This window comes from Lytechinus pictus, chromosome 5, assembly GCF_037042905.1.
Source record: "Lytechinus pictus isolate F3 Inbred chromosome 5, Lp3.0, whole genome shotgun sequence".
NCBI lineage: Eukaryota > Metazoa > Echinodermata > Echinoidea > Temnopleuroida > Toxopneustidae > Lytechinus > Lytechinus pictus.
This window is the reverse complement of record NC_087249.1, coordinates 2,612,501-2,667,715: the sequence shown is the minus strand read 5'-3', so window position 1 is coordinate 2,667,715 and position 55,215 is coordinate 2,612,501. Positions and strand designations below refer to the sequence as shown.

At 35.5% G+C, this 55,215-nt stretch overlaps 2 protein-coding genes across 3 annotated transcripts; one reads left to right on the top strand and one right to left on the bottom strand.

The window, feature by feature from the left end:
• Positions 1-2,736: 2,736 nt before the first annotated feature.
• LOC129262581 (la-related protein 6-like) lies at positions 2,737-10,667 on the bottom strand. The gene has a single exon (XM_064099613.1). It carries the CDS (start codon positions 10,445-10,447, stop codon positions 8,798-8,800), a length of 1,650 nt encoding a protein of 549 aa, XP_063955683.1. The 5' UTR covers positions 10,448-10,667; the 3' UTR covers positions 2,737-8,797.
• A 17,817-nt stretch (positions 10,668-28,484) lies between these two features.
• LOC129260605 (allene oxide synthase-lipoxygenase protein-like) lies at positions 28,485-47,765 on the top strand. 2 transcript variants are annotated; one of them, XM_064099612.1, is made up of 13 exons: positions 28,485-28,682; positions 33,941-34,468; positions 35,248-35,292; positions 36,032-36,160; positions 37,204-37,301; positions 37,900-38,032; positions 38,554-38,649; positions 39,825-40,039; positions 41,044-41,303; positions 42,895-42,995; positions 43,523-43,696; positions 44,141-44,304; positions 45,562-47,765. In XM_064099612.1, exons 2-13 carry the CDS (start codon positions 33,983-33,985, stop codon positions 45,674-45,676), a joined length of 2,016 nt encoding a protein of 671 aa, XP_063955682.1. In that variant the 5' UTR covers positions 28,485-28,682; positions 33,941-33,982; the 3' UTR covers positions 45,677-47,765. The 2 variants fall into 2 exon arrangements, with proteins under 2 accessions (XP_063955682.1, XP_063955681.1); XM_064099611.1 differs by lacking the exon at positions 28,485-28,682 and having other exon boundaries at positions 33,940-34,468.
• The last annotated feature ends 7,450 nt before the right edge of the window (positions 47,766-55,215 follow it).

Sequence of the window (55,215 nt, the reverse complement as noted above, 5' to 3'; positions counted from 1 at the left end):
TAGCTTTAAACACATGTCTGCACTTCTGTTACATTACAAACCATGTGTTCGCCTTTTCATAAATTTAGAATGTACCAGTGGTGAATAAACGATTAAAACAATGCATAATTTTTTTTGTATCTGTTTCGACATGTGTGTGTGTTTCGAATGCCTCACAATGTTTGGTGGTTATAGTTCTCTCTTTTAAGGAGAACAGTTAGGGAAAAATCGTCGTCTCATGTTTATCGTGTTAAGGTTACAATTACAAAGAAAAATTGCCCTCTAAACATTTCTTCATTATTCTTTTTCTCGGAGATGGGGTTCGTTCTCTTGCGTATTATATTTGATAATGGGATTCATTGATAAGTCAGTCTGTTTTATCCACGTATTGTAAATTCCTGTTGATGAAATAAAAAAAAAAATTAAAAAAGGTCGTTATGCCACTCATGTTGCACACGTTGCAAAGTGGAAGAGAGGTTAACTCTCTCTTTCTCACTTCAAGACGAGAGAGGGTGTCCTTCGCTTGACAGGAGCCAGGATCGCATCTTGTGTTTTTTAGATTTAGGAGTCATCCTGCATTCATTCTCTCTCTAAAATGTCTTTACCTCCATCCAATTCTTCTCCTCTATCTTTCTTTTTTGAACTGCTCATCAGGGAAGCGTTTCATCAACGTTTTCGTCCGACAAGTTGTCAGATCTGAAAACTTTCCTTGATTCTAATTGGCCGAGAGGCACTGTTTCTATGGTAACTGTCGGATAAAACAGTAGAGGAAGGCGGGGTAAGTTGAGCATAGGGGCAAGTTGAGCCACCACCCCAGGCCAATAATGAATGAATGAGAAATTGTGGTGGTGTCATGTATGATGACCCATTACATAACCCTTAACCCCACCACTTTGTTTTCAACTTTGAAACAAAAAGTACTTTTTTAGAGGGAAAAATACAAATTTCAGCCAAAAAAGTAAAAAAGGGTGTGAAATAGATCAATGCTTTTTACCCACACACGTCTTTAAATATAATAAAGAAATAAGAACAATATTGTTAGTCCAGGTTCTCATTCTTGCCATAGTCTTTGACATGATGGATGCATAAGAAATGTGTGGATGTGAAAATATCGCATGAAGTTCGGACTGGGGTAATTTGAGCCAGCCAACATGGGGCAAGTTGAGCCATGGTAATGTATAATAAAAAACAAACAAACCTTAAAAAGCCATTGATATGCAGGCAGAAAGGAGCAAATTCATATGACAGTTCTTTTACTTTTAGAGGATGTTAGTATTTATAGAGAATTAGAAAGTGAAAAGACTTTAGATAAAAAATGACATGCTGGTTCTTCCCGCATACATTTTGTACATAGTTTTTGTGGCTCAACTCACCCCAGAAGGTGGCACAACTTTCCCCACAGATGGGGCAAGTTGAGCCATTTGCCATCGTTTTTTTCAAAGATCACAGTGACTTTCAGTGTGGGGGTAGAAAGTTATATATAAGTGAAAAATATTGCCCAAGAATCAAATTTAAAGGCAAGGTACTAATTTCTACAATGTTATTAGTCATATCAATTCTAACATGCAAAATGCAAAAAGTGTCACAATTTACCCCGTCTTCCCCTACTTGTCCGATGAAACGTCTGGCAAGTCCTTTCATGAAATGCTCCCCAGAAAAAGAATCGAATGCAAATTTGTGTTAAAAAAAACATCCTCCTGTGTCTTCCTCCTTCCCGTCCCATTAAAACCTTTCTTCACCTCTTTCTCGCTCCCGATAACTTGTTCAGATTGACTTCTATTTTATACTTTATGTGGAGTCCAGTTCTTTGTATCTATTTATAATTCCACCTTCCTCATATTTTCTTACAATTTGTTCCATTATATTGCTTTCTACCAATCAAATTTTGCCATAATGACAATTACCACCACCATCACGTCAACCCTAACCACAATCACCACTGTCACCACCACCACCACCACTACCACCACCAATATCACCACCACTATCACCACCACCACTATCACCACTATCACCACTACCACCACCACCACTACCACTAACACCACCACCACTATCACCACTATCATCACCACCACCACCACTACCACCACCATCACCACCAGTTCCTTGATATTTCTTCCAATCCCCCTCATTTGTTTCATCTCCATACCTCTCTTCTACTCATTCTTACGCATCTCCCGCTCATCCCATCACTCCAATTAACATTTATCACTTTCCACCTGCCATTTTCTTTAAATAAGGTAAATTGCTCATTGGTCCACATGCACCTGCTTCGTCTAATCTCAGCTTGGTCTCATCCCATTTGGTCTAATCCTAGAATGTCTACTAACCATTTGGTCTAATTATTTAGCCCATTAACCATTTTGTAATATTTTCAATTAGCCTATACACATTTCATTCCATCTACTTTACTTGGTCTGACACCACATTGTCTACATGGCAAAATAAACTGCTTATAAACCAAATTTTCATTTGACATCGTAAAAACAAGTCAATGAAATGGAAATTAGACCAACTGGTCATTAGACTAAATGAGAATTGGATCAAGTGGGAATAAGACCAAGTGTAGTGTAGACCAAACAGATTCCAGGAATTAGACCAAATTGATGGTAGACCAAATGGGTTTCGTCCATGTGGTACTGGACTATCTGAGTAATAAAATGTAGACCAATTGCTCTTAGGCAAAGTTAATATGTAGTAAAATGACAAGTATACATGTAATCACACAAAATAACTGAAAATCAAACCAAAAAATACTTTGTAGTGCCGTGTTGTCTTTTTAAAACACCAAGAACAAAAGGTTAACATATAGGTACTTTCAATAACAAGTCATTACATTTTGTCCTATTGATCGATCATAATACATGTACAACCACAATAACTTACAAAAAATGATAAAAACGTCATGCTACTTTCTATGTACACGCACTGTAATATAAAAAGTTAAGTTCGCAACATTCAAAAGAGAGGAATAAAAAGGGATGTGAACAATGATATAGGTTTACTTGTTGCTTGCTAGGATTAATAAAAACTTTAAGATTTAGAAGAAATGGAATAGACTGAGAAATATGCGTCTTAATACCACGGTATCCACTGTCCTGTACTGGACACAAAACATGCAGGATGACTACCTGTTCCACTTTAGACAGAAGTATGAGGATGTGCTTTATTGTTTAACAGATATATTTTGTGTCCATATTCATAAGGCTACCACAAGTTTAGGTGGCAAAGATTACAACCTTCATCCTAAATCCTCAGGAACGAAACAAACACAATACAAGAGAAATAGAATATTGTGTAACCATGGAAACTTCTCTTTAAACAATCACTATGTTGACATCTCATAATTTGTTTCCTTCCACAGGTTAATAATAATAGTATACACTCTACAAAAAAAAATCTTCAGTAGACTTGTCTATTGTCTCCATTCATGGACGTACATACTTGTATTAGAAATTAAAAATAAAAACAATAGAATGTGGTTGTTTTTCACAAAGATTACAGATGCTGGAATTAAAAAATTTTTTTTTGCAAATATGTCAAAGATTAATATGCATGTCACACATGATGATACATGGTCATGAATGTATGGGTTGGAGAAAGAGAGAGAGAATGAAAGGGAGAGGAGCGAGAAAGGGATGGAGGGGGGGGGGGGGCATACACCATACTATGGATAAATGCACATAATCTATCTATGATTGAAAAGAACAGGGAAAATTACCAATTGCATACTAACAATTAAAAGATAAAACGTACAAACCCTGACAAAGCTGAATAATACAATGGAGAAAAACATGTATGGAATACATTCAATGTACATCAATGAACACATTTATAATCTAAATATGAAAAGGAATCCTTTTTACAAAACAAATCATTAAAACATTTTAAAATAATTTCACATAGATTTACAGAAATATCTAGGGCATCATTCAATTTCATGTTCCATAGTTTGGAGATTAAAAAAAAATCCCTTTTCCTAAACATGATCTTCATATATGAATGTACATTTCATCACAGTTGCATTTACATTCAGGACTCTGAGACGTGAATCTCACTCTTGATCTTTTAAGTCAATAATTGTTTTTGTCCAATATCATTTTTTGTTGTTGCATTCATATATTACCTGCAGACTTTTTAAATGAATAACACCCAGCTGCAGATACCCAATATGATCAAAATCAAAGTCTAAACCAGCATTGTCAAATTCAATGAAGTTCAAGCATGACACTTTGTATCTCCATATTGCGATTTAAATGCTTTTGGAAAATTGTACAACCTCTCCTCTTAGTCCTCTAAATAAATTGCAATCATTGAATCATATACAAAGCACCAGATCTTATCTGTGATAAAATTATAATACTGAAACAATTATTATTGTGAGCTTAATATAAAAAATTATTATCACTTATAATAATTTCTTATATTAAGCTATCAGGTTATTCTCATTGATGACCTATAACACCCATTCTTGGTGTCTACTTCACTTTCATTTACCAGGGCCTGATCTTACAATCAACAAATCCAGCAAGAAAATAAAGAGTTCACATTTAGAAGAAATGCTGTAAATTTGAAAAGCAAGTACATGATTTTTTTCTGAAAGCTACATGTACAATCATACAATGTAACAACTAGGAGTCAAGACAAGTTTTACAACACCACATACATGTACTAGCAATTCATAGATTTGGCACATTTACTTACTTGAGGTGCATTCTTTTCTTATCAATTTCTAACTTCTACCAAAGTCTTTAGTGGTTTTTGATTTGCACAAATTACAGCACTTATTTATACTACTGTATACCTGTAAAAAAAAGGAAGTACTGTACTTGAAGAACCACGTCTGTACCTGAAGGAAATGTGTTATTATGAGATCTTAAAGGACAAGTTCACCCCAACAAAAAGTTGATTTGAAAAAAAAGGAGAAATATCCAACAAGCAAAACACTGAAAGTTTCATCAAAATTGGATGTAATAAGACATTTCACGAAACAATTATATGCACATCCTGGTCGGTATGCAAATTGGCACACTGATGACGTCTCCCACTCACTATTTCTTTTGTATTTTATTATATGAAATATGAAATATTCTTATTTTCTCCTCTTTGTCAAGTGAAACAAAGTTTTATTTCTCCCTGAACATGTAAAATTACCATTATTTTAACAGTTTATGGTTAAGTTAAGTTGGTCCTTTCTTGTCAAATCTGTAAAAATTGAAATATTGTATAATTCAAACAATAAAAAACAAAAGAAATAGTGAGTGATGGACATCATCGACTCTCTCATTTGCATATTGCTGAGTTGTGCATTTAACTGTTTTTTAAAATATAAGCGAAACTTAAAAATGTCATAACTTTCTTATTTTACATCCGATTTCGATGAAATTTGCAGCGTTATGTTTGTTTGATTTTTCTCTATCGACTCAAATCAACAATTATCTGGGGTGGACTTGACCTTTAAGTAGATAAAATGTAGATATAAATTGGGCAACTTCCTAAAAAACATGGACAATCAAATATACATGCACGCAGGTGTTATTCTGTACCGTACCTCAGGAACTCAGAAAACGGTCTAGATGGTCTTGTCATACAGGTTTCTTGTCACACTTTCCTTTAATTCTCTTTATCTATGCACACTTTGTTCTTTTTTTCCATTTGTCTGCTATTCTGGAAACCAGATATTGTCATATATCTCTCCAAATGGAAATTAACATGCATTCCAAGAGTGACTATTCTGTCAATGACATGCTTCGTGAAAGCGTAAATAATCATGTTGTTTGCAGGTACATGTACACCTGAAGGTTGTTTATTCTAACTTACTGTATAGTTTCAATTATTGCCCTCCTCCTGTATCAGAAAAGGACCCGGTTTCATAAATCATACTATGATTCACAAATGATGCAAAAAGTATGTACAAGAAATTTACTCTTGGCAAATCAAATGCACCATTTCTGTAGTATAGCAGTATGTACATGTACATTAACTTGTAATATACCATCAATCAATGAGACATTTTTCATGACTTGGTTGCTTTAAGCCATTCAGATTGATTTCATTTCAGTATACCTGTACATGTGTATAACAGAAAATTAACTTAAACTGTAAAATTGATACCAAACTGTACAAGTATCTGCTGCAGTCTTGGATATATACAGCAAGTGTACACAGTTCCTAGATACATGTAGCTCGAACATCAATTCAAATTGCAGAAATACATGTTTAGACAGATAAAAAGTTAGTCTCTCAATGGAATCTGCAAACAAGACTAGAATCTACATGTAGAAATAAAAACTGGGTTACTACTTACTGGGCTATATTTCCAAACATAACACTAATATAAGGTGATTTACAAGGTCTCAATTTAAGTCAATGTTGTATGTTGAACCCTTGGTTTATCATGCTAACTGGATAAGACTTGTCTTTAGAATTGATCGTTAAGGACATCACTTTAATACATATTTGTGGACTTCATGTTACATTATATAATGTAGCTCTAGATCTAGAAGTGCATCACATCAAATTGCATAGCTCTGATGGTCAGCTGTTTGACGAATGGAAACTTTTAAAAATTCCACTAAAAATCCTAAAATCACACAAAATTACACTTTGTACAGCAGAAGTAAAATATATCTGTAAACCAAACATACTTTGACGGATAATATTAATAAATATACTATGTCTATGTCACAACCATAATATCCCCTCACATAACTTTCACTTTTAACAATCTGTTGACATGGAATGATATTTTCAAAAGACAGTAAAATAGTAATTTACATGTATGACATAAATGCAGGGCTTATCAATATAAAGCAAAGCCTTCATGATTTGCAAAGATAAATAATAAAAGTACATCAAAACAAAGAGGTAAGCAAAATACATGTACGAGACTGAAAAATAATCAGAATAAATTTCGAATTTTGTAATATTAGTAAACCAATGACATAATGCATGTATTGCATAATTTCAACCAAACAATATAAAATTCTACTCTTTTCTTTCTTACATACATGTACTTAACAAGATTCATGGAAGTTATACATGTATTTGTAGACAGATATGAATTTCTCAAACTATGTTTTATTTTTGTCTCAGGTTTCTCTATAAATTTACTTTGACAACTCCATGACAATCAGACATTTACATGTACATGACTCAATGTTCATCAATAAAACAATTCATGATTTTTTTTTTCAGGTCTTAACTTTTTTGTGGATTATGATCCCCTCATGTTGATGTGCCCTTTTGGCATTCTTTAAATAAAAAATAAAAAGAAGTAAAAGTGAAAAAGATAAATAATTTTTTGCTAAAACAATTTTGGAGCCAATGATAAATGTATTGCACAAGTACATGCACATGTAAAGGTAGGCATAAAATGTAATTAATGTCAAATTGAGAATGGGAATAACATTTAGTACATTAATGTTTAATTCCTTGGCTCAGTCTAAATAATGAATACCAAATTCTTCAAAATTTTCACATCCAATGAATATTGGAAAATGCAGTACAGATGGTGCTATTGTATACAAATAATATGTTGAATAAACTAATTTGAAAGTCAGGGAATTTTACAAGGAGCTTGTAGATAAAAGCTTTAGAAAACTGCAGTAATAGTTTCTAACACTCTACTAAGCAGTCCCTGTGATAATATAAAGATTGGGAAAATAATAGCCTTTACATGTACTTTTTCAAGACGAGTGAAAATTTCAAAAACATTATACTGTTAAAATTTTATTTCAAATTCAATTTAAATCAGAACGTCAAACTGAATATATTCATTTTGATAGATATTTGATAGATTTTCTGTTACCCTCTTCCACTTTTGCAATAACTGTATGTACACAGTAAAGCACTATAAACACTGCCCTACATGTTGTACATAATATTGTATGCCTACATATATAGTTTTGACTATTATTTCCAGTTTTACAAGTGAAGCTACATGTACATGAACATTACTGTGCACATGTAGAATTGTCCATCGCATGTACATGTATGTATAATTGTTGATGTTTTGGAAACTGAAACTCATCACAGCATCCTCTTTCGAACGAACACTGTAACCTACATGTGTATGCACTTGGAAAAATACATGTACATGTAATTCCCTTTGGCTTGGAATTGAAGTTATGTCAGTATACATGTACATGTAGTACCGCAGCATATTGTGACCATATGGTGACAAAGTTGGATGTACATGTACAGTACATGCAATGAACATTATTCCATAAAACTAGTGATGTACATGTACATGTAAATGTACTTCATAAACTCTACATGCAATAACTCAAAATACCAAACAAGTCAGATGCAGAAAAGGCATTGTAAATCATTTCTATTACATGTATATGTACATGTATCTTAACTGTTTATATGTGTGCAAGGCAGTGCAGTAAACACAGACATACATGCTAAAATACATGTACATGTAGGATAGGAGTGGCTGGAAATTGAAAAAAAAGTATTGTTTTACTACAATCATTTAAGGTACATGGTCACATCCATATTTTGAGATGGAACTTTCCCAAGGTACATTGTACATGTAGTTGGAATGAATTAGAATCTTTTTCTTAGCAAGGACTTGGGCAGTTCTCTTTTCAATAAATTTAGCTACATGTACAGTACATAGAAAAAAATATCTAAACAAACATTCAAGGAAAGAGTCTGAAGACAGGCCTACACATATAAGTATGGTATATACATGTAATATAGTCTTCATACTCTCCACTGCTGATTTATATTTTTGTAAACATATATGTATATCTTATGAGTGGGTATTACTTTTTTTTCAACCCCAGGAAATCTCTAGCAAACCCTAAGGCTCATTAAGTGGTTTACCTCGACCTTTGCCCCCGTAAAAGGCAGACACACCTCCTGGGCCTTGAGGACTACGTATAATACCAGCAGCATCGGCCATCTGGCGGCGTCCAAGCATAGGGCTTCCACAGGGACTGCTACCAGCTGCTAGAGGACTCTTATCTTGGCTAGAAAGAAGCATGCGACGACGAACCCATGGACTGGAATTGCTGCTGTCTGAGTGATCACCACCACCACTGCCTCTCCTGTCATAGTTCTTACGGCTCATCTCTGGGCTGCACCTGGGGCTACCCTTAGGACTGTTGCGAACACCTGAAGCTGCAAGGGGTGACTTGCCATGTTTTCGCTGGCTACGTGGACTCCCGTGAGGACTTGGACAAGGGCTGGATTTAGGGGTGGTTGCAGGACTCAAATGATTGGGACTGCGTTGTTGTTGAATGGGAATAGGCTTGCTTGCATTTTTGTGCTCCGAAGGATTGTCAACATCTGATGAACTAGGGGTCCCAGTGACTCCACTCCCATCGCACGATAGCTCATCTAAACGGTTGCTGTTCCTTTTCTTCTTACGGCGACGTTTCTTCTTCTTGGCATCCCCATCACCATCCACTGAGGCTGCATCATCAGCTTGCTGTGTCTGAGGGGAGAGACTCTCTTTATGGGACTTGCGTTCCTTTTTCTCTTTCTGCTTTGGTCGGTTAATGAGTAGAGAAACATGTAGACCTGTGCGCCAATTATCTTCATCACTCATGATCTTAGCAGCTTTGTGGGCACTCTCTGTCTTTTCAAACTCGACCAGGGCACAAGCTTTTTTCTGGCTATATGCTGTATGTGATTCTACCTGTTTGCGCACGTCTTGGGGAATGGGGTTTCCAGGCCGGATGATACGTATAAGGGATATTTCACCACATGGCTGAAATAAGTGAGATATCTTTTCCACAGAGGGGTTTTCCATTGGCAGATTAACAGCCACTACTGTACGAGAGTTTGTGGTTTCATCATACTCGGGTAAGGGTGCCTTTCGCTTGACCTTTGTTCCTTCATTGTTAACTATCAGTTTCTCAGATTGTTGAAGACTATATCTCACAGACTTCCAGTCCTTTGACAAACCTCGTACCTTCTTGAATGAAGCGATCAATTTGATGCTGACAAAACCTTGCTTGTTTCGTCTCAAATGTTTCAATAAGAACGTATCTTTCACGATGTTGGCATCTGAAAAGTAGAATTCAACTTGTTCAACAATTTTTTGAACCAAATCTGCATCTGGAGGTTTCCAATCTTTAACATGCGACGACTCTTCATTTTGATTGTCATCCCCCGGGTCTGATTTAGCGCCATCAATTTCATCAGCATGTTGCACTCTTTCATCGCGCTCATCACTGCTCCTGCCATCAGCATGATCAGAACTGTCATCTCCGCTTTCTTCAAGACCTGAACCATCTGCCTCAGATGGTCTGGAAATGTGCACGACTGGTGGAGGGGGAATTGTTGGAGGTAGGTTCGCCCGGTCACTGCCATTTGGATTGTGGCCTGCCACGGAACGAGAACACTCATCCGATTTGAGTACGTGGGACTGGATGGTCCCACCTGCTGGATTGGTGTGGCCCGGAGTGCCGTTTTCCATCTTTTCGATCAATTCTACTTGACTCATCTTCGACTAGAAGGTCGGCTACAATCTCCCAAACGAGATGATTTCAGTCTTATTTGCCGTTATTGAGATCAAACGCCAGAAAAACGCACAAGATGTTAACGGGCCACACGGAACGTGCACAGGGAATACACGCCACCGCTCAAGTATTTATATCGCATGCAAGGTCGCTATGCTATTGCATAATGCATGCATTAAGTACCGGTAGCGCGCGTACCGGTACGGTGTGTTTTAGCACTTTGGTTTTATGGACACACCGGTTGCGTGGGGTGTCTGCGTCTTTGGGTTTAAATCATAGAGATGCGTTATTAGTATATATCTCTATGGTTAATATACTGATTGTGTTATGGTCATTTTCCGCCCGGACCAATTTCACCATCCGAAATACCCGGGCCGAAATACCGCGATGAGTGGCTTAAGGCTCGAATCTCGAACCTCTGCATCAATCCGACAATCCAATGTTGGTTGAACGAGCGAAGCGAGTGAGCAAAAGGTCCAGTTATCTATTTATCATTTATTTATTCATTTATTTATTCATTCATTTATTAAAAAAAAAAATAATAATAAGAAGGGGGAGAATCAGAGGAGAAGCTGTATAGGGAAAACGTCTATCAAGGTCATATAATCAGGAGCAAAGGTTATGAGATCAGAAAGCCTATAATAAGGAGAATCGATCTGTTCAAACCGATGGAATAAAGCCACATAAACCGCCGGACTACAGTACCCAGGACCAAAATCCAGTTAAAACCAATTAGGGCAAAACCAATTGAAACCAGTTGGCCAACTGGTTTCAATAGGGAAATTGGAACAACTGGTTCCAATTGAAAACCAGTTGCCAATTGGTTCCAGTTAAAAACCAATTGAAAACCAGTTGCCAATTGGTTCCAGTTAAAACCAATTGGGCAACTGGAACCAGTTGGCAATTGTTGTCAATTGGTTCCAGTTGTTCCAATTTCCCTATTAAAACCAATTGAATCCAATTGGAGGCAACTGGTTTCAATTGGTTCCAGTTGAAACCAATTGGAGGCAACTGGTTTCAACTGGAACCAGTTGAAACCAATTGGTTTCCAACTGGATCCAATTGGAACTTCCAGTTGGAACGAACTTAATTAGTTACAAATTAATTAGCATTTGCAGTAACTATTTCTCATGCCAACACAGAAGCAGTGTTATATGTCTATTAATACCAATGTAAAGGGCATTGATAAAATACAGACTTTCATGTATATATATTTATATGGAAGATCTTCAAATATATGTACTTTTATTTGATGTAATTTGGTAACAGTTAGTGGTGTACTAATTATCCTTTAATCTGTTTTAATTATAATCTATAACATTTATGAACATGGTTTTCACTGCTAAGTATTCTAAATACTAATCTTTAAAAAGTGTGGTACTTGAAATTGTAAAGAATTAAATAGATACATTGTTAATGATGATTAATCTCATAAAACATTAATCTGTGCACACTGGCAAATAATATGCAAATTAACTGGTTTCAATTGGATCCAGTTGGGTAACTGGAAAATTTCCAATTGGAAACCAATTGGAAATAATTTCCAGTTACCCAACTGGTTCCAATTAGAATTCATTTCCAGTTACCCATCTTTCCAGTTAGAAGTCATCTCAGTTACCCAATTGGTACCAGTTAGGATTTCCAGTTACACAACTGAATGGTTCAAGTTAGGATTTCCAGTTACCCAACTGGTTCCAGTTAGAAATCATTTCCAGTTGGAAGTCATTTCCAGTTACCCAACTGGTTCCAGTTAGGATTTCCAGTTGCCCAACTGGTTCCAGTTAGAAATCATTTCCAATTGGAAGTCATTTCCAGTTACCCAACTGGTTCCAGTTAGGATTTCCAGTTGCCCAACTGGTTCCAGTTGGGATTTCCAGTTACTCAACTGGTTCCAGTAAGAAATCATTTCCAATTGGAAGTCATTTCCAGTTACCCAACTGGTTCCAGTTAGGATTTCCAGTTGCCCAACTGGTTCCAGTTGGGATTTCCAGTTACTCAACTGGTTCCAGTTAGAAATCATTTCCAGTTGGAAGTCATTTCCAGTTACCCAACTGGTTCCAGTTAGGATTTCCAGTTGCCCAACTGGTTCCAGTTAGAAATCATTTCCAATTGGAAGTCATTTCCAGTTACCCAACTGGTTCCAGTTAGGATTTCCAGTTGCCCAACTGGTTCCAGTTGGGATTTCCAGTTACTCAACTGGTTCCAGTAAGAAATCATTTCCAATTGGAAGTCATTTCCAGTTACCCAACTGGTTCCAGTTAGGATTTCCAGTTGCCCAACTGGTTCCAGTTGGGATTTCCAGTTACTCAACTGGTTCCAGTTAGAAATCATTCCCAATTGGAAGTCATTTCCAGTTACCCAACTGGTTCCAGTTAGGATTTCCAGTTGCCCAACTGGTTTCAATTGGTTTCAACTGGAAATTGTTAAATTCCAGTTAAAACCAATTGAAACCAGTTGAAACCAATTGAAACCAATTGAAACCAGTTGGAAATCCAACTGGTTTCAATTGGATTTTGGTCCTGGGTATGTAATTACTTATATGCGTAGAAAGATAAAAGAAGAAAGAGGCGAAGAATGTGGATATCGGACAGGGGCCCGCGGAAACGGGGGGGGGGGGGGTTCAGCCCCCACTTTTTTCCAAAACTGTGTACCAAAACGTAAACTGACCATCTGATCGCGATTTTTGCATGGTCAGCCCGCTCCCCCCCCCTTTCGGCTCAGCCCCCACCCCATTTTCAAAGCCGTTCCGCGGCCCCTGTCAAACTGAAACAGTAGGTCTATAAAGAATTACAGACAAGTATGATATACAGTACACAGATTATATGGCACTAGCTTGTGATTTTTAGAATAAAGAAAAATGGACTTGTTATAACAGATAATGAAAAATATAGCTATTTGTTTCAGGAAAGCATTGGGTTCAATTTGATAGATCTATATAATACCTGGGATATAATATTAATAATCAAGGAAATGCACAAAAAAGGCAATGGAATGTTTTGAAATGCGACATTTTTCAAAGATAAGGGCATTTGTATTATCATATTGGGCGATTCCATGCTAGAAAAATCAGCCATTTTCACAACATTTTAGACATGCAAAAAAAAACTGACAACCAACAAAAATATGTCGTCCATAGTTGAATTAGAGCTTAAAATGTTGCGTGTCGTACGGGACATTAATTTGTGCGTCCCGTACGACACACAACATTTTCACATATAATTTACCCATAATCAATTTTTTTGTGTTGGTTATTAGTTTTTCACATGACTACCCACTATAGCTTTATCATTGACAAAAATAATATTGTATTGCTCAAGCATTCGGCTAGGAAACTAGAAATTGTTGTCAAAATGTCCCGTAGTATGGAATCGCCCTTTTGTGTCTTCCGCGTATGCTCACACCACTGGCGCAAATCCCGGGGGGGGGGGGGGGATGGGGGGATATATCCCCCCCCACTATTCGAGGAGGGGGGGGGGGATGGCCTGTACAAACATCCCCCCCCACTTTTTACGAAAGAAATGAAAAAAAAATCACAAGAGATAATTGTTTTATTGGTAAAAATTCTTCCAAAAAACCCGCTTAACAAATAAAATAATATTATTGAATCATAAAATGCAAATAAAGAGCCAGTTCACCATTTCCAAACGAAATACTTATGTCCTTATTATAACATTGAAGAGAATCCCCCGTTTCTTCCAATTCATCAATGTTGGGGTCTTTGGGAAGGGATTAAGATGGAATGTCAATTTTTTTTAATGTAATCTCTAATAAAACCATTAAACCATCATGGGGTAAAAAAGATAATAATATTGGAGGGGTATTTGCCATATGGACATACAGTGGCGTAACTACGGGGGACATGGGGGGCACATCCCCCCCCCCCCCCCCATCGGTTGACCCCCCCAAAAAACAGGGAAAGGGGGAAAAGGAGAAAAGAGGGAGAAAGGAAGAGAAACGTAGTGGGAAAGAAGAAAATATTATTCATTATAATGTTTTATTATATTACAATCATGTTAAGTTACATTACATAAGAAACATTTTTATCATAACTTTATGAAACATAATTTGCCCAGGGCCTACGTCTTCATTGTTTCTGGTGCTCGCATTGTCTGTTTAACGAGGTATATAATTCTGTTGTACTAAAACATCCCCTCCAGTTTCAAGTCAATATAAACCAAATATATTTCCTAGCACTTGAGTTATCATTGTTTTATGTAGTGACATATGCTTCTTTTTCATGACTCAAAAGTGATTGCCCCATGTTAAGGTCTTCGTATATATGAAACATTTCCTGTCCGTGATTACGTTCGCATTTATTTAGTGGATTGGTGAGATATGTCTGCTCCTCATGAATTCCTAAAATCAGTCCTTAAAATGTCCCTTCTTCTGATCTGAATATCAAAAATTTTCAGCTCGCGCTTCGCGCTCGCATCATTTGGTTAATGAAATACGTATGGTCCTAGTTAATTCCTACAAAGAAACCTTAGAATGCCCCACTTCAGGTCTGAATTATCTAAGTTTTCAGCTCGCGCTTTGCGCTCGCATTGTTAAGCGAGACAGGTACCTATCATGATTACACACATTTGATTATAATGTCCCTTTTTAGGTGTGAATATAACAAAATTTCAGCTTGCGCTTCGCGCTCGCATTATTTGATCAGTGAGATACATATCCGTTTAATGACATTGTCCTTAAAATGTCTCTATTAGGTCACTCACTCAGTCATTCAAAAATTTTGCTTGTGCCCCCCCCCCCATGCCGTGACCCACGGTACGCCACTGTGGACATATCAATGACAATTCCTTGCATATCTATAAAAACATGATTGCAAAAAAAATGCCAAAATATTTCAGTCATCCCCCCACCCATCAACACGTGTGAGCCTCAAACAAACAGCACGCTCTGCTAAAATTGTTAAACTAAAATAGGTCAACCTGTGGCGACCGGGGGCGACCGCACATGCAGAAGCGTTGTTAGCGTAACAGAACGCCAACATTAGGGCCAGTCACACCTTTCACGGGTGACCACCGCCTTGACGCATTGTTTTCACTAAACCCCGTCACACTAGAGGCGGAATGAGCCGGAATGCCGTCGGAATGAAAATTCTTGGTACATTCCTGGATATTAGAAGCGCATTCTAAAAATTCTGACTGCATTCTGAGTGCATTCCAGACATTCGGTTCCATTCTTGTGACCGGCCCGAATGTTTTGCTCCCGGGGGGGGCACTCGACCAAAAAAGTGGTAGGGGTGTGCCGCGGGCGAGGCAAAAAACGGGGGCCTTGGAGCGGGCTTATTGTAAAAAGGAGGGTCCTCGGAACGGGCTTCGGAACTACAAATGTTTGTGAAAACGGGGGTCCTCGGAACGGATCTCCGTATCTCTGTGAGTGCGTATGCATCCCTATGGAACGGGCAATCGTGCATGACGCAGCTAGCGCGGCCTCCATCGGGTGCGCTCGCGCTTAGGCGATGGTCGAAAAGCGCTCTACGGCCGCTTTTCACAAAAATTGCAGCTCCTTGTAACAGATCAATGCGACCGGAACGGCGTAACGAAAAATATGCGAAGCTTTGGAACGGATTTCTTTCTTCTTTTTTCTCGATAAGAAGGAAATGCTATGCCTTGGAGCGGCTTTCTTTGTTCTTTTTCTCAAAAAGACAAAAATGCTATGCCTTGGAACGGAAATTTGAGTGTAAAAATGGGGGTCCCCTCCGCGGCACATACCCACTATGCATTACATACTGAGTGCCCCCCCCCCCCCGGGGTTTTGCTCATGTTCAAAACTTTCGAAGTGCATTCGAAGTGGAGAAATATCGAACGACATTCGAAGTGCATTCTGACTGCTCTCTGACTGCATTCTAAATATTCTTGCTGCATTCTAACAGCATTCTTAATATTCTTCCTGTGTTCCGACTGTATTCGAGCTGCATTCGACAGTCAATACACCCGGAATGTGCAAGAATCATTCGAGGCGGGATCAAAGGACGTTCTAAGTATTCGAACGACATTTTTGCAAAAGTAGTGAAAATTTCAAATTTCCTCCCGAATGTGGCACGAATTTTGAAAGTTCTTCATTCCGGCTGGTTCTGCTCGATTCCTGCTGATTCCGATTAAGTGTGACGGGGGTATTATACAGAGCACTATAGGCCTACCGGTATCGATAAACTCACAGAAGCTTAGTCGAATTCCTAATAATCTAACGATAAAAGGCTTAGCAGATGCTAACAGTGGCGCTAATCTAATGTTAATGCAAATCACAATGTCAAGGGCACCAATAGTGACGATGTTAGTGAATAATTTCTCTCTTTAAAACTTGTCTCCCTTTCTTATACCAAGTAATTTAAAATATAACTCGACCGAATTAAAGGGGTATTCTGGGCCCAACAATATATGAATAAATTGTAATATTAGATGAGCAAATTGCTGAAAATTTCATCAAAATCTGACAAAAATTAACAAAATTCTTGAATATTAAAAGTTAAACACTGTATTTTGCAACTGATATTACTGAGCAGCATGTGGCCATGAATATGCAATAAATGGAACGATAATGCCATATCCTCTAGCTCTTTCCCCCTTTTCTGATTTTATTGAAATGAACTCGTAATTGTCTCAAATGTATATGTATGTCGCCCGAGTAACAAAATGATGATCTTTGAAGCAATATTATGTGTGGACAAAATTTAAATAAACCTAATTTTGTATGATACAACAGACCCTCAATGCATATTCCTAAAGACATGAATATAAATTTCACCGAAATAGGGCCTAATGCAAAATTTTAAGATACCATATTTGTTTGTATTCATTTCCAATTTTTATCCATTTGTTAGTGTTTTGTTTGTCTCACTTTACTGTTCAAACCGTATTATTTTCTTCAGCCTGGAGTACCCCTTTAGGAATAGGTATATAGCGGGGGATGTTGATTACTGCCAAGATGTATGATCCTTTTCAAAGATTTTTTTTCTTCCAAGATATATCATTTATTTAGGTGTTTGAAGACATTTTTATGAATAGACCCTACATTAGAAAGAAGAACAATAGCTGATGAAATTTATCGCATGGTAACCATCATTGGCAAATACTCTACCATGAGCATGATGAGTGAAGTCTGTGAAGAGCATTTTCAAACAAAAGAAACTGATGAAAAGTGGGATTGCATTTTTTTTGTACAGAATCTCCATCGTAATATCATGATAGACAATTTTTTTGATCTTTTTAAAGCTTATTCGATATTTTTAAAATTAATTAGTAAATATATATTTACTACCTGCTGCCATTTCGTGTTTAAAATGTAAAAATAATTCAATTTTGTAGGCCTATATGATAATGAACTACATTCCTTTACCCTTTCCTAGACAAGATTTTAAACTTGTAGGAAGTGCAAAATAATCATAACTAAATCTAAAATAAATCTAGATCACTACCATGACTACGCACAAATGATAGATTTTGCCTAACTCTAATCCCCTAACAACAGCTTTCTCTGCCTTCTGTGCGGTAATGTTGTTAGGAGCTGATTTGTTAATGGATAATACTATACAGATTGTGATGTCAAGTGTTGATCTCAGATGTAAATATTAATGCATTACAGCCATCGCGGCGAGATTACCGGTTGTAACAGGGCCCTTAATTTGTTAGCGCAGTGTTAGTGAAATGTTACGCTAACAGCGTTTCTATGCGGCCGATACTGCTCTAGCTGGACATTCCATGCGGCTTTTTATAACATTTAAAATCTACCTGGACATTTTGAACCGCCTATTTTTTACTCATCAACATGGATATATCAACCAACCGCTGATGATTAGTTCCAGACAATGGATATTTGACCTGGAAAACAAGTGTATATGTATATAGAAATGGTAACCATAGTAATCATGGACGCCAAGGCTGTAGTTACCATTGCTTTTGTTATTGAACAGCCAGTTTGTAACCTTCATATTTATTGACCTCCTACAAAGATACACAAAGCGGCCATTGGTGGACTCACTGTGTAGGCTTTTCAAGTGCCACCTGGAAAAAGATTCTGGCTACTTTGCTATTAACAGGTAAGCATTATCCTATCTCGACCTATAGGGCTCTGTGATCTATATACCTCTATTTCGATTATCTTATTAATTACCGCTATTCGTCTGTATCATATTTTAATTCAAATGTTAATTATGTCGGTCGGTATCTCCATGGTTCGATCAGTCTGTCTAGGTTTATGATGTCCAGAGTTAGTGTGTATCAACCCCGGGGACCACTTCTATTGACGAGTGGATACCATGGGTGACCCCCTCAAAAATAACAAAACGTAAAAGGGATCTCTTTTTTCAAAATAGGGCACGTTACGTAATAAGGGTGTCAAATAAAACACTAAAATAATGGGGGAAAAAATGTATATATTTGCGAGGGTAGCTCGGGGGGGGGGGGGGGCAGTAAAATGTATTGCTGTACACGAGCGTGACCAAATCATTTTCAAACACCCCCTAAACGATTTTTTTCTCTATATGCAAAATAACCCCCTAAACAAGTTTTTCGCGGGCTTTATTTACACATTTTGACTCTTAAACAAGTTGTTGCCAAAATACGACCCCGGGGAAAAAACATACCCTACACACGTTTGGCTAGATCTAATCTTAAAAAAAAAACTTATGAAAAAAAGACATAGGCCTACCCTAAATACGTTTAACCCCGCGATTGACCATTGTCCAGTTTTTAAAAACCACCCCTTTTCTCGAAAATCGGTGTTGATACCCATAACGAGTGCGCGCGCGACCCGCGTCCAAAACTGAAAAAACAACTTCAAGGACGTTCCACAGTTAAAATGAAGTCCATGTCATTTTCGCCAAAATTTGCAGAGAGTTACTTTGGTATCTATGCATTATGAAAATGCAAAAAATAATAATGTAGATTCAATTGTGCTTATCATTTTTTCTACGAGACTTCAAAGTCGCCGTATTTGAATGATATGAAATGTTGCGCAATCAAGAGAATTATTGTGCCTCTCTTAGACCCGACGAATTCACCAAATGAGTTTAAATCATCTCTACTCTGTAGATATCGCATCAAACTTCATCAAACTTTTAGGATACGTAACTAAGTGGATTATTGTGGATACCAAATTAGGAAAATGTCTAGTAATTGGCAAAACTATATCTCTTTGGAGTCAGCAGCGCCCTCGATCATTTGACAAGAATGGTGCATAAACTTCCAAAAAACAAATCTTCAAAAGACATGAATGTACTCGAAAATTAAAAAAGTATAGTTTAAGCTGCACTTTATTCAAAATCCATGTAATTTTCATCAAATTCGGAAAAAATTGTAGAGGAATGCATTGCAAAGGAGTAGGGAAGTAAAAAAATATGGGGTCCATGTACTCGTGTTTAAACTATCAGTGTCCAAAGTACCCGGCCAAAGTATTGCGAGTTGGCTTGAAACCAAAATGCGCCGAAAACGTGCAATAGTCTACTACCGTCTAAAATGTATAAAATGCGAATGGTTCCGTAGTTCTGCTCTCAAACATTCAAAATCCATGTCATTATGATAATGGTATTTTATTTCAAGACTGTTCGCAGCACGAGCTGAATTGTACAAAATTTTTACATAAAAAAAAAACAATTTAAAACATAACTACAGTAATACGTAATTAAAAGAAGTATCAAATAGTATTATACAAAATATACAAAGCTTGAAGAAATATAGCATCATTAATACTTTGGGGGTTAATATGAATCAACAGAATATTTTCAACTGACTGTAAAGACTATATTATTTTGAAACTTCTGCAATTACTTATTAAGTAATTGCAGAAGTTTCAAAATTTGCTTAAAAGATAGTATACGAGAAAGTTGAAGGGAAGGATTTATGATGTAAGGGGCAAAAAGAAAAACAAAGAAGGGAGAAAAAAAAAGGGAAAGAAGAGATAGAGAAAAAAAGAAAGAAAGGGAGGGAGGGAGGGAGGGAGGGAGGGAGAAAGAAAGAAAGAAAGAAAGAAAGAAAGAAAGAAAGAAAGAAAGAAAGAAAGAAAGAAAGAAAGAAAGAAAGAAAGAAAGAAAGAAAGAAAGAAAGAAAGAAAGAAAGAAAGAAAGAAAGAAAGAAAGAAAGAAAGAAAGAAAGAAAGAAAGAAAGAAAGAAAGAAAGAAAGAAAGAAAGAAAGAAAAGAAGGAAGGAAGGAAAAAAGAGGGAGAGAGATAGAAAGAGGAAAACAAAATGAAAATAAAAGAAAACCAAAAGGAAGGAGAAAATCAGAGAGAGAAGAGAATGGGGTAGACGATGTTTTGAACAGGTAAACCTGTGTGTCGGTATAATTAAAGATGCGGATTCTGAGATGTTAGAAAAAATGATAAATTGTCTGCATGTTATACGCAATCGCATGCTGTTGGACTGACGTCTGTCGGGAAAATGACAAACTGTCGGGTCACGCAGGGCTGTTCCAACTGCTCCATGTACCTTGTTCTTGGCCGGTTTTTAGTTCCATTATCTTTGTCAAATGTGAAATGAATGTCAAATTGCATCGTCATTAAATTGTGATTTTCCCCAATGCGAACGGTGGGAGCTCTCTGTACCGTTTTAAGATCTAAATCTCAATTTTTTCAGCTCGAGCTTCGCGCTCGCATCATTTATTTAGTGAGATCCATGTCCTCTCCAAAATTTTCCTTCATATTGGAAAGTGCTTTAAATGTTCCTTTCGGGTCACTATATACAAAATTTCAGCTCGTGCGATACCCATTCTTTTCTTAATTACAAACAAGTGGAATGCCTCTGGCCGTCTCACCTGCATCACGCGATTCAATATAGCAGCAGTGCTGATTTTGAAAACTACTATAACTCGCACAAGATGTTCAGTGATACTTGGTTACTCTTATTTCCACGTTTTATGAACTAGACCCATACACTTATAGAGATATGATGGTAATTCAACAAATACCCCCAACGTGGCCAAAGTTCATTGACCTTACATGACCTTTGACCTTGATCATGTGACCTGAAACTCGCACAGGATGTTCAGTGATACTTGATTACTCTTATGTCCAAGTTTCAAGAGAAAGATCCATCAACTTTCCAAGTTATGATGGTAATTCAACAGATACCCCCATTATGGCCAAAGTTCATTGACCTTTGACCTTGGTCATGTGACCTAAAATGCGCAAAGGATGTTCAGTGATACTTCATTACTCTTATGTCCAAGTTTTATGAACTAGACCAACACACTTTCAAAGTTATGGCAGTAATTCAACAAATACCCCAATTTGACCAAAGTTCATTGACCCTAAATGACCTTTGACCTTGATCATGTGACCTGAAACTTGCACAGGATGTTCAGTAATACTTGATTACTATTATGTCCAAGTTTCATGAATCAGATCCATAAACTTTTAAAGTTATGATGGTAAATCTACAGATACCCCCAATTCGGCCAAAGTTCATTGACCCTAAATGACCATTGACCTTGGTCATGTGACGTGAAACTCATGCAGGATGTTCAGTGATACTTGATTAACCTTATGTATAAGTTTCATGAACTAGGTCCATATATTTTCTAAGTTATGATGACATTTCAAAAACTTAACCTTAGGTTAAGATTTTGATGTTGATTCCCCCAACATGGTCTAAGTTCATTGACCCTAAATGACCATTGACCATGGTCATGTGACATGAAACTCAGGCAGGATGTTCAGTAATACTTGATTAACCTTATGGCCAAGTTTCATGAACTAGGTCCATATACTTTCTAAGTTATGCTGTCATTTCAAAAACTTAACCTCAGGTTAAGATTTGGTGTTGACGCCGCCGCCGCCGCCGCCGCCGCCGCCGTCGGAAAAGCGGCGCCTATAGTCTCACTCTGCTATGCAGGTGAGACAAAAACTGCATGGAATGCCGGATTTTAAGTCTAAATCTAAAAAAAAACCAACAACAACAATAACCCCAGCTCGCGCATCGCGCTCTTTTTTGTGTGTTATTTTTTACGGCTTTTCAGTCAAATTTGACTGTTTAAGCTCGCATTACTTGTTTGATTAGATACCCGTCGTGTTCATGATTGCAAAAAAAATTTACAATGTCCAATTTCCAGGTCGCGCTTCGCGCTCGCAAGAGTTATTTAGTTCTATGACCACCCTCTTCACGGTTACTCTCAGCTCGCTTGTTTACTGTGTTCTTTATTAAAAAAAAAAAACGTGCTTAATCGTCCTTATTCATGAGTCACAGCAAACGGTCATTAATAGGTGTGGTTTTTTTCAAATCGGTTAATTAAAGCTTTCAGCTCGCACTCGTATGTGTTGCTAAATAATTTACGCATAATATTGATAATTACAACAAGTGTTTTGAATGTCCAAATTTCAGATCTTAAAAGAAAAAGTTTTCAGCTCGCGCTTCCCGCTCGCATCAATTGCTTAGTTCTTTGCACACCCTCTTCATGATTACATTTCTTCGAATGATCTGTTTTAGTTCTAATCTTCAAACATTCAACTCGTGCTTCGCTTCTTTACTGGGTTCTTTATTGAAAACTTGCTTAACCAGTCAAGTTCAGGTCGAATATCTCAAGATTTTATCCACTCTTGCTTCGAGCTCGCTCTATTTTATTGGTGAGAAATGTATCCTATTCATGAGTCACTGCAAACAGTCCCTTTCCAGATCAGTTCATGAAAAGTTTCAGTTGATTTAAGATTCAGAATCTTGAGTTTCTGGTCGCGCTCGCATCCATTGTTTGGTTAATACATCCATCCTCTTTTTTCAAAGGATGTTTTATTGTATTCTCTCAAATCAAAATACACATTCACATTCACATTCACATTCCATAAACAAGTTGTACAAATTATTTGAAACATGATTATAAATTATACAATAAATCCATATCCCATATAATTATACAAATTATACCCTTTAAAGATACTGGAAATTAATACTGATGCTTTTCAGCAATTACAAAATGAAATATTAATAAGAAGTATTAAATGACAAGAGAGAAAAAAGCAATGATAAAAAGATAATGTTCTACTTCCCCCCCCCCGTCCAAAGGAAAATTAACATTTTAAGCAGCTTTTGTCTAACTAAACGATTCATGCGAGCGCGAAGCGCTCTTCATAGTTACAATCAATTGTTCAGGTATAAAAATAAAAAAAAATCAGGTCGTGCTTCGCTCTTGCATTTTTGAATTGGTAAGATCTGTGTTCTATTCATGGATCGTTCTTAACAGGTCTTTTCACAGGCCAGTATATTAAAAATTTCAGCTCGCGCTTCGAGCTCGCATGGATCGTTTATACCTCGGTCACATTTGCTCTACGGCGGTCATACGGCGAGTCGAAAACAGCCGTTTTATATTCATTTTTATTCAAACCGCCTCTATATATCTGGTACAACAATTTATAAAACGGCTGTTTTCGACTCGACATACGTCCGCCGTAAAGGAAATGTAGCCGAGGTATTAGTTAGACAAAAGCTGCTCAAAATGTTAATTTCCAGGTCTAAATATAATGAGCTCACGCTTCGCGCTCGCATGGTAATTCATTTTCAGGCCACATGAAATTTACCAAAATGCTGTTGATGGTTGGGGACATGTGAGGATGTTTTGATTTCGCAGACCCAGCTGAACCAAAATGTGCCGTAACAGGCGACAGAAATAGAGAATGTATATTAATTTACCAAAATGTGTAACAGACAACAGAAATAAAGAATGTTTAATAGTTTACCAAAATTTGCCGTAACAGACGACAGAAATAGAAAATGTATAATATGAAAATTTTTTGTCTTCTGCAAAGAGAAGCAGTATTGCCTATAGCCTAACCGGGGAAAATTTTGAGTTCAGTTTTTTTTTCTTTATAAAAAATAAAACAGGGGCGCTGAAAAAAGAGCGCATGATTTTTCAATTAGTAAATAGATAGAAAGAGAGAGAGAGAGAGATAGAGGGGGGGGGGGGAGAGAAAAAATAAACAGGGATAAAAGCGAAGAAAGAAGAAAATTTAGGCATAAAAATCATGCGAAAAAGCTAAGCATCCAAGCTTTACAAAATGTACATGTATATATATGGTCTTTAAACTAAAGCCTGTATAAAGACTTATTCTCATTCATTAAATTCACCTTCAAGGAGGGGGTGGGAGGGAGGGGGTGGGGGAACGCGAAATCCTCTAGATATAGTATATATATTACTCCCATTACTTTCACTTTTGTGTTCCTGCGGCTCCTTCCAACATTTCCAATGCAAAACCATGCACTAGATACACAACTGATTATCTGTAACTAGAAATGTGTAAAATGAAATCACTTTGATAATCTTAATTGGTGATCACAGAAAGAAAATTAGGAGAAACAAATAAGGAAACAAAACACGGAAAAAAATATATTCTTTTATAATATGAGATGTGCAAATGAAATCATTTGGATTAGTCTTAATTGGTGATTAAAGGTCAAGTCCACACCATGAAAATGCTGACTTGAATAAAATAATATAGAAAATAGAGAAAAATAAAACTAACATAGTGCTGAAAATTTCATCAAAATCGGATGTAAAGTATAAGAAAGTTATGACATTTTAAAGTTTCGCTTATTTTTCACAAAACAGTGATATGCACAACTAGGTGACTCAGTCGATTTTGTCCATCACTCAGTATTTATTTGTTTTTTATTGTTTGAATTATGCAATATTTCATTTTTTATAGATTTGACAATAAGGACCAACTTGACTGAACCATATAGCATTAACAAAATGCTAATTCCACATGTTCAGGGAGGAATTAATCGTTGTATCACTTGACAATGAGGAGAAAATTAGAATATTTCATATTTCATATAATAAAATACAAAAGAAATAGTGAGTGGATGATGTCATAGTCTCCTCATTTGCATACCAGCCATATAATTGCTTTGTGAAATCAAGCGAAACTTTAAAATGTCATAACTTTCTTATTTTACATCCGATTTTGATGAAATTTTCAGTGTTATGCTTGTTGGATTTTTCTCTTTTTATTCAAATCAACTTTTTGTTGGGGTGGACTTGTCCTTTAAGGAAAGAAGGATGATAAAGAATAGGTCGGAAACAAAACTAGGAAACCAAATGAGGAAGCAATGCATTCTTTTATGGTAAATGAAAGGACAATCTCTTCTGTGAAATGTAGGCCTATATATTACTATCAAAATAGCCATCCTTTTTTATGTCAATGACAGAAAATTAGGAGACTAAAATAAGGAACAAAAATTGATAGAGAAATAACTTATTCTGTGGTGTAAGACAATGGGACTAACTAGAGTTTTATCTAGCAGATAAGTAATATATTTACTTTCAGCATGTTCAGTATCATAGAGGCAGATGAATTCAGGAACAAATTATCTTCTTAGCTGCACTCAATCACAAAACATTTACAATTAATGAATTACAAAAAGAGCAAAGGATATCCAATTCCAGTTTTGATAGTTTAGGTTAGTATTTTACATTGATGGAAAGATAATAAGGATATGAATGCTGTTTTGCTTTGTTCAGATCACTGCTAATGGAATTAAGGTTGTTTGGGACAAAAAAAAATCGGTAGAAACAAGTTTCTAAAATAAGATAAAGGAGGGCTGTTGTCAAAAATGTGAATATTGTTTAGATCTCTGACCAATAAGATCTTTCTTTGTAGTTTTATCATAGCAAAGTTCAGCAGAAATTAAGCTAGCACGCAGGCTTTGCTCCCCTGCTCACAGAGTGGGTGGTTGATAAATAATTTAGAATTTTCAAATTAAAAGAATTTGTAAAAAAAAGTCCACTTAGATATTAGATAAACGATGCTTAATGAAATAATTTGAACTACGCCCTTTTCATGCCTAGTTAGTATTTTGCTTCACCAGAATATATGATAGGGGCAGCAAAATAAGCTCATTTTTCTTGTCTGATTAAGAATGACTGAAATTTCATGGTCAAAAACTGCCATCATTTTGGGTTCATCAGATCACTCATGATTGGTCGAGGAACGTTTCAGGAGGCAATTGCCCCATGCAAAAGACCCCTATTTATACGATAGTGATTTTTTTTACACAATTCATAATAACCCTCATATTTGAAACGATCCTTTCTGCTTGTTCTGACGAAATACTGAGTTTACTCTTCTTCAGATATTGATGTCGGTTCTTTCACGGAAGTGAACGTAGTGACAAAGCAAAAGAATCGAACAAAATCAAGAAACGTTATACAAAGTCTCTAAATATTAGCAAATATTTTTTTTCCGTTGAGTGAGTTTTACAACTTATTCATATACGCAACGGAAAATATTTGATCGAGTTCAGTGGCGCAATGAGCCAACATTTTTGAGGGGGCCTGCACGACTAGACGTATTGGGACAAAAATTCTGAAAGTTGCGAGCGAGCGAAGCGACTGAGGAAAAATTTCAACTTTTTCAAACAAAAAATATACATAATATCATATTTGCCCCCTTTCCCTTTCATTTCCACTTTTTTTTTGGTTGTGATTTTTTTTTTTGGGGGGTCCATTGCCCCTTCCCTTAATCTGTACGCCAGTAGTCGCCTTATTGGTTTATCTATTCTTAAACTACTCTAATCTAAAATTGATAGTGAAAGAAAATTGGGATTTACATTAATTACTCTTCCTTTGCAATGCGTTCCAAAAGGATGCTATAGTTTGATGAAACGGAACCCTTTCGATGCTCTTCTGGACGTCGTAAAAAAATGTTTCATTTTTACCACTCCATTTGGCAATGATCTGTACTTCGTGAGCAATCAAACATGCATCAAGATCTTGTCAATTCCGTTTGATTATATACAACAGGAAGTCAGTAAAAACATATTCGTTTATCTAAAGTATAGAAATACAGGCCCTTCTCTAAACAAACTTTTTCATTTTTATATAAATGATTGAGGTATCATTAGGAAATGTTTTCAGGGGGTGTTTCAGAAAGCTTTTCGTACATTACACACAAATAATTCGACAGACTGGTGACCTTCTCTTGTGGGAAACGAATTACCTCGAATTGTCACTGGTGTGTATTGCTGCTCCCTCCAAAGAAAGGATCACCAGTGGTGCAATGTTATTTTTTATTTTAAATTCAGATATCACCTGTCTAACGACCTTTGTGTACTGTCTCTTCAAATCGCTTTAGTCACTCATGCGTGAAATATTCATGTCATAAGTTGCAAAAAAAAGAATCATGATGAATAAAATGGTAAAATGGCCCCAAATTTCAAGCATAATTATGTTATTCATTGATTATGATCTTATGTGTTACAAGATCGAACAAAATGGTTTTATCTTTTGTTTTGTTCTGGGACGTACAATTCACATTTCCGGTGAGATTTGGGGATATTCAAATTTTTAACTGTCCGTGATAATCGCCCTCACTCTATCTGAGTCTATCATTTATCAGAGTGATCACTTCCTCAAATACGAGCGAACGCAGCGAGCGAGTTACAAGTTGTGGGATTTTTTAAATATAACATGATGATAGAGCCATCTGGATAATCGCTCCTGACTGGATTCTGTATTATTCAAAATTCTGTATCATTCAAGTAATATAAGACTGCGGAAAAAATAAAAAGCCTGCAAAATCTTTATAGTACCGGGGAAACCCGGTCGGATGACGATTTGTTTTTCTTCATTAAAAAAAGAAAGGAGGGGGGCATGAGTCACTTTGCCCCTGCCCCCCTCAGGTCCGCGGATAGGCCTACTTTATACGAGATTGGCACGTTCTTTCCCGGTTTCGCGTACCCAGCATCTATAGTCATGATAGTAGTGTTTATACGAAACAAACCAGATCATTTCCGATTATTGGCATCGTCTTCATCCAATCAGAAGCTTTGTTTCGACGTTGTCATTTCGGAGGAACTACTGTAAGTAGGCGTGACATGTTTTTCCCCTTTGATTTTTAAAGAGTTCCAGGAACGGCTGTAAAATAATCCTTGAAAAAGACTGAAACTAGTCAGAGGAATAGACGTATCGTCGCGTAAGTATACTAGGTGAAGATATAAAAGCTACTGATTTTCTGAACAAAATAACTACAAACGTTTAGATCTATAGACTCACAATAATCAGAAGTAGGTGGATCTCATTGGATCTGAGCAAGAAGCATCTTCAATCCTCTATCTCTGCAGCGTCAAGGTATTTTCAGCAAAGGGAATTAAATTAATAGCTGATTGTTGTGAGTACTATTGCTTTACGAAAATCGAAAGTATAATCTGTAGCCAGTAACTTCAGTCATGCAACTGCTTTTTGGGGTCTAGAACTCATTTTCATATTACAAACGAGATCTTCACTGATTACGTAAGTATGCATTTTTTAAAAAACTTTTGCATCCCTTTTTTAATAAAGAAAAATAAAAGTAAGGCGCAAAGAAATGTGGTAATGCCTTGCCAATCTTACTTACTCTCGGTGTACACCTTTCAGTTGAAGAGCGTAAGTTGGATCATTACAGTTATTCAGCATAGGCCTACTCTCAATATTAAAACAGTGAAAACTAGCGAAACGCTGAAAATTTCATGAAAATCGGATGTAAAATAAGAAAGTTATGACATTTTAAAGTTTTGATTATTTTTCACAAAAAGTGATATGTAGAACTCAAATGAGTCAGTCGATGATGTCCCTCACTCACTATTTCTTTTGTTTTTTATTGTTTGAATTATACAATATTTTCATTTTTTATAGATTTGACAATAAGGACCAACTTGACTGAATCATATAGTTTTAATCAATGCTCATTCCACATGTTAGGGAGGAATTAATTGTTGTTTCATTCGACAATGAGGAGGAAAATAGAATATTCCCTATTTGAAATAATAAAATACAAAAGAAATAGTGAGTGGAAGACGTCATCAGTATCCTCATTTGCATACCCACCAGGATGTGCCTGTAACTGTTTTGTGAAATTAAGCGAAACTTTAAAACGTCATAACTTTCTTATTTTACATCCGATTTTGATGAAATTTTCAGTGCTATGCTTGTTGGATTTTTCTTATTTATTCAAATCAATTTTTTGTTGGGGTGGACTTATCCTTTAATAATTTATGTATTCATTTGCTTATTAATTCAACATACACTTGTATTTATGCAGGATAAAAAGAAATAATCGAATCAGAATAGATGTTTTTATCGATGTCCTGTGAATATGTATACATACATAAAAATTAATTCCAATGATAACAATACAGATCTAAAAAATAAAGTAAAGTAAAAGTACGGTATAAAGAAATAAAAACTATTAAAAGTAGATTCAATTAGGATTATGTCAGACCAGTATGAGATTAAAAGAAGAAGGAAAGGTCAGCGAAAAAGCACGAACAATACACTCTCTAACACATACCGTCACGAAACATTAAATTTAGTAAACAGTATTTTTTAAGACAGTACTATAAATATAGAATATTATTGAGATTCTTTATTAAAAAAGTTTTGTGAAATATTTTATTAGGCGCATCATATTTATATTAAGCTCTTATAGAGTTGATACAAAATCAATGTGGTTCATTCAAAGTAATCATGGTTATACAGTTGCGTCAGGGTCTTGTGACATAAAGGTGTTAAAAATAGAGAAATGTAACCAAACTATTATTATGTCGTGAAACCCTTCCCCCCCCCCCCCTTTTAAATTTTGGCTTGTCAAATATATTTGGAATAAAAGACCCTTCATTTTGTAGTGTGAAACCCTTTATTTATTTTTCAATTTTTTCTTGTTAAATTTCTCTGGACCAAAATAACCTTAATTTTTCATCTTGTAGTGTGAAACCCTTTTTGGGGTCAAATTTAGATCAGCACCCCCAGTAAAAAAAAATCGTTCCCATGGCCCTGATTCAGACTACTGTCGCAGCGTCCTGTCACATAAAAAGACAAGTCCACCCCAACTGAATGTCCACCCCAACTAAAGCATTACACTGATAATTTCATCACAAACGGATGTAAAATAAGAAAATTATGACAGTTAGAGCTTTAATTTATTACAAAACAGTTATATGATGTGGTTTCCCTTCCATTTTCTAGAACCTGTGAGAAATCTTCATATTTAGATTATGAGTTTATGTGATAGGTATTTTTCACTTTTGGATCGAAACTTCGTAATATTCTCGAGCTATTCCATTGTCATACAATCATTATATCGCAATATTTCTTCTTGCTTTTTGTCTTTAAAAATGGTCAATGGTCATTCAAATGTTTATTGGAGTGGATAAACATGTAGTATACTATACAGTAATTACTATATGGTAAAGCATTGAAGGGGACTACAATGTCATTCTCCTCCAAACAAAAACTCTGATTAGTAAACTCACTTGATTCATTCCAAAAAACACTGCAAATCACATTGATATGTTTTTAAGATTTTCATGAATACTTTATGTCGTTATTAGTCTATTAGTGATTTTGATTTTTTTTGTAATACTTTTTGTTCTCATTGATTATTATGTTATTTTGTTTACGATTGTATGTATTATTGTTTTGTTGTTTTTAATTTCTGTTGTAACAGGGACCCTTGGTCGAGCAGTTTTTATAACTGAAAGGCTACCCTCATAAAATAAAACGTCAACCCCCCCCCCACATTTTCACGCAAGGGAGCGTAACGACAAAGCAAGACCTAAATATACGAATGCGAGATGATTATTCTTTAATATACTGACCTAATATCAGGACATTCTAAGCCCCATATGAATCGCGAATAGGATACAAATCTCAATAAACAAAAGAATGCAAGCTTATCATTTTTCTTTTTCAAATACTGAACTGAAAAGTGGAATTATCATTCGAAGAAATGGAAAGAACACTTCCGGTTCTCGAACTACAGTGCGTCCCAAAAAAAACTATACACTTTTGAAATGGCTGCCAAAAAAAAAATGTAGCACATTGGGGGAAAAGACTTATAGATATGGAAAGCCAATAAAGTCAACTTTAAAATGACACCAAAAAGTTGGAAAACTATTCATGCTTGAGCGAGCACTGCCCACTGAAACAAAGGGTATGGAAATTAGGGTGGGCTGGAATTAGCCTTCCAATTTTTTAAAGGTTTTTTTGTTTGGTACCTTCAAAGTTGAGGGTTATTTGGTGAATTAAAGATCAGTTGTGATCAGTTTGTTGTTTGTGAAAATATAATGCGTTATTAAATTGAAAGTGTATGCATGAGTGATCATGAATTGCAATTTTTAGTGCAGCATTTTGTCTTTATCATGTGGATCTCAACATTGTGTTCATGACAGTCAGGAGAAGAGGGGGGTAATATGACTTAGGTAAGAGAAGTACGTTGATGGGATAAAGGTCAACAAAACATTTAGCAACCCCTCCCTCCATCTCACCCCCCCCCCGCTTCTCTCCTCCTGAGAGGCTAAGCACGACTAGGCTGGGCAGGAATTAGCCTTACAGTTGTTTTGAGTGGTTAGTCCTTTGGAACTTGCTAAGCTAACTTAATGAGTGAGATAAGTTTTGGTTTCTTAGGCAAATTTCATGAGTTACTAAATTGAAATTTAACATGAGTGAACAGGAATTGCAATTTTAGTGTAGCTATAAAGTGTGTTCGTGAGAGTCAGAGTAATGTGATGGTACCTGTTACGAGCAAGAGGGCGAGATATGCTAAGACTTGGTTAAAAGGACATTCCTCTTCTTTTTGTCCTTTTACAAATTAAAAGTCATATGTACCCTCCCCTCTCCACCTCCATTTCCCAGCCCCCCCCCCCCTCTCTGTCTCACTTCCTGGATTGTAGTCTATTCAAAACTCAACTGCCAGGTGACCGGTGGCTGATGGTCAGTTTTTTTTTGGAATGATTACCAAGAAATTTAATGATAATGGTGATTTATTAAATAGTTTATTGAAAAAACTGAATGTTTGATTGATCACATTGCACATTGAATGAGTTGATTTACTGATAAATTGTTGATTAAATGATTGATAGGAAAAAGCTGATGCCCCAATTCAGAATTAATCATTAAATTAACATTCTGCTCTGGACTTCACGTATACATGACAATAGCCATCAGTATCTCAGCAGGAGGGGAGGGCGGGAAAGAGGGAGTGAAAGAGGGAGGGGGCGGGGACTGAATGTTCTGTTGACCCTTATATCAACCTACTTCTCCCACATATCTCACCCCCTATTCTCCCGACTCCCATGAACACATTGCTGACATCCACATGATAAAGTTGAAATGCTGCCCAAAAAGAGATTCAAATGATAAAGTTGAAATGCTGCCCCAAAAGTGTAATTTGTGTTCACTCATGCATTAAAGTTCAATTTAATAATTTATAAAATTTGCTTAAGCAACCAAAACTGGTCACGGTTGGTAATTAATTATCACAACGCCCTTAACTTTGCAAGTTCGAAAGGATTTGCCTCTCAAAAACTGACATAAATTGGAAGGCTAATTCCAGCCCACCCTAATTTTCATACCCTTTGTTTCAATGGGCAGTGCTCGCTCAAGCATGAATAGTTTTCCAACATTTTGATGTCATTTTAAAATTGACTTTATTGGCTTTCCATGTATGTAAGTCTTTTTCGCCAAAGTGCTACATTTTTTATTTGGCAGCCATTTCAAAAGTGTATAGTTTTTTTTGGGACGCACTGTAGAATAGCAATTTATTGGTCAAAAGGATCTGTCATACTTGACTGCTTGAGATTTCCTTATCGGGCTGAGTTTCATTCTACTATCCTACATTGGTACATGGACCTACTACTCTTCATGCTCTTGGTCCATGATTTATATAACTAGATTTCCTACAAATTTTCAATTGAATTTGCTTTTCATCGTTTGCTGCGCTCACTCGTAATAATATAGGATTTTGGGGGTACAATATTGAAAGCAAGTTTGCAAATAATACTTCGCTTGTATATAAATATTTTCTAGAGAGCTGACCAAATAAAACTTTCTTTTTTATCTATAAAACCAAAAGTTCAGCAAAAAAAAAAGATGTTTAGCATGCTTCGTTCCTAATGGTGGGTAATATTATAAGAATTAAAAAAATAAAAGTCCACTTGAACATTAGATTATATTAGATATATATATATATATATATATATATGTATATATTGACCACGCTCCCTCGCATACGATATTACGGTCCACCCTTGAATGGTGAATCAGTTTCATTGCTACGTCCGACTGTGATATAGGTTTTAATATGCCAAATTTTACCGTAAAAAGTAGTAAATTCCTTGGCACTAACATGTGTCGTTTTGGGGAAAGTGATGTCAGAATTAAAACCGACAATGATGGATGCTATTCCCCCTTTTGAAACGAACTTAATTTAATATTTGTTAGTCCTCTAATGTCATATTTGCCTCCCTGACAGGGAATGCCAGTGATCATTACCATGAGTATCGCAATCGATCCTCACCACTGTCACCATCGCCACCCTCATCACCCTCATCACCATCATCATCCTCATCATCACCACCACCACCATCATCACCATTATCATCAAAATCATCATCATCTTCATCATCATCACCATCATCATCATCATCATCATCATCATCACCACCACCACCACCACAATCATGTTATCATTACCATTTGATGTAGTTTGCTTGCCTATGTTTATATTTTAACAGCCATACTATCTTGGAACAATACCGTCATCACTGATCATCAGCATGGGCACCGGAATTTCCAAGGCGACCACCAAACACACCTTGTACGTCAAAACGGGTGACCGATTTGGTATGGGAACAGACGCCACTGTCTCTGTTGCGTTTTACAACGACAAGGGACATTGTTCTCGTCAATTCAAGCTCAATAGAATCTTTCATGATGACTTGCGGACCGGTCACATGGACAAGATACAGGTTGGTCTGGAGAATAGCTTTGGATATCCCGTCTGCATAGAGCTGACTCGGAACAATGTAGGGGTAGGGTCAGCCTGGTTCTGTGAATTTATTCAAATTGTGAACACCAAGACCAAGAAGGAACACACGTTTCCAGTTGATCGCTGGGTGAATCCAAACCCTCCTATCAAATTGAAGGAATACGATACTGTTCTCCCACAGGATGATGAGAACAAAGTTCAGAGACAGAACGAACTACAGAGAAAGAAGGATCTCTATGTCCCGATCATCAATCAAATGACTGGCACGCTTACCGTAAGTCATTCAATTTAATCCATTTCGCAAAAAAAGACAAAAATAATAGGAAAATTTTATAATTATACATTACAATCACTCAAATGTTACAACACTAATGACCGATACGGACTTTTCCATTGAATATTTTAATTTAATGAAAACTTTTGACAGATTATTGTGACTGTTCAGTATTGATTGTATTTTAGACCTCACCATTCACATGTTCCATTAACCTTATTTTCTATGACATAATATTGCAATTTTAATTGTCGTTTTGTTTATACATTTAATCAATTTCCATTGGGTTCTCATGCATTATTCATATTATTTATTATTAAGAATTTGAAGAAAACTGAAATGAATAAAGAAAACAAAACAATACATTACTACAAAGTCCAAGAGACAGGTGCATATCAGTAACAGGGGCATGTACTTCTTGCAGAAATAGCGCCTCCACTTTCCGTAGTGATACAAATATTTAAAGGCAATTTTGTATTTTCATTGGTTGAGGACATTTGAGTTTTTTGCTTAATTTCCATGAAATTCTGAAGTGTTCGATCCACTTTCTGTGACTCATAATTGACTATGTAAGACTTCCCTCATTACCCACCCCTGCTATATCTCTAAAACAATACACCGAATGTAAAATAATTTTGTTAACTTGGTATGCATCATCGGGATCTTTTTTTTTACATTTTATTTATTTTTATTGACCAGATGATCTGACAAAAAAAGAAGAACCAAATAGCAAAAATGCTGATGACTTTATCCTTCTTGTTTTTTTTTTAATCTTTCAGTACAAGGACCTTCCTCCTGACGAAAACTTCACCATCAGATCAACAGTAAGTGTTCTGAAATCGTGGAGGTGCCATGGCCGAGTGGTCTAAGGCGCCTGGCTATACATAAAAAGTCCCGGGTTCGATCCCCGGCCGCGGCACCCATGCCCGTGAGCAAGGTCATTAATCTACAATGCTCTTTTATCCTGCTTTCAAGTAAATGGAAATGCTATATGTATTAGTGTTAACTAGGTGTGCACTTATTTAAAAAAAAAGTGTTCTGAAAAATTACAAAAAATTATTTTGGTTTATTATGGATCCATAATATCCCTTCAAAAATATTTTCATATTTGAAAGGGAGGGTGTCGTATTACGTTTTCACTATCAGTCACTATGACTTCAAATGAATAAATTGCGTGTCTGGGTGGCAGGTTGGAGCAGGCTTGCAGCGAGCCGCAATCAGTCTTGTTAAACTCTCCTTGATCGAATTACCGCAATGATATCGGTTGATCAGGTATTATTGTGGCAGCTAGTATAGGCCCTAAATGTGCCTCAGTGCCTTTATTTTTTGTAAAAATGGTTACTCTCCTTATTGTGCGGACCCAATTCTGTTATTCTTTATTCTTATTTTTCTTTATTCTGTGATAAAAATGGAGTCTCCGATGAGTAGCATTTACTTCGTGAAATGCTCAACCATTTTACGGTTAAAAGGTTGAATACTGTCGTTGCAAAAGTTCAATTTTCATGATTGAAATGCCAGAGTGAGTTGAACAAGCCTAATGTAGAATTTCTCATTTCGTTCCAGTTTCACCTTCTTGCAAATGGAGTGAAGCTCCTTGGAGAAGCGGCGCTGATGAATGTCACCTTAGATAACTGGACATCGTTGAAAGAGATTGAGGACATTTATCGAGAACCACACTTCCCAATACCGATGGTGAGCGGTGTGGGTAGTGGTCAGCCATTTCAATACCGAGTATACTGAAAACGAATTTGGGATTCTTTGTGTATTTATTTGCTGGGCAAAACAAATAAATTTATTGGTAAAACTATCTCAATAAGGTAACTTGACAAACCCTCGATTTTAAACAAGTATTGGGTGGAACTTTGATCATTCTATTTAAAGGTCAAGTCCGCGCCAGGAAAAATGTTGATTTGAATCAGTAGAGAAAATCAAAGAAGCATAACGCTGATAATTATGACGTTTTCAAATTTTGCTTATTTTTCACACAATTATATATGCACAACTCATTGATATATAAATGAGAACCTCAGTGATGTTCTTCACTTACTACTATCCTTTTCGTATTATTTTGAATGATACAGTATTTAATTTTTACAGTATTGACAATGACCAACTTTACGGAACCACAATGTTAAATCCTCATATTCAGGGAGAAATAAAACTTTGTTTCACGTAACAATGAAGACTGAAATTAAAATATTTAATATTTCATTATAACGAAATTCAAAAGAAATAGTGAGTGATGTTATCGTTCCCCTCATTGCATTCCGACCAGAATGTACATACTGTATAACTGTTTTGTAAAATGAACCGACATTGTATAATGTCATAACTTTCTCATTTTACATCCGATATTGGTGATTTTTTTCAGTGTTATACTTGTTTTATTTTTTTTCTTTTATTCAAATCTACTTTTTTGTTGGGGTGGAACTGGATGAACATTTGTTCAATATCTCGACCAACGATTCGTCATAATCTGGGCAAACCCTTGACGATCAAATTTTCGACTTCCTTTATACATGCAGTTATCATGGTTATACAACTTTGACCAAAATTTGTTATTTTCGAATACTAATTTTTAAGTTTATTGCGTTATAATTTTCACGCTTAAATGAGTTGAACACCAATACATTCAATGGAGTTTTACTTCCTCAGATTAATAAAATTAGTTTTATGACAAATATTCATTGAAATCAATCTTGATTTCTTGTTTTCTTCAAATCTTGATATTGAAGGGAGTGCAGTGTTGGAGGTCAGACAAAGAATTTGGCAACCAGAGACTGGCGGGGTGCAACCCAGCGATGATTCGACGGTGTACTTCAATACCAGTGAAGTAATATTCTGATTCCCATCCCTTTTCTTTTCATGTTTATACTCACTAAAAGAAAAGAAAGATAAAGACAGTTTAAATCTGCACCCTAACTGCAACAACGGTAGAACTTTCTGGGTGCAATTATTGCACTTTAGAGGTGAATGAGGTGCTAAAGGGCACTTTTCTGCTCCTGCTTGCACCCTGAGATACCCATCATCACCCTCGATGTGCAATGATGATCATTTAAGAAAAAATGCTCATTAAAATAATAAATAATAAATTTCGTTCCGCTTAACAAATCCTTACAGCAATATTCTGTCTAGGGACAAAAATAGTGACTCCAGAATGTTTCTAATGTAACAGTCAATGGCTATATAACAACATTTGACATCGTATTTCAATCATTATGAAAAGGTGAATGTGTCAAGAATCATAATAAAACACATTGGTGCACGAACCCCTCTATTTTGCTCTCCTCACTGAAGAATAAAAATTAATTTAAAATTTGTATTCAAACATGTTAAAGTTGATAGATTCTGCCCGGTTTTCGTCTTCCAGACACACAAGCTCCAAATAATAACAAAAAGTATTTTATCCTTCGCCTTTTCCCTACATAAAGTTTTGCTGTGGATGAGAAGGAGCTCGAACCCCTGATCGCAGGACTTACAATCCAAGAAGCTATCGATCAAAAACGTCTCTTCATAATAGACTATAAGTTTCTCCAAGGTTTACCTTGTACGGAAAACAGAGAGGTTTGTCTTAATTTATAATTCTATCCCAACGATAAATTGATTAAAATTTCTAAAAAGCAGTTTTTAAAAAGTTTCATAATATAAATTTAACTTTTTGATTTAAATTCACAACATTCTTACCTGCAGAACACATGCAGGTCGTAAGCAATAGAGAAAACAATAAAATTAAATAAGTATCACACACCATTTATTTAATCGTAATAATTTTATGAATTTAGGAAATTTTTAATATCTAAAATGTTTGTTTTGCTTTGAAGCTTATCAAACATGGAACATGATCTGTCTTGAATCCTCCTGGAACAAGTGCAATTACAATTTTTACTTGCTGATTCGATGATTTTTTTTTCAAACATCAATCTATTCAGATTGATAAATTTGAATATCATGTGAATATAGCTTATTCTGGAGTATCGCCAAAATATTCTAAGCCATATTTTGACTTGGGAACGCCCTTACATTACTTAATTCTTAAACGTACTTTTGAAAACTAATGGCTTATATTCTCATTTTTGATTTTTCAGATATGTGCTCCTCTAGCCCTTTTCTTCGTCAACAAGGAGAAATATTTGATGCCAATTGCAATTCAGATCAATCAAGATCCAGCACCAGATAATCCGGTATTTTTCCTCATTCCGCTTCATTCAAAGAATGAGTTTAATTAAGTTGCAGTAATCCTCTAAATAATTTTATGGGTATGAGCAAGAGGACACCTCTTTGGGCACCCAAACCACTAAACCGGGGGGGGGGGTAGGGGCATCTATTCATTTAAGCTAGTCCTTATTTTTCTCACGACTCGACCTTTGAGTCGCGCGATTGGTGATCCTTTTTGTTGTAAGTGATTTAGCTCCCAAGAGAGGGTCACCAGTCGTTCGTAAAGTCGTTTGTAACTCACTAACAGCTTTTTGAAATATCCACCTGGTATCTGACTTGCATGTTTATTTGTTAGGTATACATCTTCTTTTCACTGAAATAAAAGGAAACATCTTTTCGTTTAATGAATCCAGCGAGCAATGATGAAAAACACACAATATTTCATCCGATATTGCTGATTGACTAAAATGAGAAAGAATTGAAATAGCGACAGTTTAACCATTTTTTATAACAAATGTTACACGGAGGCATCGGGTAACAACCAGGGACCTGGACGATTTTTTTTAAAGGGATGCTGGTATTTTAAAAAGCACCCCACAAAAAATGAAATAAAAAGGTTTTCACTCCAAGTTGAAGGAGATTTCAATTTAAAAATAATTGACAAACAAGCAACAAAAAGTGGTTTTCACTCAAAAATGAAGGGGATATTGATCAGATAAAATAATATTACAAGCAAAACAACAAAAACAAGGTTTTCTTTCTCAAATGAAGTAGATTTTGGTCAAATCATTTGAGCTTACCAACCTAATTTCAAGGGTTGTAAGCACGCCTGAAAAATATTGAGATTGATTCAGTATTCCCAGTACCCATGCTTCTCAGGGCTATGTTATCGTTAGATGACAGTATGCCAGGTTTATTCAGTTTGCCATGTTAGCAGTCAATTTAAAACAATAGTTGGGGTACACACAATCAGGCAATGACGAAACAGGTTTCGATGTGCATGGTGTGGTGTTCCAGTAAGAAGCTGAAACGTGTTCTGCAATTTAGCACAAGAACAGGGGCCCGTTTCATAATCTTTTCATAATAACAAATTTGCAATAACAGTTAAAAGCTACTGAAATCCTTCAATCTGTTTGGCTGATAGTTAACTAGCGACAAACACTACAATTGTCTCTTAAACAAAATTTAATGACGCACACAGGTGTTTTATCCGACGGATTCCGAATATACTTGGCTAATGGCAAAATGTTACTTCAACTTGGCCGATTCATCGGTTCATGAGTCAGCAAGTCATCTTGGATTCACACATCTCTTCGGTGAAACAGTTGTCATAGCAACCCATCGTTACCTATCTCAATCTCATCCTCTATTTCGTCTTCTTGCTCCTCACTTCTTGTATCTACTAGCCATCAATAGGTAATAATCGTGTCTTTAAAGAAATATAATTTAAAACCAAATGAAGGTAAAATATATATTTCTAAAAACAACTTGTAGATTCTGATAAAACTTCAGTCTATTCATTACCTTTATGTTATTGATACAAGTATTGAATTTCAAAGGTCCGTTGACTATAACTATTGACCTTACGTAGGTATGAGTACAAGACCATACAAATTTCTAACTGGTTAACTTGGAAAAATCATCCAAAGAAAAAGGAAGAAAATAAACTTACATTCTTACATAATTTCCATGCCAACGTCCGTTCATGTTTCGGAAAACAAATAGTTCTGTTGTCTTTGTAATAACAATATTGGATTTAGGGGCAAGTAACTTATCATCTAAGGCAAAAAATATCAAACGTTTTGGGCTACATAACAATTAAACTTTTATGTCCCACTCAGTCTCATTTTCTTCAAACAATTGCAATAGCCCAATCATGCTACAAAGTGAATGTTCATTATTTCATTATTAAATCTCTCTATTCTAGGTTTATATGGCGTCCTAAAATAGTAATACTTATGTTGATATGTAACAAATTTACAAAATTATGCTGTACCTTACAATATAGAACGTAAAATAAGCTAAAATTAGATCGAAATGAATGAAAAGCTCTATAGTTGCTTGATAAAAATAATCATGTTGTGTATATGCAGATTTTTTTTCTCAGAATATCAAGTTTTTATTGCTGAGTCTCGGATCAGATGTTAGGATTTGTTTTAACAATGGATAAATTACGTTCATTTGTGATATCATTTTAGTAAGGCCATGTCTGATTTGATTGGAGAGGGCGGCTTTGCTGAGTCTCGGATCAGATTTTAGGATTTGTTTTAACAATGGATAAATTACGCTCATTTGTGATATCATTTTAGTAAGGCCATGTCTGATTTGATTGGAGAGGGCGGCTTTGCTGAGTCTCGGATCAGATTTTAGGATTTGTTTTAACAATGGATAAATTACGCTCATTTGTGATATCATTTTAGTAAGGCCATGTCTGATTTGATTGGAGAGGGCGGCTTTGCTGATGAAAATATGAACATAGGAAGAATTGGCATGGCGGAAATCGTCAAACGTGCTTCTGCAACTTGGCGGTTGAACGTAGAGGGCTCTCTCCACGCTGACCTTGAAGAGAGAGGAGTCTCTGATCCTGAGATTTTACCCAACTACCACTACCGTGATGACGCCATACTCCTACACAGAGCAATGCACAGCTATGTGGAAGAGGTCGTGGAACATCATTATGGTAAGACAAGGGCCGTAACTTTTTGTCATAAACAATATTCGAAATCATCAAGTTCATTTATTTCATTCACCATAAACACGAGTACATAAAGAAGAGAATTATAAAAAACAATTAAAGGTAAGAAAATACTAAATACAACTACATATAACCGGTTTTATGGGAATAAGAGACGACAAGAAAGAGCTAGAAGCCGTATAAATGTCGACCGCTTTGTACATAGGTTAAAGCAAATACATTATCACAGAAGAAAATAATAAACAACAACAGATGGATGGGGGAGGGGTGAAGACACGTAAACAAAGAAGATGTATTTAAAAATGTAGTGAATCAATTAAGATCAAGCAAACTGAAAAGATAGGACTTGAATTGTTTTTAAAAACTATTTAAAGAAGGGATATTTCTTAAATGTATTGGGATATTATTTTAGACTGACTATGGGACCTTTAAAATAAATTGAATTTTTGAAACATTGGTTCTAATCTTTGGTAAATTAAAATTCATGGCAGTACGAGTATTATAATCAAGAAAAGTATTATTGAGGGAAAATGTGGAAAGTATTTGAGGTGGTAACAATCTTTTTGAAGACAGAAACATAAAAGTGGCAATATTAAAGAATTTGTGTCGGATACATTTAACATATTTAACTGAAGAAAAGTGGATATGAGTGGGCATTATAAGGGGTATTAATCAAATCGTCTTTTTCTGAAGTATGAATTATTTTGAAATAAAATAATCACCTAATTTGCACAAACAAAATGGCTGCCATACTGACCATTTACAATCTTATTTCTACAATATATTTGTAAAGTATTCGCTTTCATTGTCATCGATTGTGGATAATGCAAAATCCTGCATACAAAATGTGTATCATTCGTGAAATTTGTCATATTTATTTATTTATTTATTTATGATTGATTGATTGATTATGCAAATTTATGCACGTTTTGCAATATCATGGTATAATCAAATAAGTTCAAAAGTTTATTATTTTTAGTACAGATAGCTCCCCGCATCATTATGAATTAATCTCACATTCCCTTGCCAACATCACCTGAAGCTGAGGCCGATTTTTTACGACAAGATGACAGATAAGATACTACCCCATCGATGAAACCTCATTACAGTAATTTCTAAACGTTCTTACGAAGCTGAGGTCAGCAATCCTTTAATGTTTTGTTATCCAAAAGGATATGTAGGTTTCGCGCCAAAAAAGTGCAATGAAAATGTATTATGTAAAAAGCAAGTTTCAGAAAAAAAAATGAGCGAACATTATTAATGAGGTTAAATGCCATAAAACGGGATCCCTCATAAGCATTTGCGTTGTATTCTTTGTTATATTTCTAATATTTTACTAATTTCGAAATGAGAGTGTATTCGAATTAACACATACATTTCTGCGCAAATCGTTTGTCACATGACTTAGTATGTTGCTTGTAATCTGCCATGTGTGAACGATTTACTGCATAATAATTTGGTCACAAAGCATAGAAGATATATTACTCATACTGTTAATGTCTAGTTTCAAACCTATAATCATAACTTAAATATTACATATTTTCTTGGACACACTGTCTATTCTTTTTTTTATCAGATACCCCTGAGAAGATTGCTAATGATTATGAACTTCAAGAATGGGCGTGGTTCTTGGGCGGTCAACCAAAGTGTGACGGGGAAATCACAGCTGGATTAAAGGTATTTTGCTTTTATCTCCACTTTGCTTCTCTTTCGTTCTTCGGTGAAAAACCTGTAGTGCCATTTTTTAATTTTTCTCTACTTATTCAAATCATTTTTTTGCTGGGGTGGACTTGACCTTTAAAAAAAAGTTTATGAACAAACTCAATGCAGCAATACACCAAATGCACAAACCCAATACACCAACTGAAATTCGAACGTAGATGGCGTAAATATTATATATATACTGAATGAAAGCCAACAAAACTCAATCAACAATAACAACATATTTCTTTAAAGAGTTGGGTAATTTAGAATTACAAATGATGTTGGCAGTAAAGTAATGAACCACACATTTTTTAGAGGACATGACATGCCGTATTGGACAAAATTCCTGAAAAGTTGCGAGGGAGCGAAATTATGAATATTTAGTTTTCTGATAGATTTTGAGATGATATTTAGTAAAAGATATACTTGCATCTCCTTTATCCTACATATTTTTATTGAATAATCTAATACAAAAACTATTTTCTTTGTACTCTCTGAAGGGATTTCCAAACGGAGGACAATTAAAGACGTCAAAAGAGATCACTATGGTTGTCACTGACTTGATATTTTTGCTCAGCGCTGGTCATGCCGCTGTGAATTTTGGTCAGTACGATAATTTCGGATTCCCTCCAGCCTACCCAGCTTGGTTAAATGGCAAACCACCACAGGACAAGGTAAGGGTCATGTTTACGATACATCTTCTCATCTCAAAAAAAGTGTTTTAAATGTCCAGATCTTAGGTCTTATTCTCCAAATAATTAAGCTTTGCATTCGCATAATTAATTTACGTTAGTAAAAACGTATATATATACGTATCCTCTTCATGACTTCATGATTTTCTTAGATGTCAGGCAGTGCTTATTTTTTTTAGGTCTACATCTCCCAATTTTTTAGCTAGCATCATAAAACAGCTTAATTTTGTAAAGTAATGGATACAAAATAATCTCATTTTAATAACGCATGTAAGTTTTCAAGAATTTACGATGACTGCATTTCCAGACGTGACATAAATCCAGGGTAAGATCCTACGCGTGTGGGGTTTAGGTGGGTTTTTTGAATTTATGTATCCTTTCTGCTTTACCTAATTGATCTACATCTTTAATTTTTCGCATTATTAGACTGCATTGTGTGAAAAGGATATCATCGACAAGTTAGCCAGCAAGAAACAAACTTTACAGACCATGGCTATCACCAAACTGCTTAGCACACGTGATAACAATCCAATAGGAGACTTCGAGCTTCAGTACTTGTATCATCCCGCAGACCTCGAAGCATTGGATAGGTAAGATATCACCTTCTCTAAAATCTTTTTTTTTGAGGATTTCATTTAATCATAATCGGATCTATATTGATAGCTCTTAGCTCATAAAACGTGACTAACCATCACGGCATCTCATCTAAATTCCTGCCATGTTGCTGCTAGATTAGTAACTCTCAATCTATACCTTCTCGTTATTCCATGAATAATACTAATAATGATAACGCAGTTCTTGTATAGCGCATATCACATTGGCCCGAATTTACAAAGGTGGTTTCATTTAAAACCAAGGATTTTAGAAACCATGGTTTTGAAAAGCTACCTTTGTAAATTCGGGCCATTATGTCATAACGTCCGCTTCCAAAGGACTTGGATATTATTACTTTAGCCCCGCAGCCTTTTACAGCGCGGTGGCATTTCAAGAAATAAATTCCTGCCATGTACCCATTCATCTCACCTGAGTTGAGTGCAGCACAATGTGGATGAATTTCTTGCTGAAGGAAATTACGCTATGGCTGGGATTCGAACTCACAACCCTCTATTTCAAAGTCAGAAGACTAATCCACTGGGCCACAACGCTCCTTGTTATTTACGCCAACTTCCACATGTATATTTTTGTGTGATCGTTGTTTAGAATAAGATCGCATTTATTGACATGATGAAGTTCTTGATGTAAAAAACAAACCACTAACCATGCTTCAAGATCCATTATTGTTTACTTGGTAGACTGTACTTACGAAGTTAATTGCTTATATAAAATTGTAATCATTATTTGTTTTTTTAGTACGCCCTAAGATATCTGTTTCAAAATTTGATCTTGCATTTTTTATGGGTCTCCTTAAGAAAAAAGAGGAAATATATCAATAATAATAATATTAATAAAAATAATTGTAAATCTATATTGCGCAATATCTATTTGGATATACTCAACTGTGCATTAAAATACATAACAGTTAAGCAGAAAAACAATTATTAACAGGATACGCAAAAATTTTAGAAGTAAATTTAAGTTCGCTTAATTAATCGAAGAAAAATAAGTAAAGATTAATTATTTCTACAAAATACATAACAAAAAAAGTGACTTATTTATTAAAAACTCTCTTGAAAGAGGTGGGATTTCAGTTTAGTTTTAAATAAGTTGACAGAGGATGCATTTCTTATTGAGGAAGGGAGACTATACCAGAGTTTGGGTGCAGCACTGATAAAGGCACGGTCACCTATAGTGTAATCTTTGTTTTACATCAAACTACCAATATTAACATAATTCTATTATGTCTTCAGATTCCGTGCTGAGCTGAAAAGAATCGGTACCATTATTGACGAAAGGAACAAGACAAGAGAAGAGAAATATCTTTGGTTACATCCATCTGAAGTACCCAATTCCATATCAATCTAACAAGTTTCAACGTGAAGACAGCATAAAAAACAAAAACTAGGTTCATGACCATGCACAGCGGGGACCAAGGGGCAGTTGCCCCCCAGAAATTGTGAAAACTTACATTTTCTCTGAAAATCTCCACAAAATTCAACAAATGTTTGCATGAAGTCCTTTAGTTTCACACTACATGCTCTACAACAGCGCTTCTCAAACGAAAGTTATACGTGCGCTAATATGAATAATCATTGCGTATCTTTGAGTCGAGACAAGTAGTCGTATCGCTTTCTTAAAATTTTGGTAGGTGGGCCTCGAAAAAAAATTGAGAGTCAAAGTGGTCCTCGAGGAAAAAAAGGTTGAGAAGCGCTGCTCTACAAAATGGAACGAGCGCCCCAACATGTCCAATGACAAGCTCGGCCGCTTCGCTCCCTCGCTTTTAAGTTTTTCGAAAAAGTTTACTCTGACTCGTCCTGCCCCCGAACAAAATATTTCTGCGTACGGTCATGACTATAGGTACAAATTTTATCATGTTTATTGGCATACTGTGAAAAACGTAAAACTTATAAACGATTAAAATGACAAAGATTCACAATTTATAAAGTATAATACGAGGTAAGGTGTGGTTGTCCGTTACTTTGCCAATGGTTATACTGAACAATGTTTATACTGAACAATGGTTTTACTGAACAATGGTTTTACTGAACAGTATTGGATCTTGAAGGTTGTGACAATCTCTTTAATAGAGGTTTATCTTTTGTATGATGTTATAAAATATTTTTATATTCCTTTCACTTGTTTTGAAGTGTGACAATTTACATTTTATTGTTATTGTTGCTGTTGCTATTTTGCACATATTCGGGTCTTTCATGTATATATATTTGATAATTAAAATGATTAATGTATATAAATTGCTTAGAGTGGAGGAAGTAAAATCTCAACCTAATTTCAACATAAGATTTAATGATTAAATACCCATGTTCAATTTGTAATAAATCTGTTAAAATAAATCAAAAGGCTTTGTTATGCACTGTATGTTCACAGTGGGTGCATATAGTTTGTGGCGGGGTCTCAAGAGAGACCTATGATTCAGATGAACTGTTTGAAAATTGGCAGTGCCCGAAATGTATTCTCCAAAGTGTATTACCTTTTTGGAATGATCCTGATCTATCTACTGAAGTCGTGTATAACTGTAATAATATTTCTGTCGACGCACATGATGATAGGTCAACCGAAACTAATGATTTTGCTCTAAAAGATATTAAAGGTATAAAATTAGCTCATCTTAATGTCAGAAGCATTGTTAATAAAGTTGCTGATTTACAATGTTGGCTGAATAATAACCCTTTTGATCTACTAGGAGTGTCAGAAACATGGTTAACAAAAGAACATTCTGATAGCTTGATTTCTGTTAAAGGTTATAAGTTTGAGAGGAAGGATAGATGTACTCATGGAGGTGGAGTGGGATGTTTTATATCAGAAAATTTATCGTATATAAGGAGATTGGATCTTGAATCTGTTGCCTTAGAAATAATTTGGTTGGAGTTGCAACGTAGCAATAGTAGCTCATTATTTATTGGTATATTGTATAGAAAACCGGATAATCATTTAGATTTTTTTGACAGTCTTGAAAGTAATCTTGAGAAATTGTATACAGTTACAAAACAAAGAGGGGTACCTTGGATAAATGATGATTTTTGGTGTTAGCACGCGAAAGGGATTATTATCGAAAGCAATTTAGAAAAACAAGATTAATTTATTGGTGGAATAAATTTCAGTTTTCCCGTAACAGAGTAATAACTTGATTAAAAATTTGAAAAAGAAGTATTATCAGGACAAATTTAAGGACTGCGAAAATGACATTAAAAAGAACTGGAACATTTTATCGAAGCTTATACCTAAGAAAAATAAAACCACGAGTCATGATGTTAAATTAACAATTGATAATGATCAAATACCTAACAATGAAATAGCTCACGTTCTAAACAAAGCCTTTAATGAAGTCGGCTCAAGGTTGAAAGCCGCTTCGGCTAATTTTTCGAAAGATTTATTAAACAATTTACAAACTCTGTTTATTCCAGATTGTGAATTTAAATTCTATGCAATCAAAAAGGAGTATGTTTTGAAAGAACTATTACATATTGATTGTTCGAAAGCGGTCGGAGTAGATGGCGTTCACCCTAAGTTTCTTAAGCTGGCAGCAGAGAGTATAGCTGGCCCTTTAACCCATTTATTTAATGCAACTTTACAAACTAGTGTTATTCCAGAAGATTTCAAAACAGCAATAATTACTCCTGTACATAAGGGAGGATCATTTGATATTGACAATTATATACCAATTTCTGTGCTTCCAGTCCTGTCCAAAATACTAGAGAGAGCAATACATGATCAATTGTATAAGTACTTAAATGTAAATGATCTACTTGCAAATTGTCAGTCTGGCTTCAGACCGTCTTATTCTACTGCCACCTGTCTAACTGAGATTACAGACTTTTTGTATGATAAAATGGACCGAAAACATGTTACTGGTGGTATTTTCTTGGACTTACGCAAAGCTTTTGATGTTATTCCTCACAATTTCATACTTGCAAAACTTAAGTACTATGGTATGACTCGACTATACAACTGGATGGAATCGTATTTAACAGACAGAAGGCAATTTGTAATGATTAACAGTTGTCGCAGTGAATTTTTGAAGATAAAATCAGGTGTCCCACAAGGATCTATACTGGGTCCATTGATATTTTGTATTTTTATTAATGACATGTGTAATTTGAAATTGCATGTACATTCTAAAATGTCTCTTTATACTGATGATACCGCCATTTTTAATCACGGTGAATCAATTAAGGAGGTACAAAAGTATTTGCAAGATGATTTTGATTCAATAAGTAAATGGCTAGACTTAAATTATATGCATTTTCACCCGCAAAAAACAAAAGCCATGGTATTTGGTCAAAAGAAAAAGTTGAGGGGTGCTCATTTGTCAGTGAAATTCAGGAACATACAATTAGAAAACGTAAAAAAGATTAAATACTTAGGTGTCATGCTCGATCCGGGCTTGACTTGGTGCGAACATATTACTAATATCGTTTGTAAAATATCTCGGGCAATAGGTTGTGTAAGGCGGATTAAGCACTTACTGTCCTTTGATATCATGAAGAAGCTGTACTTTTCTATGATTTTACCTTACATTGATTACTGTATTACATCTTGGGGAAGCAGTGCAAAAATACATTTAGATAAGATACAAAAACTTCAAAATAACTATGCCAGAATGCTTTTGAAAAAAGATTATAATACATCACAAATTTCTTTGTTGCAGTCACTGAAGTGGCAATCAGTAGATCAGCGTATAAAATATCAGTATTGTGTTCTTGTATATAAAATAATGAATGATTTAGTTCCAAATTATTTAAAACCTTTAGTATGTAAACGGCCCGTGAAAAACAGGATACGGTTTTCTTTACGATGCCCCCTTCAGCTTCACAAAGCTAGAATTGAACATAAAAGAAAATCTTTCGCATATGTCGAACCCAAATTATTTAATGCACTTCCTTCAAATTTACAAGTTTGTACCTCCTTGTTAGTTTTAAAAAAATTATGCAAAGCCTTTCATACGAATTGATAAAGAGCGAAATGATATTCCATTTATTTACTATGCTATGTATGTTTAAATTGTCACTTCCCACTCTATATTTTGGTGTTAATTGTTTCTGATGTTAGATATTTTGTATTTTGTATTTTTGATGTTGTTTGTTGTTGTTGTTGTTGTTCATAGTTATCTTGACATGTATTTTAAACTGCAGGGCGCCTTTGTAAAGCAGTTTTAAGAACTGAACAGGCCTACCCTGCAGTATAAAATAAATAAAACAAAATAAATAAATAAATAAATAAATAAAATTTTTGCATTATGCTTGCTCATTTGTATATATGCTTTGTTTAGTAGTTGTCTCCCTGAATAATTATTCTGATTAAATGTAAAAATAAATCAATGCTAGTTTATGTCAATTTAATTTTTGAAAAGTAAGAAATCTACTTCACACAAGCCTATCTTTTCTGTATAAATCTCTTCTTTCGATTGTTGTATTATATCGAAGTCCGATTTATGTTCATAAAATAATAATTTGACGAAACTATATTATAAAGACCATTCCGGGATTGATCAATAGAGATTCTATAACCAATGTGAAACAATTTCAATTTAGGAGATAGAAATGGAAGAATTAAATTCAAATTCATTATCATGTTTTAAGACAAATGCAAACTGTGCAGTATATCTTTAAACTATTTTAAGTTAATGTTCAAATAAATGGTTCTAATTTTGAAAACAAATTCGGACTCCCAACTGATAAGTTCATTTCATTCCTTTTCTTACTTTTGAATTATTATATTCATACATGTAAATTTAAGAATAATCCTCCAAGTTTTGCTCTTTTTAAAACATTTGTTAAAAAACAACAGGACTTGGAATATTTGAAAGCTAAGAAAAAAAATAAGTTGCCCGCTCACTTTAAGAAGTGGCGATTCACCTTATAATTTGTTTTTCAAAAATGTCAACAGGTTACATGATAACTAACAATGTATATTTTGTATAACAGGCTTAGTGCCCCATTTATAAAATAAAACTGCACTGTATTGGTTATATGGTTGTAGACATCAGATCCCATTTTTTCATGCAACTTGTATCTCAGTTTCCTTGATATACTTGTTCGTTTAAAAACCTCCATAATTATGTCGTCTTGGATAACCAGTTGTGTTTTTTAATCCTATCAATAGTTGTTGGGAAACCATTTTATAATCATAGCTTGTATATTTTGTTTTGTCTACTTTATTTACAAAATCACCTATCTTTGTTTAGATAACACTGATATTAAGTCATCACTTTGCCACATTCCTTTTTTTGGGTGGGGGAGGATAAGTGGGTAGGTTTTTTTTATTATTATGGTTGTTATTTTGTCTTTTTTGTGTAACAACTTGTGTTTATGTGATTTGCAATCACCTAATAATCATTTGTAAATTTGGTGATTTATTTCAGTTTGTTATAATAAAAACAGAAAAAAACAATTCTAAGTCTATGTCACGCTGTTGATATTTTTTTTAGCATTACAAGCAGTAAAAACGGTGTTATAGTAGATGGAACTATCATTCTCATGTAGATTATTTATTTCCATAACTATAATGACTTAATTCATTCAAATTACACGATTAATGTGTTGTTGTTGTTTATGTTATAATGACATTAGTGTATTATTCTATATTTTGTTATGGTGAAAGTTGAAAGATATGAAAATAGTGATGATTTCATTGAAAATGTAATGTAAATGTATCGCTCCACAAAAACATTGAGAATATGATCGTTTCTCTTTCAGAGGAGCTATTCATTAATATTTAGACCTATATTTCGTCACGTGTCGTTCCGCTCGGATGTTATCGCCAAATATACCTTGGCATGGGTTATGATTGGGGAAAAATATTACAAAACACGGGGAGTGAATTTGATTATACTAGTTATTGTTAGCTCATTTTGACAATAATGCGCAAATTCACTATTTTTGATAAAAATTCCATGGCCTTCCCAGTTGCACACAATTAATGCTTTATTCACCCCCCCCCCCCAGTGGATCCAGTGGATTTTTTAGCAAGATCCCAGTAAAAAAAATGTTAATGTTAATAATCAGATAAAATAATTTCACTGTATTTAATTTTTATTAACCTTTTTAAAACGATCTTTTGTCAATGAATTTCAAAGTGACCTGGGGCCCGTTGCAGAAAGAGTTTCGTTTAAACGCAAGTAAAAAAATAAATCGCAAGTCAAAAATGCGCGCTGTTGAAAATCAAGTTGCGCATGATTTTGGAGTTGCGATTGATTGCAACTCTTTCTTCAACGGGCCCCAGGCCACATTATAATAAACAATAAATTATAGAAGCAACCAAAAATTTATGAAAATGGTGAAATTGAAAAAACCTCATACTCCCATTTCCATAAGCCAGTCGTTCCAGGTATATTTATGTATATATCATTAATAGTGAGCTACGTGGGTGGAGCGTTGTGGCCCAGTGGATTAATCTCCAGACATTGAAACTGAGGGTCGCGAGTTCGAATCGATCCCAGCCATGGTGTAACTTTTTTTTCAGCAAGCAATCGATCAACACTGCGCTGCATTCAGCACAGGTGAGGTGAATGGTCACTCGACAAGATTGATTCCTTCAATTATCTGATAAAGTGGAGGACATGATAAAATTTTTGACAGTTTCCAGAATACCACCCCGGAATTATATTAGTTGCGTTTTGTGTCCTCTGGCAAAAAACGCTGTATAAATCCAGCTATTATTAATAGCACTGATTTAGCATCCATACGCCCTTTATACTTGCATAGAAAATTACAAGCAACTGTTATTTCTGGATTCATCCTATTGAATATGAGTATTGTTGAAGATGAGCAGATGCCAATTGAGCTTAGGAGCGTTACGTAATAGCACCGACATTACGTTTTAATGAGTTGTAATTACTCTTGTTCCAGGATTTACCAGCGCGCTAATGGGTGATGTTAAGATAAGTCTGGCGCCATCTGTGGCTAGAATCGTACAACATGTGAAATGTCTTGACGATACCGTCAGCTCTCGATCGACTAGAAACTAAAAATTCAAATCATTCTATCCATTAGTTAAAGTTTGTCGCAATGGTGCAAAACGATCTTAAATGAACCCCCTCCCGAGATCGTACCGCTGCTGATGACGATGATGGTAGCTGTGAGGATGATGATAGTGGTATTCATGGTATTGGTGGTATGATTGCGATGATATCGGTGATGGCATTGATAATGATAACGATGATGATGATGGTGAGGATCATGATGATGATGTTAATGATGATGATGATGATGAAGATCACGATGATGATGATGATGATGATTGTGATGATGATGGTGATAATGATGATGATGATAATTGAAGACCACGATGATGGTGATAATGATGATGATGATGACGATGATGATGGTGATGATGCTGCTGTTGATGATGGTGATGATAAAGGTGATTGATGATGATGCTGATGATGATGATGGTGATGATGATGATGATGATGATAATGACACTTTTGATGATGGTGAAGATCACGATGATGATGATGATGGTGGTGATGATGATGATGGTGATGATGATGATGATGGTGATGATGATGGTGATGGTGATGATGATGGTGATGATGATGATGATGATGACAATTGAAGATCACGACGATGATGATGATGATGGTGATGATGATGGTGATGATGATGATGATGATGATGATGGTGATGATGATGGTGATGGTGATGATGATGATGACAATTTTGATGATTGAAGATCACGATGATGGTGATAATGATGATGATAATGATGGTGGTGGTGATGATGATGCTGATGATGATGACAATTGAAGATCACGATGATGGTGATGATGATGATTATGATGATGGTAATGATGATGGTGATGATGATGATTATGATTGTGAGGACGGCATTAGGAACGAGAATGGAGCTGATATTACTTGATATATGCCGATGACTTCGATTAAAACGAAGACGATGACGACCGCAATTACTAGTGTACTGACGCAGGTACTTGGCGTAGCCTTCATCCTCCAAAAAAAGGAGAGAAAAGGTGAAACATTAAAGTAAAAAATGTAATGCTTCCTTTTGCCTGAAAAGTTTTTCTCTGTTACACAATTGAATCTGTACTTTTTGGTATACCTTCCAAAATCTACAAGGGTATAAAAAATAGGCCATGATATTTGATTCGGTGGATCAAAAATGTAGAGATGTAAAATTAAATTCAATATTATGTAAATAAAAAGGACAAAGTTCAACTAATCATGAATCTGTGTTGATATCTCCACGCACTATGCAAACCGGTAGTGAAAAAAACTTCCCATGTCCTGTCCCGTTCATAATTATAATTGCATACATGATGATGAGGATGTTTCTCCATACTGATGGGGATTATAAACCTGGTGATGCTGATAACGTTAGTGAAGAAGATGACCATAGTGATGATGATGACGGCAAAGACAGTGGTGGATAAGGGATTTCATTACAGAACACTTTTTTTAAATCTTTGGTTAAAAAAAGTGATCATTCTGAGATAGTTCCCACCACGCTCTCGACATTAGTCCTTTATTCACAAAGTCTGGTCAATGATACGTCCACGTTTCCAAAGGAAAAGTTTTTCTCAAAACTATAATTTAAATTTTCCATGTCTCGTCTTCCAGTATATTTCGTATGGTAAATTACCCTATAAGTCAAGATAAGTGAAAAAATTTCTCTTATTTTATTAATCAGATCCAGACAAACCTGAATTAAAAGCATCAAATATTTTCTTGAAAGTTAATGCTCACTCAACTTTGATAAATTCCCTTTCAATTCTACTAATTTGTTTTGCTATTTTGGACGGCATTATTTCCTGGCAGGAAAATGAGTATTTGTGCTCTTGATGCTGTAATTACCGTATTGGGAGATGACATAACATTGTGGCATAACATTACTGTGAAAATTGGGTAGAAATAACGGGCTAATTTGGCCACATGTGGTCGTTACCGCGTTCTAATGAACGGCACCTCCCATAATAAGTCTTGATTATTGACACGAACGCAGCTGAGTACCGCCTAACGCAAGACCTAATTAATGTCCCACAACAGAATTAAGCTCTACAGGAGAACACGCAACAAGGCACAAACAAAATATATATACATCTCTTTTTAACCTTTAAATTTTCACATTGTCATATGATTTTGCGCATTATCTGACGCTGCAAGCTATATACAGACTTTTTATGTAATCGTATTTCCATGTTTGTCGATTGGTAGAATTTGTAAAATAAATACACAAATTATGTCAAAATGCAGGAAAGAACTGACTGGATTAGTTCAGTAAAATTAGCGTATTTTAGCATTCATTTTGCAGACGCTTTCTGCAACGTTGTCGAATGTTGGTGGATCGGGACAGCACATTCGGACCGAACAAATAATTGTAGGTATGTCGTTTGTCCAAGACGACCAGGCGCTGTTCTAGAATTTGGTGGGGCTTCCGGGGACTTGAAAAAATGGACTTTGGTTTATCCAATAAACTATGGAAATGGCATATCAAAGCAGCTCCCCTCCCCTCTAAAAAAATATTTACAATACTATGCGAGGGGGCGTAGCGGTAAATTGCCAATTCGTCTACTGCTAACTCGTCAACTCACCAAATGGACTACTTTCATTTAGTCTAATGCCATTCCGTCCATCAACATTTCGTCTAACAACCATTTGGTCCAATAATCATTTGGTCCAAACATCACTTCGTCTAATCACCATTTCGTCCCATAACCAGTTGGTCTAATATCCATTTCATTTTTTCATTCATTTTGCATAATACACCTAGACTAGGTGTATTATGCAAAATGAATGAAAAACCTAGTCCAATTGCACCAAATGGTATATGGACTAAATGGATATTGGACCAACTGGTTATTAGACGAAATGGTGATTGGACGAAATGGCAATTAGACCATGTGGATAGTGGACGAACTGATGGTATAC

Coding starts and splice junctions, on each gene's coding strand:
- LOC129262581 (XM_064099613.1), bottom strand. CDS start 10,447: ATGAGTCAAGTAGAATTGATCGAAAAGATGGAAAACGGCACTCCGGGC.
- LOC129260605 (XM_064099612.1), top strand. CDS start 33,983: ATGGGCACCGGAATTTCCAAGGCGACCACCAAACACACCTTGTACGTC. Junction 42,996..43,522: donor AAATCACAGCTGGATTAAAG/GTATTTTGCTTT, acceptor TACTCTCTGAAG/GGATTTCCAAACGGAGGACA. Junction 44,305..45,561: donor GACCTCGAAGCATTGGATAG/GTAAGATATCAC, acceptor TTATGTCTTCAG/ATTCCGTGCTGAGCTGAAAA.